The sequence below is a fragment of the Falco punctatus genome (assembly GCF_963210335.1).
Source record: "Falco punctatus genome assembly, contig: scaffold_57, whole genome shotgun sequence".
Lineage (NCBI taxonomy): Eukaryota > Metazoa > Chordata > Aves > Falconiformes > Falconidae > Falco > Falco punctatus.
In genome coordinates, this window is record NW_027660116.1 from 40750 (window position 1) to 104857 (window position 64108).

Consider the following 64108-nt stretch of genomic DNA (forward strand, 5'->3'; position numbering starts at 1 on the left):
TGTTGCCCAGCAGAAAAAATTAGCAGTTCATTTATAACACAAGTGCAAATAAACCAAGAGGCACACCAGCTATTTCTTTTCTGACAGTCTGAGCACGTGGCACATTCCCAAATGACTGCGAGACAGTAGGAAACTGCTCATTTTCCAAGAAAGGGCTACGTGGCATTTCAGCCACTAACAACTCACATGGCCCGATTACTTAGGGCTTAGCCACAATTTTACTCCTTTCAATCAGGAGTGACTTCGCTGAAGTCAGACTTACCCCAGGGAAGAACAGATTCAAAGCAAGAGAATTATACAAACCAACTCCCCATCAGGAAGACCCGGACCCCAGTTCACTGGGTTACCCACAGTCCCTGTGGATCGTGCAGCATCAGGGATGTAAGGGTTGTTCAAAGGCAGCACTCCTGAGCCTTCCACAACTAACACAGATACTCTGCAGGCAAGCAACTGCAAGCCCAGCGCAGGTGGCTTTACAGAACCATTTCCCAAAGCCTGCCTCTTGGCCAAGGGCTTTGCAAGGTGCTCTGCACATCCTGACCATGCTACTGATGCATTTCTAGCTGAGCGGGACTTTGCTGACTCACACTCCATCAAGTACAACACAAAAAGTCTGATTTGTACAACATTCTGGTTCTGCTGTATAATCCCCATGTGCTCCTCACCAAGAAGCCCACATCCCTCCCCCAATGCCCTGCAAGGAGCACAAAACCCAGTTCGGCAGAAACTGCCGTGGATGTCGCTGCAGCTGTGCAGAGGACCTTGCTGGCACAGCTCCCTAATGCCACACACTCACCAGTTCAAGGGCAAGACAAGGGACAAAGTACTGGACATGAGTGCTCCTGGGGGTTCTCTCACCCTACTTCTATTTGGGGTGATGTTCATCTGTTGCTCTGCTGCTTCTCTCTAGTTGAAGAGCAGCAATTTGCCCTTCATGGGAACCAATTTACTTCCACACCCAAAATGAATGCTAATTCATACTAATAAATCGCATTCTAAAGGAAACAGCGTCCTCTGCAAAGCCTGCCTCGGTGAGGTTAAGCTCTTATGTCACTTGGGCAGTATGGAGAACTGCCCTAGGCCAACATCATTTTTACCTTCCATACGAATGACGTAAAACCATTTCTCAGTCCCTCCCCAAAGCAACAGATCATTTCACAAGCTCAAGGAGCCAGGGACCGCAGGGCATTTCCTCTTTAGTTTGCTACAGCCACGCTGTTTGAGGATAGGACAGGGCATTAAACTAAATCTAAGCAGCGAACGCAAGATGAGAGAACAGCTGTGCCCAAAGGGATCCTGCGCCTCTGGCCTGGTGCGGAAACGCCAGCTGGCTCAGAGCGACCCCCTCACCTTGCATCACCCACAAAGTCACACAAAGAACCCTGCCAAGAGGCAGCAGAGTGCTGGTGCAAAGAATCAGCCTGTCTGTCTGTGTTCCCCTGTAGGACAAGGCCTCAAGGACAGGAGTCCAAGTACTGATAGCCTGATGAACAGAGACTTGTTAGAACTTGTAGGGCACAAGCCCTGGGAACCAAGGAACAAGCCAACTGCAGACCCCTGAGCCGTTACAGCTGAGGAGGCAGCCAGGCGGACAGAGAAACAAGTAGCCAGATAAGGGAACGGATGGCGCCGATATGTAACTTTGTTAATCAAGAAAGCCGCCTGGAAAGAAACTCCTTAACTTTGGAATAGAAATTATTGCTATGTCAAGATAAACTAATAAGTTCCTATTGTTTTAACGGTGTGCCTTAAATGTCAACCAATCAGTGTTTTTTACGCTTAAGATTTAACCAATCAGTGTGTAATATGTAGAAGGTAGAAACGTATATAATTGTAAGAAAATCACTAATAAACCGACAACTTGCTTGCATCAAGCTGCATCCCGTCTCTTCATTCATCGCAAATTGGTGACCCCGACGTGATCCGGTGAAGGATCTGACGTGGAGGGACTCTCGAATCGCCTGACTGAGCAACATGCAGCAAATCCCACAGAACTTTGAATGATCCGCTGAAAGGAAGCGGGAGCCGGCCTGAAATCCCTCCGGAGTTGAGAGGTGAGCTGTGGGAAATGCGTAATGGGGAATCAGGTTTCGTCCCCAGAAAGAGACGTATATGGACTCATGAAGGGTCTCCCTAACAAACATAAGGAAAGTATTTCTGGGCATGACCTTAAAGCAATGCTTAAGTGGGTGCAAGTAAATATGCCTGCAGTGACCGCAACTACAATTTTCACGCGGGAACTTTGGGACGACACAGGGGTGAAATTGTGGGATTCTGCAACAAAAGGCAATACTGAGTCCCACCGTCTGCTCTCTTCGTGGAGAGTTATTTTTGAGACTCTGAAAGCACAAAAAGAAAAGGCAGAGGAAGGAGAGGAGGAGGAGGAGTCGCAAGCTCCTATAGCCCTGTCCTTATCAGCCTCTAAATCACAGTGCTCCAAACCCCTGGGTGTTAATGCAGGGGAGTATCTGCCAGAAGAAGACCCCTTTGACCCGGGACCGGTAGAGCCTGAACAAGAACCTGATTTATACCCTCCTCATCTACGTGATGTGTGGGCAAAAATAAAGAAACAAGCCTTAAAGGAGGGGGATCTAGAAATGGCTAAAACTATAGTTGCTCCGCTCTTGTATTCTCAGGGTCGGGCAGGGGGAGCACGATGGGAGGCTCTTTCTTTTTTGGTTGTTAAAGAACTGCGCCGCACGGTTACGGAACGTGGTATTTCTTCTCCCTGTTTTATAAGTCTGTTATCTTCTGTGTTTGATACTTATGTCATGACTCCTCATGATTTGAAATCTTTAGCACGATTGCTGCTAACCCCGACTCAGTACACGTTATGGGAGTCGCACTGGAGAGGGGGACTGCAAGCACTCCTGCTCACGTACGTTAACCATAATGATGCTGCATCAGCTGCGCTGGCAATAGAGCATCTTGCGGGCACCGGTGCACGTGCTGATCCGGTAGCGCAGGCTCAACACTGCCCCCGTGCGGCTCTCGAGGCAATTAGAGAAGAGGCGAAAAAGGCTTTTTTCCAGGTCCCTGACTTACAAAAGCCACAAAAAGCTTTTACTAACATCACTCAGGAGTCTCGAGAACCTTATATGCAGTTTATTGGTAGACTAAAACAGGCTTTGGAACGTCAAGTAGATAATGCGGAAGCTCGGGATATATTGTTAACAAAACTAGGTGTTGAAAATGCTAATGTTGATTGTAAAAGGCTACTGAAGTCTCTTCCCAACCCGAACCCCACTCTGATGGAAATGGTGGAAGCATGTAACCGAATCGGTACGGTTGACCACAAGTTTGAAGCTATGGCTGCTGCTTTTGTAGCGATGCGTGGTGTGGGAAATTGCTATGGTTGTGGTAAGCCTGGTCATCTAAAGAGAAATTGTCTTGCTCGGGCTGCGGGGAATAAACAACAACCTCCTGGTCCTGGAGTTTGTCCGACATGTCAGAAAGGGCGTGATTATGCTAATCGATGTTGACCTAAGTATGACTTCCAGGGACAACCGATACAGGGAAACCGACCACGGAGCGCGGGGCAGCGACACGCGCAGACACAAATGCCACAGCTGACATTTCAACATCCTTGGAGAGAAGCACCGACACCTCAAGTCTCTGTCCAGCAACCTCAGGCAGCGCTGGATTGGACCTGGCAACCTCACACACAGTAACACTGCTTGATTCCTCGGTTCATTTATTATCAACAAATGTCAAAGGACCATTACCCCCCGATACACAAGCTCTGTTAATTGGTAGATCTTCCACAACATTGTCTGGTGTCTTTGTTTTACCGGGTGTTGTTGACTCTGACAGTGTGGACGAAATCAAAATCATGGCATGGACTCCATTTCCACCTTGTACGATACCTCAAGGTAGTAGAATAGCGCAATTGATTTTGATCCCGGCAGGGGTAAGCTCTCTTACCACTGATCACCCTCTGCAGAGGAGAGGAGGTTTTGGATCCACAGGGTTACCTCACATTTTGTGGGTACAATCTATTTCTCCACAGCGACCTATGTATCAGTGTACCCTTATTTACAATGACCAACAAATAGCACTAAATGGGATCATTGACACTGGAGCTGATGTCACAGTAATTTCTCAAGCCAAATGGCCTCCGCAATGGCCACTGACTAATGTCTCTCAGACACTGGCTGGGATAGGGGGGACCGGTAACAGTCGTCAGAGTTTGGAACTAATTCGAATTCAAGGACCAGAGGGACATGTGGCTTCTGTTAAACCTTTTGTGCTGCCTGTCCCTATGGTTTTGTGGGGATGTGATATATTGTCACAATGGGGAATGTCCATCCGTACACATTTTTAGATGGGGCCATTGAAGTGCGCAACACCCTAAAAATAACCTGGAAAACTGATGTTCCTATTTGGGTGGATCAATGGCCCCTTCCTTTGGAAAAACTTCGCGCACTTCAAAACTTAGTCTCAGAACAACTGTCCCAAGGACACATTGTACCTTCTACTAGCCCATGGAATTCACCTGTTTTCGTTATTAAAAAACAAACTGGCAAGTGGCGCTTGCTCCATGATCTTAGAAAAATTAATGATGCTATGGAAGATATGGGAGCCCTCCAACCCGGGTTCCCATCCCCGACTATGATCCCTCGACATTGGCATCTAACTGTCCTAGATCTTAAAGATTGTTTTTTCAGTATCCCGTTACATCCAGATGATGCCCCGAAATTTGCCTTTTCATTTCCAAGCATCACCATGCAAGCTCCATTGCAGAGATATCAGTGGGTTGGACTGCCACAAGGTATGAAAAATAGCCCTACAATGTGTCAATGGTACGTTGCAAAAATACTCAGTCCTGTCCGAAATGCTATGCCTACTGTGTTATTGTATCATTATATGGATGACCTTTTAGTGGCAGCACAACATCACGAAGTCATGGAGAAAGCTGTAGCCCTTGTCACAGATGCCGTGAATTCGGCAGGTCTCTGTATAGCACCAGAAAAGGTCCAGAAGTTTCCCCCTTGAAAATATCTGGGCTGGCGAATAAGGAAAAGGTGACAAAAGGAACTAGTTGTTAGACCATGTCCAGATATTTTCAGCACCATATTGTCTACTGAATGTGGTGCCATTTGCTCTATACCTGTCACTATGGCTATCACCAAGCGTTATTAGAAGCGAGTCAGGGACTGCACATGTGCTAGTGCAGATCCACCTTCACCGTTCCAAAGGAAACAACTCCATAATGACAGATTAGTGAGAAAGCAGGAATAAAGGCATTTTTATTTTGTATATATATATATCTGTTTTCAGAAAGGAATTCAGTTTATTAATAAAACTATTTTTGTTGAAGTTTAGCAGCAGATAGATAAAATTAGCTGGAGGGTTACTTACTTTCAAGTAGATCCAGTGTTCCACTCCTCTCCTGGCAGAAAAGAAAAGTACCTTCAGGTTTTCAAGGCACAGATTGTGTATTTCTTGTGGTATGAACTAATTTCTTTTAACATTCAGCTGCGCAACTCACCAGTTCCAAGAACTGCGTGTTATAGTTTGCATTCTGAACAAAGCTAAGTACCTTCCCTTCCAGGGCTCTTTTGTCTTCTAAATGCATCCTCCTTGGTTGTATTTCATCTTACTGTGTTCTCACTGCTTCTCTATAAATGGACATATTAATCCTTAATTTTCTAGGTTTCTTGCTCCATTTGCCAAAGCAGCATTTTCCTTCTCTCAGGAGCTGCAGATGCAGATTACCACTGTGCCAGCTTCTTCCTGTCTGGAGTGGTTTGGCAAAAGGAATTAGTTCAGGAAAGTTCATAAACGTCTATTTTCTTTTCACTTCTACTACACTTCACAGCTGTCTCACTGTGCTCTTGTCACTTTTCTTTCGAGTATACTTATGAAAACCCATCACAGCAGCTGAGGTCTGCAGGGTTGGAAAGCTGACCTTCCAACACAAGGGGCAGAAATATGGGAGGCAATCTTTCTCCCATCAAATAACAGTTCCTCCACAACTCTTTTACTGTTTGGGATATCCCTGAGAAAATGCAAAACCTCAATTTTGGCTTGTTGCAGCATTCACAATGATGGAGAAAAAGCTGTCAGGATTCACTTGTCAGCAGCTTAGGAGCTGTGGAACTTGAGGTCCATTTGAAAATGCTTCAGTTATTTGTATGCAGTAGACCTAGATGCAAGGGCATTAAAATCTGGCATGAAAGCCTATATGAGCAGGATATGCTCTAGTCTGAAAGAAGACAGGTTTGGATTGAGATAAAATGAAACACAGACAACTAGAAAGAAGTACAAGTGCAATACTGCTGGTTGACTTCATGTTTAAAAACATGGCACATCGGTGCAGAGAAAAACTAGTCTGTAGCATCCAATTAGAGCTGCTGCATTTTTCTAAGCTGTCCAGCTTATTCTGCATCCAGGCAAAACAGGTCACAGAAATAGTATATTCCCTTTTTTATGTATCACTTCAGGAGAAAAGGAAAAAAAAAACCCAAACAACAAAACACGCAAAACCCCAAAACTGTTGTTATAGAGGTATCATCTACAGAGATAAAGAAGGCCTAAAATGAAGCAAGAATTCATAGAATCACCTTTCTAAATCTTCAGCTGCTCAGTCTTGAAAATATGGGGGAAGAAAACTGAAATGCATGTGAGTTAGCATGCGGTTGCATAAAGCTATCCATGAGATCAACTAGGACTCTAGGAATTTCCAAAGAAGTTGATCCCACCACATCTGCTTTCTCCCTACCTGTGAGAAAGGACATCGTGAAAATCAACCTTCAGACAGATAAGATTCCTTCCCCCTTTGAGTACTGCATCGTCACAGAGAGCCCAGCACCCCCAGAACAGCAAGAGAGATGAAGGAACCGGCACTTACTGCCACAGAGCATTTCCAGTCGGTTTGATTCTGCAGGTCAGCTACAAGCAACAGGATCCAACTCATGTTCAAAGAGCTCCAGCTCTACGTCTTATTGAACAATGGAAGTGGTGCACTCTGGAAACTCTAATTTAGATGTCCCACTATATATGCTGGTAAAAGCATATATATATATATACACACACACACACACACACACACACACTGATTATTCAGACATAATCTGGGGTTTGCCTCACGCCTCCTGCAATGAAGCCACTGATACTTACCTATCGTCACACATACAGGGCATTGCAAACCATCCTTGAAACAACTCATCAGCAACTAGTAGACTCTGTATTAAAACTGTAGCAGTATTAATATTTGATGTCTTCACAGCAGTAAAGATTTATTTATTTTTTAAAAAGCAGAAAAGTCTGAGAAAGCCATTATTTGTCACGGGATGATCCAAAGGCTGTTAATCTCCTGTCTACAGCTTAAAGAAAGAAAAGAGGAGAAAAATCTAATTTAAACAAGTGTTATTAGGGATAAAAATTCAGACTGATGTTACATTAAATTATTTGGGAGGCTGAGGTATCCAGCCATGGTCTTCAGTATAAAAGAAAATTATAGGGTCTATCAACTAGAGAAGCAGTGCTCTGAGCCTATGTGCTGGCATGCTTACAGTTTTTTTAATGTCTGGCAGGATGTTTTACAAACTAAACTCAGCAAGATGACAATTCCACCACAAGGTGCTTCAGATGGTTTTGCTAATAATTTTGATCAGCTGAAATGGAGAAAAACATAACTTCATTTATTTGGCTTTTCCAGAACCTGTCAAGTCTGAGCAGAACCATTAATTTCTCCCTTCTGCATCTCCCCCACCTTCTTCCAGAAAAGACGCACTTCATTTTTATTTTTTTTCTACAAGTATTCTGCATAATCAGCCTTTGTTCCCAAAACAAATTTCGGTCATTCTTTGTTCTCTTCCTTTGCTAGAAGGAAGTGCCATTTCTTGAGAATGTTCATTGGAGGCTGGTACTGCTACTGCTGCAAACATGGAAGTGCTAACCACCATCTATTGGCTTTTCTTTTAAGAGCCTTTTAACCAACTTTGTTAATGGACTGAATGCAATTTAGGTATGGAACTTGGCTAAAATGTAGCTTCAATTGGCTATTAAAATTTAAGAGCCAACTAAGACAGCTAATTACAAAAAAAGCTCCAGTGATAATCTTAAGCAGAATTAGTAATAGCAAATGACAGGCTGTCTAGTCTTATTCCCAAAGGGAAAGAAACTCTTAACTAAGAAGTCAACCAGACAACGTGCAGAAAACCTAATTGCATTACTCTTATTATGGCATCCCAAATCTGGCAGCTCACTAGGATAAAACAGTGAGTAAAGTCTGTCAAACTACTCAGGAAAGCAACTGACCCTTCTTAATGCTAGCTGTAACAGACATCGGGAATTACGTTAATATTTTATATTAACTTATTCCTGTAAAAATTAGCAAAGCAGCACCATCTAAAAAATATCTTATACCCATCCTGAATTTGATTCAAAACATATGTTTTCAAAACATAACCTCGGCGTTCATTCAACATTTTATGCTATAACATATTTATTTCAGTAGCGATTCAGCCATAAAATCAAGCAAGCATAGCACTGGGCATCCACACAAATACACCACCCACTGGCTCATATGCATTTGTTTTGGTTTGCCGAACTTCATAAAGCAGTCTCCCTGATAAGAATAATGTTCATGCCCTAACAATTTTTGGTTGGTTTTTTTTTTTTGTTTTTTTTTTTTCAGTATCTAAATGTAAAGTAGTGGTATTTCACACCAAAATTAAACACTGCATTTTTTTACTTACAACTCTGAAAACAAGACTCAAAGCCAGGCAAGGAAGTACTTTTAAGAAAGGTTTTGGTAGGTTACATGCTTCTCAACTATGAAAAAAAGGTAAACCATTATTTTGTTATGAGAAGCACATGCAAGTCAAGCTTTCACTGGAACTAGACACTTTACAAAATTATTAACAATTACAACTTTTCACTAACATAAAAAGAAAACCTGAGGGGGCAGTTGAGAATGGACCTTGGATTTTGGTTTGTTCTTTTCTTTGCCCTGGGCTCTATGTCTGAAATGCTGGTCTCCTCCTTTCCAGAGAAAATCTGAATAATTAGAAAAGTGACACAAACACAAATACTATGAAAAAAATAACTAACATTCACTACCTGTTCTCCAAATAATTGTTTAAACTTATTTTGTAACAAACTGGAATGCAAGGACGTGATTTTTGTCTTACATTCTCTTTTTTCAATTCAAACACTCGAAAAATATTTAAAAGGTGTCTCTACCATTTCAGACTTCCTCTTGGTGTACATCTAAGTGTCCCTCAATAGGACTTACTCAAAATTAGAAGAAATCAGATGCAACACCACTGTTCTTTATAAAGTACCCACAACAAAAGTAAATAAAGCTTTATTTCTACATTATAAAGCAGAAAAAAACACTTTAGTTTGCCTTTAAGATATGGATTTGTGTGTATAAAGAAAACACATCCTCACTTCAAAGTTGGCAAAACTTTGCATTCGTATTGAAGTATTCGTAAATTATGCAAATATTTTAATAAAAAATCTAATTAATAAACATCTATTTTAATAAAACATCTATTCTTCAAAACAGGTACAAACAACATTAATGTTTTCAGGATTCATCACTTTAAAAGGAAAGAAATAGATTCCAGTGCTACGGTAACCGAAAAAAAAAGACAACCGAGAGGTAAGCCAAAGAGCAGCTTAATCTGTTGTTCCATCTATAATTTACTTCTGGACTCCCCTTCTGGATGCTGTGCCTTTCTTGGCTTTTGGTGAGGTCATCTTCCGCCTTCTGGTAGCTACTGCATCAGCAATTCAAACAACAACAACAAAAAAAGACAAGACTTTCTAAAAAATAACAGAAACAGATCAGAAGAAAATACGTATAGTCTTAAAGAGGACAGATCGACTCAAATCATGCATTTAGTTTTGAGGGGGGGGGGCAGGCGGACACATGATAGGGACTCAGAAGAATTTACCACAACTTCTGGGCACAACATTTTTTCCTGAAGAACATGTTGTACAATTCAGCTTCTCAAAGGGTAGCATTGCATACCTTGGAGCCAACTCAATAGCTCAGGTCCACTAAAGGATGAAGAATCAGCTCCTCTTCAAAACCTAAACCCCTCCTTCCTCCCCATGCACCAACTTCTAGTTCCGCATTAAGCCATTTTTGGTGCTCTTTAGCCCTTGTGCTAAGCTGATCCAGCTCCACAATCTGGCAAAGAACTGTTCTTTTGTCTAATAGTTTAGCGAGCTGCAGCATCTTAGAGCATTCGGAATGAAGCTTATACAAGGGGAGGTGGAAGGCACACCGGCAGAAAAGAGGAAGATTTTTGTTTGGCACTGTTGAGCTGTTAAATCAGCTCAGCTATCAGTGCAACTTCACCCACACATTTCAAGCTACTATTTATTAACAATTTAATATATATATATAACTATTATAACAATTTATTAACAAGTGTAACAAACAGTGCCATCTAAGTAAGATTCCTAACAAACTCGGCAGGCAGGTTGTTCAAAAAGACCATACTCAAATGCAGCAATAAAAAACTCCCTGCACTTTGATTCTTTCCTGCCCACTAACAGGGAAAAGGGGAAAAACCCAACAAAACACCACAGCTCATTTCTGTAAATCACATTCAACTGTAGTACTTTGAGAAAAAAATATTACTTACCATAAAAATTGCTGCCATTTTCACAAATGCAGTAACAGTAATATGTTTTTCATCTCTTAGCCACAGTATTATTTGGTTTACATTTTTTTTTATCCTGACTTCCCCCTTGAAGTCAGTATGCCTAACTATTTAAGTTCTTGCTTGTAAAGCTATATGTAACTCTACAGTTCCTGTTAACCTTTTATTCTGGATTACTGACAAAGAAAAAAAGATAAAATTGAGTTTCACGGAAGTCTGTAAGAAAGAAGCTGCTTGCGTAAGACAACAGCCTTTGAGCCCCCTCCCCACAAACGTTTCGTGTGGGAGAAACGCCAGCTCTATTCCTGAAAACAGGAGAAGTCTTGTGTGGGCAGCACCGAATGAGGACACAAAGCTATTACAAGGAAAGGAGAGAGTTTGTATAAAGCAGCTTAAACTGAATTAGGTTGAAACAGCAATTTAAATGCGGAAGAACTCTATAGGCAAAACCAAACCAGATGGTGTCACTGCACAGCTTGCTTTGAGACTGGAACAAAGTTCAGCAGAGGCATAGAGTCTCACAGGCTCTAGAGGAATTATTAGGCAAGTAGACCGTGATATCTGTGTAAACAATATTATAAAGCAACTTTAGAAAAGAAGCCCAGCAGTACCATGTATAGTTTTGGGCTCTATCCTTCAAGAAAGTTCTGAGAAAAATGGAGGTAGGGGAAATACCAGGAGTGGTGATCATGGTTTCTAGCTTTAGGAAAAGATAGATAAATTGAATTTAACCAGTTTATCTGAAGAAAGGAAAAAATTGGAGAGAGATGTGATGTGCAAATGTGTACCACATGTGCAAAAGGTTGCTGCATAAAGCGAGAGCAATTTTCATGTCCACAGTGGATAGGACAACTAATAAGCTTAAGGGAAATTTGTATTAGCTACTAAAGATATCAAAAGAAGATACTCAGCCTTATGAAATCCTTTTTAGTAGTAAGGACAGTAAAGTATTACAAGTGGTGTTGACCGGGGCTGTTTTAAAACCTTAATCATAGAGGTTTTAACAGAAAATATTGGCACCCATGTAGAGAGATAAGCCTGTCCTTAGGCTGGTGTATAGAGCAGGTGACCTCTTCTCGTCCCTTCTCCTCCTGTTCTCCAAATCTACATACACTGTTCTAGAAACACACATAAGTGTTATAAGTAAAAGAAATAAAACTGTACTTGAACCAAAAAATGAGAGTTTTTATGAAATGACAGAAGCTCCTTTGGTAAAAATAAGCAGACAGAGGAGTCCCCAAGTTTCCCACTCAGCTGCCTGCTTTGATGGAAATGAAGACAGTGAGAGATTCTGAGCAAGAAAACGCAGCTAATGAGCAGGTGAAATCAGGTATGATTTAGGTGATAATGGTGACTTCTAGGTTACATCACAGGCTAGCATATTTGAAAACATACATTTTTAGTCATACAGATGTTTAGACTCTAGGCAAACATCAGTAAATGAAAAATCTCTATTGCAGGCGTGCTGGAGGTTAGCAGCTGCATCACTTGCATATGCTGAATTTACACCTGACAGAGACTGAGTACATGCCAGTCTCTGTGTAATGGCTGAAGAGTTCCAGGAATTCTAGTTAATACAAGCTCTTGAACTGATCATCATTAAAAAGCACACCTAATACCTTTCACCCTCAAAAGAAGCATATGCATCCAAGTACATTGATCACACACCACCAGGTTTCCTTTCTTTAAAGAAAATAACCTAATGTGTGTTTACACATGTGTATAATCTCACGCATACACTCTGCTGTATGTTTATCTTTTTAAGAAATAAAGGGCAACAGATTGGGAGTGTTGGACCAGGCGCTGAAGAATTCTCAAGTGGTTTCTGGAAGAGATGTTCTCTAGACTCCACATAGATGGAGATAAATCATCATTTCTGTATAGATACCCAGTGTGCTACAGCAGGACACCTATGACAGAACCGACGTTTCTTTAATGCTGGTAACTTCATGCCACGTACACTGAACTGCCACAGTTAAGCTGAGAAGCGATGAAGTAGGAATGAGAGGATCGCTATGACCTAACACAACTCTCCCCAGTCAACTAGATATGATCTTACATATGTCACTAGATCAGATAAATTAATCCAAGAATATGTTTTGTTCATAGTGTAAGTAACTAGTTGTGGACTTGTAACCTCCAGAGGAGACAGATTTAGGACACCGTTCTTCAAAATTCCTCCATTGACCACAGCGTCACTTTTTACTTGCAAAATGTGTTTCAGTCGTATTTCAGTTGTCTCTGATGGTACCAAATAACCAAGTCATGTTGCTGGATGGCTCCATAAGAGACTCTTTTCCTTCAACAGCCCCTTAAAAGGGTTCTACAATCATCAAACTGAAAAGGGAAAGCAAGAGAATAGAGCCCATACAACTGCTATTTACATATGGAAGGAGTAAGGAAATGAGTAGCATTGGAAGCTGAAAGACTACACTCAGCGTCCAGCTGCAGACATCAAATGGGAACAGAAGCCAGGCTGTGCAGCATTTGAGGAGAGTTAAGCATCACACTAGTCTACCATTCCCAAACCAGTTTGGGCAGTTTGAATACGGTACCAAGGAAGAGCTACTTTTCTTTTAAGATAAAATAAGGCAGAGTATGTAGTCCTCTGACAAACCCTTTCCCAGCTTGGCCAGGGAACACTGCACAGCTGATAAACCTTGTAGTATAACACTTCTTAACCAGGAAATCTTCAGTACTTTGAAGGCTGTTGAAGGAACTGCAAGGGCAACAAACAGTAGTTGTGCTTATTTGGCATTCTCTCAGCAGTTCTTTTCCTCTACAAAAAAAACCCAGAAGTATGATTCAGAAAAAAAGAACAGAGAGACCAGAAGAATGCAAATATGGATGGGAACTCCAGGAAATATGATTGCGGGGTGGGGATGAGAGAGGGAAAAGTAAGTTTGAAGAGTTATGGGATGGGATTTGGCTTTCGGTGCTCTGTTCCTTCAAGCCCTCTGTTTCCTGCAACAAATGAAGCTGACATGTTTCAGGATTATCATATGGAAAAACATCAGGACACAAGAACATATTGTTTGATGACTTTATGCCTGTGTATTTCCTAAAGATAACATCGAATCTATGAGTGCTGTTTTAAAAATTTTAATATAGAATTGTTCCAGATAAAACTGACTTACTTCCATTTGTAAAAATTGCTTTACTGAAGACATTCCAAAACACAATTGTATGTACACATATAAATCAGCAGCTCCACACAGCATGCGTTTAAAATATCCCTCTTCACCTCCACAAAGCAATTTGAAGGAGGAACAAAATTTTAATTCAAATATATTGCTTGCAATCTTGAAAAAGGTTAGTACCCTGTAAAAATCTGAGTCACTGCAGTACAATTTTTCTTTCTTTACTGTAGAAAAATTTCACTTGCAAATTTTATATCCGAGTCTGAATTGCAACACTTGTTCAGCATACTGCAACACATCTTCAGGTTACATAAAAACAACAAAAAAGCAGACATCACATTCATGCTTAAATGATTTAGTTCTACATGTAAAGTCATTATACAAAACCTTAAACCATGAAAAAATTTCCTCAGAAGGTTTTTTGTTTTGTTTCTTTTGTTTTAACACTTTTTTATTAGCAGCAAACACACGACAATCCTGTGAAGTCTAACAAGGAACTTAAATGTATTTACATTTTAAATGTGTTTAAATGCTAGAAGCATTCTGAAGACATTGTATAGAAAGAAACTTAAAATACAAAGGAAGACTAAGTACAAAACTGTTCTAGAGACAGGAGTAAACAGGAACACTCTCATACTTTACACCTTGGACATTAATGTTGCCCCTTTATTATGAGTGGCACACGTTCAAGGTGCTTTTCAGCGAATGTGCCACTTGCAAATTGTCATGGAAAACCATTATTCAGGAAGAACCACAAAGATACATTTGTTCTGTACCTAATTTACTTTAACCTTCCTACCCACAATACTTCAGGAGCTTTATACTTTAAAAGCACTTTCTACCACCCCTCTTCTACTTTAAATAGCTTTTGAAGATCCTCAAACAATTTTGGGGCGGGCCATAAAAAGACAGATCACTTCATATCACGTTTGAATATACTTAATGAAAAATACAGAAGCAAGTTTGTCGATATTTCTGAGAACTAAGCACAGTATTTCTCTGCTTTAAAACCTAAATCTTGCTGTTAATTTCTAGATACAACATAGCAGCACATGCTTTTAATTTTAACTTCTAAAACCAGATCAGGTAACTCTCATACTAGAACATTGAACCTGCAGCATTCCTGAGGCAGGGAAGGGAAGGCTAAGAATGGCACAGAAAGGGACAGAACTTTAGGTGACTAGTCAGAGAAACAGATACGCTGTTGTAAAACTGCTATCCACTTACTCCTGGAGTATGTTACTAATAATAGTATCAACTCCTTCACAAGAAGGAAAAGATGAATAACAGACAATTAGAACTACTGTACAGCTACAGGTTTTGTTGGAAATGTCTGTATTAGGGTATAAAATTAAGAGGTAAAAAAAATCTACCTATAATGTGAGCATCGGTGTGGAGTAGAAAGACAAGTAACAAGTGGCACCATAAACAAGCTCAGAAAACCCGTATGATTTGCCTTCTCCTAAAGCTTGATGATAAGGCCAATAATTCTTTAAATATAAAAATGAGCCTAAGTGTAGATTTAATCCAACCTTAAGGAATAAATCTTGCTTGAATAAAGAAGCCATGCAATGTAAATAAACAAAGCTAAGTGCCTGTTAGTTGAGTAATACTAATAAACCTCCCTTTTGGAATGCCTTCTAACCAACCCATCAGTATAACCGTTTTTACATTGGAGCTTTTTACACAGTTTTTATTTAGACTGCAAGAGTAACCACAGACCCCAGTTAAGGCCTTACCATGCTAGATGCTATTCAGCAATGCAGACATGCACAATTCCTACCCTGAGAAGCACTGACTATTAAAAAAAAAGTCCTTTAAAGAAATACGGTACTTTCGTTGTCATGATTACTTTAGTATTTCTCTATACTGCAAAATTGTTTTAAAAAAATCCACAACAGAAAATAAAAAAGGCTGGTATTAAAAAAATCCTATTCTAAAAAAATTCTGTATTTAAAAATTCCCATTAAACTCTTCCAGCATTTATGCCATTTTCACCAAAGCTCTCTACACTAGCTTCCTATTCCATGCAAACTGATTAAAAATAAGCATATGAGTCTTATTAATATTACACAGTACAACCCTGCAGAAGCGTTGCTGGGTATGTACAGTGTATATCAAAATCTGGTATTCTGCTTTAATAGTATCTATCATCACTTATAAGCCTGTATTATTTTTACTATTATACATGAAGGCAGCTGATACAGAAAATAGAGCTGTGACAGCATGAAAAAAACTTCATTTAAATAAGAATAATTTCTTCTGATAGCATTTTTCCTGGTGAACAAACAGTGACTAATATAATACTTCAACATCATCCATATTACCTTTAAAAGATACCTCTTAAAATTCCACCTTTCAGGAAAGAATATGGGTTCCAGTTATCACGGGGGGGGGGGGGGGGGGGGGGGGAGGGGGGAAGAGGAAACTGATAACATGCTAATTTAAACAAAAAACAGTATCAGAATTCCACAAAATGTTGTGCATCCTAATTTGGAAGTACAACAGAGCTTGTTTCTTGAGAGCTTTCTAGAATTCTGTGTCTAGAGAGTCTAACACTCTTGCTCGACAGCTCCAGAAACACTGATGGCCAACAGGACTGAAGAAGATGGCCTTCAGGGGACGCATCTGTGCGGCCACCCTTAGGCTGAGAGCAACCGTGGGAGCAGAAGGAAGAAGCAAGAATTCCCAGCTGCCTGTCCTTTCTTTTCTCAGTGCCATTCTTCCTCGCTCCTCCACCAAGCCTGGGGGCTCCCCCGCCTCAGCAGTAGCAGGTTTCATCGCTGGCAGAGTCCCTGGAGCCACTGAGCACCCTGGTGTACTCCAAGTGCTGCACAGCTGAGTAGGGTCTGTTTGGGACAATTGACCTTTTGACTGGGTTAGACAAACTGCACGGTCAGATGCGGTTCGTACTGAGCAGCTGAGCAGCAAGAGGCTGCGTGGCCGGCTCTTCTCGCCAGCGCTGGCAAGTCCAATAACTAAATAACTACCCTTCAAGTTCTGCGATTAATAGGTATCCAGAACTTATCCGTTTCACTGGACAGTAAATTTCAGGCTATTTTTTTAGTCACAGAACTAATTACATAACAGAGGAACAAGTCGATGGTAACATAAACTAGCCAGATTTGGAAACGGAGTTTTAAATATTTCTATAATAGTCATTTTCAAATTATCAAAAGCATCAGAATCCTAAGAGTATGAAACAGTTGCATTTCCCTTCAACAAAGATTTATGAATCATGTAATAAGTGGTAAAGTATTTAATTCCAAATCTGGAGAGAACCAAATGAGTAAGTGCATGTATCACTTTTCACCTGAAGTAATTTGATATACTTCCCCCACCTTGGTATTCATTCAATTGGGTAGTATAAAAAGGTGAAATTAGAACCATTTCACCTGCAATTCTATTGAACTGGCAAGAGGAGGTTTAAATTTAAGGTTATGTCCCCCACTCCCTTTAAGCACTGGATGCTGAAAATAGATATATAACCTCCCAAATACCTTTGCTTAGTCTGAAAAAACCTTAGCATTTACAAAAAGCTGACACCACCACTTGGATTGCAATTCCTCAAGTTCTTCTTCATCTCTATCCATGACAATTTCAATCTACCATCCCAGGAAAAGAGAAGTCTAATATATAATACATAATATAAAATGAAAGTACATTCTGCTCATGTGTATCAAATCACAACCCGAATATAGTCAGCCATATCTAGTAATTTGTTATAAAGTCTTAAATAAAATCAAAAATGCTAAAACTATGAACAAGCATCGGCCTCTTCTCAAATAATTCATTTTTCCTTGAAAGAAAGCATAATCTAATTAACACTTTTTCAGTCACTGGTAGACTAGAAAATTCATAATAAATGGAAGTCAACAATACAAAAGGCATTCAAGTAAAAGAAATAATCACTGATTATAATGATCAGAATTTTATAATGTGAACAGCTGAAAATGACCAGAGCAGTGTCACCTCCTGGAACATTAGCTTAATTACTTGTACTTTGTACTATACTGTTTGAATAAATACATTAGCGTAAATCCATAACTCACCGATATTATTACTGTCTTTGAAATGCTACATCTTCCTGTATAATGCCATGCTCCTTCATCAAACCTTTTTTAAACAAGTGGGTTTGTTTTGGGGTAGACTCCAGTGCTACTGCTTTACTATTTTTAGACTACTTGATCATGGACAACACCTGGTCTTGTACTTAATAGTCTGAATCAAAAACCTAACCCTAACCCCGGGTGGAGGGGGTGGGGGGGTGAAGGGTGCAGTTCCTGCTAACACAGGTTTAATTACCTTAAAAGGTCCCCTTAAAATTAGAGGCTGTTGGCGTATGGTTCGCTCTGCTTCTCTGAGAGCAACACTCACTACAAACAACCCTTTTTCCCAATTAGAGTACCGTTTCTCAGCATCCCTAAAGCTCCTGGAGTAAAATCTGATCGGGCGGGCAGGACCTTCTGGTCCTTTTTGCCAAAGATGAACGGACAATCCTGAGTGTGCAAACCCCCACTCAATCTGGACAGGTCAGTGGGGTGAACAGGACCCAAAGCCCGGTGGGTGTTTGCTTCAGACACCAAAAGCTGTAACGCTTCATCGTGGGCCGGAGCCCATTCCCAAGCTGCTCCTTTCCGCAGCAGGTCATATAAGAGTCGTGCAATTATTGCAAAGTCTGGGATGTGTCTTCTCCAGAAGAACAATAAGCGTGAGGCATGCTGCAGCTCCTTTTTATTTTCTGGAATTTTTACCTGCTCTAGTGTTGAGAGGGTGTCCTGAGGAATACAGGCTGAACCTCCTCTCCACCATATCCCTCAAAATTTCACTTCATTTGCAGCAGTTTGTATCTTTCCCTCTGGTACCTGGAGTCCCAGAGACTCTAAGTGCTGTATAATCTTTCCTTGTGTCACCTGTACTGGAATAATTTCATCCCCTCCTATCAAAACATCATCGATGTATTGATAAACTCTAACTCCCAGGTCTGGGAGAATTTGGGCTCATTCTCGTGCCGAAGCATGACGTGCTAAGGTGGGAGAATGTTTATATCCCTGAGGGAGGCGAGTGAAGCTGTACTGCTGTCCCTCCCATGTGAAAGCAAAACGATCACGGTCCTCCTCTTGCTGGGGACCCATGACAAACATCTCTTTCGCATCAGCTGTGGCCATCACCGCATGAGCCTGCTCCTGAACGAGTGAGATGAGCTCAGCTCCGTTAGGCACCGCTGCTGCCAAGGGAACAGTGTCTGCATTAAGTCGACGATCATCTACAGCCAGTCTCCACTTCCCATTTGATTTACCAACCGGCCACACTGGGGAATTGTATGGGGAGCGGGCGAATGTTAAAATGCCCTGGTGTTTAAGATCCTCAGTCACAGGAGCTATCCCCTCCGGGCCCCTAACGGCAAGGGACAGGCTGTCACATCAGTCATCCTGGAAGGGGGGAGCGTAGGTGCTGCTTGCAACAGGCGCACTTCTGCCCAGGACGTTTCAGCTAATTCTCTGATCTGAGGAGTGCCAAAGGACCATGCATTCCCCTGGGTATCATACCACTGCCTGCCCTTCAGCACATCTATGCCCAAAAGATTTGTCGGGAAAGGGCCTTTTGCAGCCTGGGTGTTACCTGGGTCTGCCTCCCCAGGCATCCATAATGTTACCAAGGCCACAGGGACCGACTGAGTTTTCCCTAAAGCATTTAGGACAATTGGGGTTTTAGGCAAAGTCAGAATTCCACATTGCTCTGCCTCACTCTGCGTCAGTGCAGTGATTTGTGCTCCTGTGTCAGTACTGGTTTTTTCTGTGTTCCAACGGCCACTGTAATCATTAAATCTCCTCTCAAATTTAAGGTGAGTTGCCTAATAAACATTCACCCTCCCTTCCCCCCCCACCTTCGGGGGATGGAGGATAGTTTCTTTACTTCATCAGCTTTTTCCCCGATGCCTATTGATGGTGGGGCACTAGGGGGTGGCTTGAAACTAACTTTGTGCCCTGACCATGTCTGTACAGATTTCTCCAGTCTCTGGGTCGGGAGCCCATCCATTAGATCCCAGTGAATACCTCTCTGGAGCCCCAGCTGCCACCATTCCTGCCGGCTTAGGGGTCTCCCTCCCCCAGGATCAGTACATCGGACCGATTTAGAATTCTGACTTCCCTGAGCCTGTGCTAAGCGTCCCTCAGCTTTTCCCGCAGTTCTGCGGCTCTCGTTTCAGGTCTTTGCCAGGACCTACCAACGGGACCGTATTTTGTCCCAGAGTTAATTAGCTGTTGAGCAATTTCCCCTCACATAACTCTGCCTGATATGGGGGTATTTTGTATTTTCCCCTGTAGCTGGATCCCAGTGGGTTTTAAAGAATCAGGAAGTCCTCGAATTAGAGGAGTCATCCCTTCTGGGTCCACAGGCACCATCATGGGGGAGCCCTGGCGAGATTCAAGCCTCCTGCCATACATCATCTGCAGACAAGCTGCCTTTTGTACACTTCCTACCAGCTGATCCACCGCACCTGTTATGGCTAGGGGGTCTCCCCTTCCAGAGGGTTCACTGCCCCGGCCCAATACGCTGCCCTCTGCGTTAATGACCATGGGGCCTGATGGTTGCCAGCAGTTAAAAACACACCTGGGCCCCAGTATCCTTCTGCTTCCTTCTCTGACAACAAAATCCCATCCCCTCCTGACAAGGACACTTTCCAAACATGTTCTGTTTCAGATTCTTTTGGAGTCTTTGCAAAATCCTGCCTTAATTTTACTAACTCAGTTGCTGTAAACTTTAATAAGCCTCTTTAATAACCATTTGGGCACAATTTGGGCACAAGTGTCGTTGTCTGTCTCATACAAACACTCAGTCTTAACCAGGGGATACATGTGAGGAGGGTTTTCTGCTGCCTCTTTTTCCCCCTGGGCGTGTATTTGTCTAATCCCTTTCTCTGTTAACTTCAACTCCACCTCCCCAAACGAGTCACTTTGTTTCCACAATTCTTCTCTTAATGTGTCTTTTAACAAAGCATTCTGGTTTCTCTCCTGCTCTAATAGCTGTTTGGTCTTTTCTAACTGCTCTGGCAGTGTTTTAACTGCCATTTTCAAGGAATCTACCATGGCATCATCTTGACACAATCTTTGGCTCCTATCTTCTATGGCTGCTGCAAACTTGCCCCTAAAACTGGACAAATTATGGATTTTTCCCTTGCCAGGCCTAACTTTAGCTTCCTTCTGCAATATCGTGATCCTATCCACTATACTCTGCGGTTGGAACCACTGATTTTTTGCCCATTCTCGCCCTCATGCAGCTGGGCGAGCATGATAGGTGCCCAAAAGTCATCCAGTTTATAGAAATCTTCGCCCCATACTTCAGTGGGGGAACATCATGAACATCTGTAGAAGTGTGGGCACACGCTTTACCAAAGAGGGGTTATTTCATCCTGAGAGGGCCTCACTGTAAATTCTCTTACCACTTCCCACCCCTGCCGCCGCCCTTCACTCTCAGGAGGTCACACTTGTAAACTTCTGTAGAGACTCATCTCTTGTTCAATTCGATCGCTTTGTCCTTCGGCTGTTTTCCTCACGGGCAAACAGAACCGCGGATCCAGACTCCGCACTCACTTCGCACCAAGGCACGTCTCAGGCGCGCACACACACACACACACACACACACAGACACACACAGACACAGACACAGAGATACACAGACACAGACACACACACAGACACACACAGACACAGACACAGACACACACACACACACACAGACACAGACACAGACACACACACAGAGATACACAGACACACACACACACACACAGATACACACAGACACACAGAGACACAGACACACACACACGTGTGCACACACACACACGCGCACACACACACACACACACACACAGAGTCAAGAGCCAAGGAACTTTATTTGCCTAACAATAAATCTGCAAATGCAAAGGGAGAGAGCGCGAGAGCTAAAGTGAGAGAAAGGATGGAAAGGAATAAGGGAAGAAAAAGAAAGAGTTCAAGGCAATAGCCACCACCCCGGAGTGCAGCGTCCCAACGGTCTGATTCGTTCCCCAGTCCGGTGGGGGAACGTTCTGTCCCATGTTAGTTGGTTCCATTTTTTATGGAGTTGCTACAAGCTGTTCTGCTACACCACACCTTCCACCCGGCAATGGTGTACGTGCCCAACACTCCTCAGGGGCCTCTGGGCACCCTGACCCCCTGACCCCAAGTCTGGGCACGTGCACAGGGGTTTGGTTGGGTTGTGCAGGATCAGCCTCCCCCGTTGCTCCATGGTGTCCGTTGGTTTCCTCCTTTAACAATGTATAGACCGATCTCTGCGGTGGCAGCGGTGTTACCCTCCTGCCTTAAATCCCTTCTGTGCCGGTGGTGTTATCTTCCTGCCTTAACAATGTACAGATCGTTCCCCGTGGGGATGGCATGAGTCTCCTGCCACAGCAATGCTGAGACAACACATCTGCTGTGGCGATGGTGGGTCTCATCAGCACAGTCTCTTACACCCAGTCAGAAGGGGTATCTTGAAATTTAATCTAGGGCCCAATATGCTTTTAAAAATTATGACATTAAATTATAGTCTTGTGAATTTACAGTAACTTTTAATCTATAGTGGATAGCTAGATCCCTGTATGTATGTGGTGGAAAGGAAGCACTCAGGAAAAGTATTTGATGCATTATTGAATTATAACCACCCTGAAACTATTTTCATTGAATCAAACCTGTAGTGCAGTCCAGCTAAAAAATAGGTCATCCCTGAAAGTTAATATTTTTTATGTCATTAATTTACTTTGATTCATTTCAATAAAGCAGGAAAAATAAATGGGATTGAAACCAGAATGTGGACATAGAGTGATGGCCTTGTATTAGTGATACTAAAACAGAAAGCTAGAGGATGTCAGTCCCCGGAGGAGGAAGAGCCTAGGGTGGAAGCTCAGCAGGTGTGAAGGCTGCGGATGTATCTTGACTCCAGGTGAACCCACACTGCAGCCAGCGTAGCAAAAGTGTTGAAAGCGGTGAAAAGGTAAAACAGAGAGGAAATGAAGTAGAGCTGAATTTGGGGGAGGAAAAGTTATTTCTGATGCTGAGGAGGTACGAAAGAGGACTGGAATGGAAAAAGAGCACCACGGATTACCGTTGTGTGCGGAGTGGGGGAATGCCAGTCAGTGGGTGTCAGCTGGCTGGGGCAAAGGATCTCTGCCGATTCCCACTGGTTGTAGAGACGTAGCAAAGCAAATGTCTCCTGGGAGATGAGGAGTAGTATTGTCTACAAAAAGCCTGTGCTTTACTCTTTCTGATGGAAAAGTACCCTCAACAAAAAAAAAGAAGTAACTCCCTTTTCAGTCTTGAAGGCATTTACAGTGGTTCTGCCCACTGTGGCTGGATGGCTGAGCTGGTTCCCTGCGGCACGTGAAGAGCCCTGCTGAGATAGGAAAAGGGTCATCATAGTCCATAGTGCTCTTGGAAACTGTCTTCCTGCAAAAAGCCTAGATTAAAGATTCAATAAATAACAGGCGATGTTCCCTAAAATCCAGTGAGTCCTTGCAGAGTCATAAACCAATTTTCCCAAAATGAGTAGGGCAGAGAAAGGTGATGCTAAGGACAAGAAAAGTAATGCTGAATTGGAGGTAATTGTCATATTCCATTAAGTTTCCTGCATTGCCCTAGGTTGGTCACTTCCTCCTTTTGTTTGTTTAATAGAGATCATGGAGTGAAAGGACAAGTCTTGATGAGTACTGGAAAAGGATGCCTCCAGTGAAATGACTGACTTGTCTTATAAAAAGATGAGTTACATTCATTTGTTGTGCATGAAGCAATGCAGGAGCCATCTTCTGTGGTCCAAGGGCAACGTCCCTAGTTGCAGTCCATGTGAAGTGCCTCCATGTCCACGTATTTGCAACCAAAGTTCTTCAAATACTGCATGGCCTATTGGATTGAAAGAACATGGATTCTGTTTTGAGGACTTACTCCAACAGTGGAGAATTTCTGTATGACTCAACCTTTGCTATCAACTATAGCCTGTCATCCTTAGTTCCTGGAGCATTTATTCTTCAATCCGTTTTATAAGTAAAGCAGCTGAGAGACACATTAAACACACTGTGCTAGAGCTGAAGGTACAGTACAGGTGGTTCGTATGATTTCTCATGGCCACTGCTGTACTACTTTCATAGCAAATGTGGTAACATAATTCCACCTCTCAGTCTCTGCTGCAGGAATCTGCGCTCTGCTAAGAATTTTATTCTGCAGATTCACACAGAAATGATCCTAAATGCCAGGGTTGAGTTCTCTGTGCATTGTTAAGAAAGAATTTAATTAATTCCACAGTTAATATGACAAATACCAAGCCATGAGCTGTTGTTCCTTTAGGAATTAAATGACAACAACGATGAAGGCACTTCTGAAGAAGGTAGAAGCCTTGATTGAAGAGACTTGGAAACTACGAATGTGAGTCACGCCAGTGAAACGTCAGGACGGTTTGTGCTTGCCAGTTATATTTGGTCTGTGGTGCATTTTGGCACCTGTGCATGCAACTCCACTAATTTTTACTAATTGTGTCCTTATTTCTGCTTTCTAGCTGGGGAAATGGCAGTTCCTTGATTAGAATCACAAAAGTAAATCTGTGGATTGTTCTTATTTTAAGTGGAAGAGAGTTCTTCAGTCACGGTAAAGATCCAGTAAAGCTGTGTCACGTAAATCAGTCTTTGCTTCCCTGTTGCTTAAATAATAAGACATACTTCATATATCGGGTGTGCACAGACAAACCGCAAAACCTAGATGTGCCAGAAGGTGCTATCTGTGTGGGCCAAGCCTTGAGGGAGGGAGGGAAGACTTGTACCAGGCTTAGGTTAAAAACATATGACAGAAGAGAGCAAAGAGCCGGGCATTTGTCCTGGAAGTCCTGTTCTAACAGCCTCTTCCAGTGTGCTATATTCTGTCCTGGGGACCTTTTCTGGGGCCTTTTTTTTTATAGTAGTGTTTAGTTATGGCAGAAATGCTGACATTTCTTCCAGTAGCAATGTTGTCCCTGAAGAAAATAAAAGCTTCACTGACAAAGGTGGAAATCAAAGCTGAAAACACAATAGCATTCAGACTTTTGCCAAGAATTACTTGCTAGCACTAAGGGCCTGACCTCACCCAGGCGGTAATACCTTCCTTCCTGGAGCCTTGCAGAACGTTCCAGAAACTCTGGAACTTGAGTGGAACAACGTGCTGCTGCCGTTCAGCTTTACATCAGGCACGGTGCTGCTGAACGCCGAGAAATTTCACTCAGTGCTGAACTCCTTGTCTGCTACTTGCACTTTTTGATAAAAGGTGTTCATTACTCAAGGGAGCACAAGGGCATGTGCATACGCTGGTTTTGTCCACCAAAACAGCTTTACTGGCTGTCCCACCATCATCTTTTTGTTTTGTACTTGAGTTTTATCTTTAGTGCCAGTTTTCTCAGCAGTGATTACAGTGCTCTGCATAGAAACAAGCGGAGATTATACAGGCGGAGAAATGAAAGAAGCTGGATTTGAAGTAGTGAAATCCACAAAAAGCAGAAGCAAGCAGAACACAAACCTGTTGAATGTGGACAAAGTCAGGTTTTAGAGCAGTGCCCATTATAGGGAAGTTTTCTCTAACACAGATACAATTATTGTGCATGTCATTCATATTACAAGAAATACTGAGTAATTGTGAGAAAACATTCCCTACCAAGAAATATTTTAGGGCACTAGAATTTCATATGGAAGCTTTCTATCATAAAATGTTATTTTAAAATGTTGGTTCTTGCTTTGGACTTTTGCGCTTAAGTCTTTCGGAACTCTCACTTGTATAATTTCAGACTTCAGCTCTGCTTATGATGCAGATGGAAACCTACCTGTGTGCAGATGAATGCTGTGACGTTTCTGTGAAGCGGCCAGAGTTGCAGGTGGCATATGGCAAGAATCTGCAGTATTTGCACTGATGGAACATGCAGGTGACATAGTGCCCTCAGATACAGGGGACAGATTGTCAAAATTGCATTTAAAGCAACGTGCATGCAGAAGACCAGGAAAAAACATGCAACAGTGAAAACCTATTTACAACCATTTCAAACCCATTCACAGCATTTCCAACGAATATAACCGGTTCTTGCCAAGTGCCACTTAAATACCACTTCATCTATACCATTTCATGCACACAGACCAGGTCTGGGGGGGTTCTGTTCTGCAGCAAGTCGCAGTGCCGAGCAGAAGCCAGGGCAGGAAGCGATTATGGCTAAAGAGCCGATGCTGATTGAAAGTGTGTGATGCTGCAGAGGAAATGTAACACCGTAGAACCTCAGCTAGTCTGGACATAGATTTCAAAACCAGGGCACATTAAGATGTAAACAGTCAATAGGACCGGGGCCCACCTTTCTCCTAACAATCAGGTCATTAGCAGTAGGAGTGTGCAGAATGATTTCCATGATTAAACTGCAAGTGCAAAATGCATGGAAGTGCGTGCTCATCAACGCTGAGTGGAAACGGCCTTGCTTTTTGCCATGTTTCTTCTCCTGCTTGTTCTAATTCATCCTGGATACAAGAGTCAGGCGTAAGGGCAGCTTATGTCTAGCAAGTGCAAAGAGGCCTTTGAAAAGGCTTAAGATTCTTCTGTGTAACTATACTGGGGAAGCATTGTGAAGAATTGTGCTTCTGATTTTCAAGGTCGCTTCCCCGAAAAGTCATCAGCTCGCATTCAATTAAAATTGCCAGGATCTGAGTGGAAAGTGTCTCTGATGAGAAATGGAAGAGAATTCAAATATTTGGTAGAGTTAGCTATTGTTATAATGTAAGTGATGATTGTTATATGGGTGAAGGGGACAGCTTCCTTTTTATCTAGAGGTTAACATCTGGCGTAGTTTATAGTATCCATTCAGTAATTTTGAGTGTTATCTAACTTCTGATTCCACCATTTTTTAGAAGTCTGGTCAGTGTAGAAAGCAGTAAGAAAGACAAACTTCAACCTGGGAGCCCTTACTTTTTTTTTTTTTTTTTTTTTGTAAGATGTGTATGATGCTCTACAATCACATTGTGTATGTCAGCAGTTTTGCTTTTCTGCAAAGTGCACGTGCCAGCAGAATTACTCATAGCTGAAAGGGAATTGCCAGGCTACCCTACTGCTAATGCCATGCTTCAACACACAGATGTACCCAGGGCAATGCCCTTCATCACCCTGGGCCTTTAAGCAGCTGAGCGTTATTTATGAAAGCACTGAAGTTTCCCTGCACTCTTCCATGTACCATCTGAGCCATAGTAACTTATTAAAGTGAAAAACTTCTAGAATGACAAAGGTTCTACTACAGCACCAAGAAAGGCTTAATCAGTGAAGATAATCTAGACATAAGGACGTTCAGGTAAATTTCAAAAGCCAGTGATCCATCGTTTTACCCCTGCACTTCTGGTGCATACTTTTCTCTTGTTTGCTCCTGTCTGTATGCCCGTAACATCGACACATCTTGTCTTCCATGTGCAAAATGAAAGCTGGTCTTTCTCACAGTGGCTCGGGCCCCTCATAGGACAGGTGGCAAAATACAGGTGCAGGATTTTGTTGCAGGGATGAAGCTGGAATGTAAAACAGCCAGTCATTTATAAGGCAAAGATTAAATTCAGCCCATGTTCAAAGTAATTTCTTCCTTGCCCCCAAATAGATGAGCCAAAAAATCCCCCACGTATGTCCTTTTCTTGATGGGAGAAAGCTCAGCGCCATTGTGGATGCCAAGAAACAAACCAGGTTTTAAATCCCAGCTTCTCTGAGATATTGATGTATTTCTGGGAAGCAGCCCTGCAACTCCTGAAAATTAGGGGGCAGCACAAAACAATTAGAGTTTATGAACAGTAAATACAAAGACACATTGTTGATGAGATTGCTCTGAAGAATTATGTGGAAAAGGGAGCTGGAATGGGCCTGTGTGATTTAGGATTCCTTGGTAAATAATTTCTACTGTGGCTACCTAGTTGCTGTGAAAAGACTGTTAGCTTTGTACAGGGTTATTTTTGCCTTGATGCTCCAGAAATAGGTAAGCATGATGCTGTTTCATGAAGAGCCATTAAAGAGGAGCATTTGAGCTGGGTAAGAACTGTCTATTCATTCCTGCAACAGGGAACGCAGGTTTATGCACAGGATTTTGATAATACAGCCGGAGGTTAAAAGTGAACTTTCTCTAAGGCTATGGCCAATTGGCACTTCACCAGCAAGAAGGTGACTGGCAGTAGTATTCGTGTAGATGCCACGGGTGTTTATAGATGTGAAGGAAGCTTGCTTGTTTGTTTGTTTGTAAAGGTGCCTGGAGCTCCATTCTACATGAAGGTATTGCTGTAGACATCTGGGGGCGGGCCTGTGAGGTGGGAGCAGAACTTGTACTCAGTTTCTACAAATAGAACAGAATTTGCAAGGAAGATAAAACGTGAATATTGTCCTTGTTGTTTGTGATACACAGCTGTGCTCAAAAGGCCCAACTAGTGTGTGGTCCAGATTATCCTGAATAAAACATGGACTGTGCTGCTTGTCTTCCTAACAGTCACTGTCCTTGCTGTGCTTATAGCAGTGATTAATAGTAATAACTGATCATTAATAATTCATCATAGTTAATAGGTAGTACAATGATCAGCTATCACAGTAACCTCAGTTAAAGTAGCGCTTATGCTTAGGGAGAGGCGGTACTACCAATGAAAAGCAATTTGCAAATTCAAGGTTGACTGTGTCAAGAAAGACAATTATAAAATCAACTTCATTTGCAGGTGCAAAGAGCCAACACCATCTGCTACTGGCAATATGTAACCAGCGGGCGAGAGGAGGGATAAATCAAACCGATAGTACAGTAAAAGCTGAACAACTGGTTGTCCACCCCTTGTCCTAGGGGCCTTCTCTAGGTACCCTGATACCTCCCAGCACCTGCACCTTGTGCTGCCATGCTGCTGGCTGTCATGTAGAGGAGCTCTGTTTGATGGTGGTTTCCATAGTCTTCTCAAACTAGCTGTGCTAGGAAAAGGCATGCAAAGACGTTATAATTATAAGCAGATCAAGAAGTTGTCTTTCACACTGCTATTTCTTTAAGCATTCTGTGATGTTAACCTGTTTTAGAAGTGAAAAGAAATCAGTTAGCCAACAGCAATGTTGAGTTAACAGACACTGGTATGAGGAGAGATTGGGACAGCCAAAGGTCGTCTTGCCAATTTCTTGGGGGTTTATGGGTAAATAACGGGTACAAGTGACACAGTGTGAGAAATCTGACCCACATGCATGCTGGAAGGTGTTGAGGCACTGAGGAGTTAAGTCTTGTGTTACGTGAGAAAAGCTGTTCTGCTTGCCTTCACAAAAGAGACAGGGAGACCGTGGTGCAGGTGGGGTGGGACACGGAATAATACCCTGCTCCAGCTGACCCAGGCCCATCAGAGGAGCTGCCAGCTCTTCAGAGGCCCATCTGCACCAGCTCAGGGGAGCAGAGAGGCCCAAGGGTGGGCGGGAACCCAAACTAAGGACTCAGAGGAAGGGGCTTGCCAAATCCAGTAGGCTGCTAGAGAGACCCACGCTGTGTGTGCCTGTATCTAGCTAGGTATCTCCGTCTGCAGACACATCTGCATGCACGTATCTTTGTATACAGAGCTATACGTGTTTCTGCACTGTCACATCCTCAACAGCCTGCTGGATTTAGCAGTAGAATGCCTGACACTGTGGTCTGGAGCTGAAGGTGTGATGGATAGGAAAGAAACCAAAGCTCATGTTAGAGAAAAAGCTCCACTAACAGGCATAGTTGAAGAGGTGTGGTTTGGTAGTGGGAAACATCTCTTGGCATGCTGGTTGTTCAAAGTCTCATACATTTCTGCCTTGCTTAAGAAAGGCATCCTTTGTCTGAACCCCTTGCTCTGGAGTGCAAGGAACACTGGCAGTGGGGTGCAGGGAGAAGCTGAAATTCCCTTGGTCACATGCGATTTGCCTGCACTGTTTGCATTGTACAGACAAAATGAAAAAAAACCCAAACAACCAACCCTCAGCATGCCCTCGCTGTGTGCGAATAGCACGTGGTCAGGTACTACGACGCTAGGTAACTGGTCCAGACGCTTAGACAGAAATTATGCAAGATAGACACCTGCACAGAAGATCAGTTCCCTGTTTTATGGAACAGGATACAGCTCTGCTTCAGCATAGTGAGCTCGGGTATTGCCAGATGTGTTAGCAGCACGTCCTGGTTTCAGCTGGGATGGCGTTAATTACCTTCTTAGGGGCTAGCGCAGTGCTGTCTTTTGGCTTTGGTGTGAGGCACTGCAGTTCCTCAGGCCTCGCTAGCAAAAAGGCTGGAGGGGCGCAAGGGCTGGGGAGGGGAGACTGCCAGGTCCGCTGACCCGAACCAACCGCAGAGGTGTTCCATGCCATGGGACGGCACGCCTGCTCTCTGTGTACCTGGGGGCTGGCTGGGCAGGGGGCTTGTTGCCTGGGGACTGGCTGGGCATCAGCCAGTGGGTGGCCAGCAGTTGCGTTGTGCACCACCTGCTCCTTTCTTCCTTTCCCTCTCCCTTTTCATTATAACTATTATTGTCACTGTTGTTGCTATTCTTCCATTTTTATTCTGTTTCAATTATTAAATCGTTCTTACCTCAGCCTTTGAGTTTTGCGTTCCTTTCCAGCTCTCCCCATCCCTCTGGCTGAGGGGGGAGCGAGCGAGCGGCTGCGTGGCACTGGGTTACCAGCCGGGGTTAAACCACGACACCGCACCACTTGCAGGGTAGCGGGGGCTGTTTCCAACAAGCAGCAAGGAGCAGCCACCCACATTTGAGAGCAGGTTTCTCACTGGCAACCAGAAAACAGACACGTCATCGCTGCAGTGAATGACTGGACCGGGCTTTCCCTCGCTGCTGTGCTCGATGTTCACGCTGGTTTGCCCAGCAGCCAGTAACCTCCGCTTCTCGCTGGGAGCCAGCAGTAAAGCAGCATTTACCACTGGCTTTTCTAGGCACACAGAACGTGCAGCTGCTTTGTTTTTAGTCACAAGTGCTTTATCTCTATACCCAGGGAAGTGTGGCGAGGGGTACCTCTGAGCTAAAGGCAGGATGAAAACAGGACACAGGCGGTCAGCGTGCTTATAGGGTACCAGAGTTTAGTTCCCTCTGCAGAGCATCAGTGGAGCGCAGTGGCAGCGATCAGCAATGAATTATAAGCAAAAGCCTGGATGTTTCAGAGGTCAGGACTCACTGGGTAGACATACTAGTGCTGCAGCAGCACTACTCAACCACTACTCTGCCAATGAGTAACTGAAAAACTAATGTTTTGTAGCAACAATTCAACATGGTATTTTGAAGACAGCAAAACCTGGGAAACTCCTGACACATTTGCTCATGAGGAAAAAGCAACTGGCATAATAAGATTTTCTGAAACAGAGTTGTTTATTCCATACAACTGATTGCAAAGATCTGCAACCTGCTTGTAGCTACTGACCCCAAAGGGTTTCTAATGTACCTGAGCAAAGAAATCAAGAAACACGCTTGCTTTCTTCTTTGGAAAGAGATCAGGAAGTTCCTGAACCTGAACTTGACTGTTCGGGCACAAGCCAGAGAAAGCCTTGCTAAAGTCAAGGTAAGCAACACGCACTGCTCTTCCTCTGTCCACTCAGTTACTCACACATCGCTAGAAAGGTACCAGGTCAGTGCGGCATGATTTCACCCTTTGCAAACCCATGCTGACTCCTCCCTACCAAATTCTTGTCCCCAGCATCTTTGGAAATGGCTCCCAGAGTACGTGCTCCGCCACCTTCCCAGGCAGCACGGTGAGGCTGCAGTTCCCAGCTCCTCGGTCTTGCCCTTCTTGAAGATGGGACAGACATTCCCTGTCTTCCAGGCCTCAGAGCCTCCCCCAAGTGCCATGCCCTCTCCTGCTTCATCAGGAGTGTCCCCACAGTGACACTGGGGATGGACTTTCGAGTGCAGGAATTGCCTGGACTTCTCTGTACCCCCTCACACCTCATCATAACTGCTATCAATGCCGGTTATGGCAGATGCCAACACCGAATTTCTGTTCTGCTGCTCCACCAGCCAAGAGCTCTCCCCTCTCACTAAGAGCTGGCAGCAGAGAGCGGTGAGGAAACTTGAGCACAGGTCACGTCTGAGTTTATCACAGTGACTGACAACACAACGTGAATGTCAAGATGTTCTGTCCCTGCTTCCTCTGTGCAGAGACACTAGAAAGTAGCAAAAGCTGAACTTCTCTTTGACCACTCTGGTGCAGGCTGGAGAAATTTCGTTACACCTTTTTCCTTTGCAGGGGATCAAAACCTGTGGGATTTCCCAGCGTTTCACGGCCACCAGAAGCTCACCTGCTACCTTCTGCCCAAACCACAAGGAGGATTGCTCTAAAATACAGGGAAAGTCTGGGAACTGATCATGAGTACCGCAACACCAGCCTGCGGTCTTAACACAATTGTGGAAAAGGACATACACACATGCTGGCCTTTTGCCTGGCCTCCAGGACAGGCTGAAGGTGCAGCGGTGAACAGAGCTGAAAGGAGCAGAGCGCTCTGGAGAGCTGTACGGTTAGGGAAAGGGGTAGAAAGTGATGTCAAGAAGGGAAACGATAAAACAAAGACATATATTAGATGACAAAGTTTATTAAATTTCAAGCTGAAACAGAATATCTGGAATTAAATACAGTATATTAACTTCACAAATATGTATTCATATAAAAAGGAACAGCGTCACAGCAACATTCATTGCTTTCCTCACTGCCTGTTAACTCAAGTCCTTGAATTAGTGGGTAAAACCCCCAGATTTTTCCAGTCTTAATTGATCTCGGGACAACCATTCTTCCTTTCCCAGAACTGGGACTTTGTTCTGTCTTCTTCTGATCACTACTGACTTCTGTGGACAGAAAATGACAATGTAGATCTTCAGTAACAGGTAACTCCCTGAAATAAGTAAACCTGCTTCTTTTATTGACACAAATGTCCCAGAACACTGGCTACCATCTGGGCTACAGCCACATCATCAGCTGCTAGCAGCAACAAAAAGATTGGCTGTCCTATCATACAAGGTTTGGAAAGTACTGAGGAGACTGGAAGTTAATATTTTAACATTCATTTTTCCCGCACATGAAGTGTTTCAGGTACGGCACAGCTGCTGATGTAGTAACTGGGGATGTCTACAGCTGCAGCGACCTTTAATACGAACCCCAAGATGAATACCGTGAGGGGCCATGGGCACAAACTGAAACACAGAGGGTCGGGGCTGAACATCAGGAAATGCTTCTTTCCGATCAGGGTGACTGGGCACTGGCACAGGCTGCCCATGGAGGCTCCATCCTGGGAGATGCTCAAAAGCCAGCATGGTCCTGGGCAACCAGCTCTGGGTGGTCTTCCCTGCGCAGGGGAGCTAGAACGGATGACCTCCAGAGGTCCCTTCCATCCTCACCCGTTCTGTGGTTCTGTGATCCAAAACAAACATACCAAACCCACCACATAACTCTCTTGGCACTGCTACACACTCACAGTAATGGTAAACCTAAGGCGCATAAGGTGACAGCAACGTAAAGTGCCCTGTCCTCCAGCATGACCACTGGTAAAGATTTCACTTTATCGGCAGAAACAATCACGGCATCTGGACTGAAGCAGCAGGCTCAAATCACATCAAACAATGTCCTAAGCATTAAAGTAACACTGGAAACATTAAAAACACATAGGGTGAAAGGATTAAGCAGAACAAAGGGAATGCTTTCGTTAAAACACAGAACATCAGTGGAGAAAAAATAATGCATCTACCTTAATAAGAAACATTCTGACAATTCCGTCACGCTCAAGAATCAAGGTGAGTCATTCTGCTAGTCAGAAAAAAACAGGTGTGCTTCTTAGAGTGAGTGCAAAATAAAACACCTATGCATCAATAAACCAACAGGCAAGTGCAATGTGCTTGACATCCATTTAATAGAATTCACATTTGGACTGCAATAAACACATTTTCACATCTGAACTGTGGGATGAGAAACTATAGACGCGCTATGTAAACAAAATCCTTTCCGGAGCTTTTTTCCCAGCATTTTGTTCAAATCAGGTAATTTTTGGTTAAAACATCGCGGTACTCCTGTACTGCCCTGCAAAGGGGATCCTGGTCAACGTGGATACTTTTTGAAGATCCATCAGAAAATACCATGGGAGAAGCTCCAGCAGATCCAGCTTCAAGTTCAGCAGTGGCTAGGGAGAAGAGAAACAAGATTCCGGTGTTGCTTTTACACTAGACAGGGCCAAATCAGTCACTATGAAAACATCATGGATAACTGGAGAGACTATAATCCAGAAAGAGATTTAAAAACTTCCAAGGGATCGTAACAATCAAAGGGCTACGCACAAAGGAAGAAACAATCTTTTTCCACATTTGCTTACCAGTCAACAGTATTTCTAAAGCCAGTGAAAGAAATTCTATAGGCTACACAGCGAACGTCTTCAGGGAATCCACAAATGACTCCTGCTTACACCAGTGCTAAACTGAGCCCCCCTGCAGATCTCTCGAACCTCCAGTATCTGTTTTCCTTGAATGTTCAAAGCAGTGATTTATTGGAACTCTACTCCTAAAAACCAGCTTCTGCCTTCTCTGTGACAAACTTAAAAAGAATCCGCCGGTGAAAACGCAAACACCTTTGCAGTGCAGTCAGGCCAGGACAAGTCTCCTAGCCTGGCACTTTCTTTGAGGGGCGTCTTTGTATCTCACCCTGGCAAAACCCTCTCTCCTCCACAAAAACACATACTCAATGACAGCAAGCCCACCTTTACTGTTCTTCTCCAGCCACATTTTTCAGACAAGGTCCTGAAACCAAACGCACTCTATGACACCTAGCAGATGCACAGTCAGGTTCAAAATGCACACGGATGAAATGCAACGGCTTTGTGTCCATTCGGACACACGGAATGAGCTGTGAAGCTACAGCTGAACACTCTCTGTATTACCAAAAGCATGCAGGAACAGAAGGAAATTCTCGCAGGGGCCACCTGCTTTGAAATAGCACCAGTCACTGCAAAGCAAAGCAGTGACTCTGGAGGAACGACTACCCTGAAACAGGTGGAATTCCTCTTTCGACACCTGGCCTCATATTATAGAGCATGTTTCATGCTATGTGTTAAAAGCATTCAACTCATCTTATGTTTGCCTAAGTGCTACTAAATCATTTTTTCCTAAAGAAAGGGTATCTTTCATCACTGATTATATTTTTCTTGCTTATTCAAAAAAGACTGCAACATAAGCTACAAATACAAGCAATGAATAAGAAATAGCAAAAAACCAAGGTCCAACAGCAGAGAAGTGCACGGTATGATTTAGTGCGGAATGCAACTGATGCACATGGAAGAAGCAGTGATGGCTGAAGTCTATAAACATCTTCTCTCGGGGCTTCTTTTACGTTTGACATTTGTGCTCAAGGATTCACTCTAGAAAAACGTGACTTCAGCTTAAGCCAAGTGCACCCGTGTAGAGGAAGTGGGTTAGTTTTCTCTGCACTTGTCTTTTTCAGGCAACTGCATAACATTCTACACAATCTTTTGGTAAGCTGGAAGTTTTCACATTCGAGTCTAAACTGGAAAGCTAGCAGAAAAACCTCCCTGTGCTTAGCACAGGAACTTCACAGCTTTCAAGCCATTATGTTCAAGAGTAGGAACACTCCTCTTTTTCCTTAAAAATGCCCCTAACATAGTGACACATTACCTTGTTTAAGTTCTTTAGCGATTTTTTCATCTAGTTCCTGCCGTACCTAGAATTATACAGAAAATACAGTTAATATTTTAACAGTTACGTTTTTCTAATATTAAACTTCTAAAACATTCTTAAAATCCACACATAATGAGAGAAAACCTAAAAATATAATTCCAAGTAGACACATCTTGGTTTGGGGTTTGATTTCTACTGAAGAGAAACTTTTGGTCCATCGGGCTGCAGCTGCCTCATTGCTCAGCAACGTTAACAAAACAATTTGTAACTCACCAGCTGGATTATTACTGGGCATTTAACAAAATACACAGGAAGAAAGCAAGAAAGCCTAGCGCAGTTATTGCAGTGAAGGTATGGCTGAAGTTTATCATCAAACACACGAACAGAATGTCAGCTACATGCCGAGATAGGTACAAATGCCACCCACAGGGACAAATCAGCCAGTTGAGGCTGGCTTCTGCAACTTCACAGAGAGAAGAGCTGCACCAGCAGCTGCTGCAGGATTGACATACACCATTTGTATAGAAAAAAGCGTGTGCCAGTATTCTTCTTTTCTCCACCTTAAGATGGGAAATTGAAAGAGCTCCTACAGATGATGCCAAAACTTCTTTATTGTTATTGCAAATACCACGACACACATTTATAAAAACATAAAAGCACACACAATTTTTTCTTGCAAACTGTGTACTAAGAAAAACAACCGCAGCTACAGCTTCTACGCAGCGAGTGCTGTGGGGTTTATTATGTAGCTGGAATCAGCCTGGATCACTACAAAGGAGCACTTACGCCTCTTCTCCCCTAGAAAGTGGGTATTGTTACCAATTAAGTTATTCTCACTTATGATTCTGCCTTCAGAAGCCTTCACAAGAAGGAATCACATCTCTTAATTTAAGAGTCACAGTCCAAGCGCTATATGCTGCTGTTTACATTTGATGATACCTGCTACTCCTACATTTTTTCCATTAAATTTGTGACACGCAGAAGTGAATTTCCAAACAGATATCATACAGCTTCCAGGGCTACAATGGCCATGAAGATGCTGCAGGGCTTGGACCTCGTGAGCTATATGGAGAGGCTGAGAGCTGCAACTGTTTCTTTACTGGAGAACAGGAAAACTCAGAGGGACCTTATCTATGTGTATAAATACCTGGTGGGGGGAGTACAGAAGATGGAGCCAGACTCTTCTCAGCGGTGCCAAGCAAAAGAACAAGAGGAATAGGCACAAATCCAGATAGAGGAAATTTTAACACAAGGATTTTTACAATTATTATTTTTTTAAAAATTGTAAGCATGGACAGACACTGGAACAAGTTGCCAGAAAAGGTTGTGGAGTGTCCATCCTTGGAGATGTATAACACTTGGCTGACAGAACAGTGACAAAACCTGCTGTGGCTGACCCTGCTTTGAGCAGGGGTGATGCTGGACTAGACCATCTCTAGAGGCCCCTTCCCCTCACTCATTCTGCAACTCTCTTGATTTTAGTACTGAATTCCTGGGGGAAGGAGCATTTATTTTATGAAATGAGCAGACCCACCTAGCAGCATAACAACAACAAGAAGAACGGAAACACTGCACAGGGTACTCAACAGGACAGAGAGAGCAAGAGCCTCAGGAAGGAAACCACTCTGCTTACCCTCACAAGAGGAGCAGTAACAGGCAGTAACTGCAAGGGTCAAAGGAGCGGGGCTGTAAACCAGCGAAGCGGAGGGAAGGGCTCTCTCTCCAGGAACACAGGGATAGCTGGGACCAAATTCACCAGATCCTGCAGGAGAAGCACCACTCCGTGATACTTCATTGAAATACTCTGTGCCAACAGAGCTGCATGAACAATGGAAAAGGACCCCCCAAATCTCTAATTGTTTTCCAGCAGGTACAAGCAGAAGCAAAATTCTGGGGAGAAAGGACCCCCTAACTCCTGAGACGAGACACAGGTAACAGAAAAAAGCAGGAAAACTAATACCTAGACCAAAATACGGCCCAAACCCAGGACCAAGCCCAAGCAAATAAGTAGCAGTTGAGGTGTTAGAAGAAACCACTTTCCCTGGTTTCCTGAGTCTTCACAATGACTAGAAGGTCCACAGGACCCTCTGCAACATGTACAAATCAATCAAGAGAAGAAAAAGGTCTTGTTTTCCTCTTATCCATTCCATCAATGTCTTTGTGATTCTCATCCATGTCTGAGGGAAGAGAAATAGGTGGAAATAAAGCCAACACACTGATTTCTGAAAAGGGAATGAATGAAGAGCCAGGCAAAATACACCTCCGAGGACCTTAACTTGCCTCCACTTTTCTCCTTCCCCCCAAACCCCTGGGAAAGGCATCACAGCTGAGTGTCCCAAACCTCCTGAGCAGGTACTTCTCACCTCACTGCACATCTCTTCAGGCGGTAACACACCAGGTGTTCCTTTGCAGCAGGCACCTTCTCAACAGTTCTTTTTCAGAAAGTGGTGTTGACTTACTACTTATCCACACAGGCTGCTTTAGCACAGAGTAAGCTGGATCCTGTAAGACTCCGTGAGATGATGCTCCGAGTCTGGAGTACCGTACTGTTCTGAAGTTGAGTTCCTAGACACAACTGCTGCGACCACCAAGAACTTTTTGTATATCAGAAGTGGCAAGGAGGGTAAACCAGCCTACTCCTAGAGCTCAAAGTTCCATTATAACAGATTAAATCCATAGACTATCATCTCACAGATGGTTAACTACCACAGAAGCCATTGCATTACATCTCACAGATGGTTAACTACCACAGAAGCCATTGCATTACAAATACATAAAGCAGAGAAGTCCCCTGCAGCAGTCATTCTTTCACTTGGACAAACTAAAGTTCAAAATATGTGCAGTGTTAGGAAAATGTGAATACATCAGTAAGTTTTAATCAAAACCTAACAGCATAAACAACATTTCCAGTATAAAATACCATCCCAACATTAAACAATGCTGGCTGCAAACCTTGCCATGTATCTGGCTGCAGAGAAGAGAGACGGACAGATTTTTGATTAAGGAGCTGAAGAAGAAAGAAAAACGGCCTTAAGTTCACAGGTCTTCAGTGAGAAACAAGAACATGGCCTACATGTAAATGAAGCAAGTAAAAAAGCTAACAACAAAGACTGCTACAAGAGTGCAGAAAGCCAAATCAGAAATGGAACAGAAATTGGAAGATGAAGTAGGAAGCAGACATTTCCCTTCCCACATTAAACTGGTTTCATTTATCCACTGATTCACCCTGGTTGCAGAGTTCACTGTTCTTGTCTGTCAAGACACCCATGTTCATTTTCACCAGCCTTTGCACAGCTCTGAGGATTTAAGCTTGACATTTGTTAAACCTAACAACAGGACTCCAGTCCCAAAACCTCCTTGCAGCACTTGCAGGAGACATTCCTTGCCTTAGTCTATGGACTAAGGGAGCAGGTCTGAAATACTGAATTGCTAGTTGCTACAGTCACTGTCTAATTACATGCACAGAATTTGTCAAGTACTTGTAATTTATTCCACATTACTGAAGCTCTAATACAAATAAAAACCACCAAAAAAACCCGAAGACATTGCATGTGATTGGGATTCTACTGGTTAATAAGCTTGTGCCAATATGAACTTTTTTTGTATTTTTAAAGATCCTTTTGCACTTCAAGGTTATTCATTTCTGTAGCGTATATATTTGATAAAGGGGAAGGGGCTATACTGTGATGGAACACATTTCTTTATGCTTTTTTAAGAATAACACGCTCATTTTTTTGCTGAACTTGTGATATGACCATCTTCAACATGTACGGCTCTATGTGTAATCACTGATAGTCATGCTTAATGTTTAGGAAAACGGTGCAATCTTTCAAGCCTTTAAACACCAAATTCCTTAGTTAAGTCTAAAGAAGAAACTGTGTCCACTTGCTACTGGAGCACTTCTTCCTCTTGTCAGCATCATTTACCAGGGTTTTTTCCAACAGCTGCAGGACCAATGAATACCATCATTTTGAATAATAGCAGTGTGAACTATTTTCACCTCTTTGCCCCTGAAGCTATTTCAAAGCTTCTGCACAAACGAAATTCACACAAACATCTTCCTCTTCAGAATGGCTGGCATGTTCCCTACTTCCAATAGCCTTTCTCACCTTGAGGAAGCTACTACAAGGAACACCAAATCTGCAGAGAGCTTTGACTAAAAAAAGAAGCCTCAAAGGACTGCCTGAGGCACACTGCAATTTCAGCTTCTTAACTCCCTGTCATTTAGAGCTTCAGTGGCAGAAGCATTTGTCATCTCCAGCCAAGGCAGCATCCTGAATTTAAAGGCAAGGCAAATTCTGTAGAAGGGAACCAGGTTAGTGGGAAAACAAAGCTGAGGCATAACTGAAGTAAACAGTGAAGTGAAGAAAAGGCTTAGAGTCAGAGAAATTCTTCTGTTTTGAAACAGTCTGGTGAACAGACAGAATACCAGGCAGCACAACCAGCAAAGCATTTCAAAACAGACTAAAACTATAATCTCTGATTTCTTCCCTCATGCTCCAACTTGCCTCCTGAATGGCACGGGACTCCTGCGGAAATGACAGCACAGACTGTGCATCTGGTGATTTTGCATTTGGAAACTGATTGAGATTTGCCACCTGTTATTGTATGCAGAGGGATACATGCAGTTTTTCCCTTTTGTTACTTCCTGACTTCAAAGTCTTATGTTCCAATTCAATCCTCTTTTCTCAGATGCATGTTATGCACATGACACACTGCACCCGACTGAGAACAATTAAGCCCGCAGTTCTTAGTGAAATACTCACCTAGTCCTCTAGCAACTACTGCACCTCTGAGAACTCAGTTCCTTTCTTCTGAAGGACTCCAGAGAAGATCAGGTTTTAAGACTTCCCTGAATACACTGAACGTCAGGTGACTTGAGGCTACAGGCAGTGCCACTACAATTAGTCTCAGTTGTTCCCTAACTGGTGATTACAGGAAGAAATATCATAAAGAGATGTGCAGCTAGATTTAGTAACAGGGAGGTTATTCTTTTTTTCCTGTTTCTTCTTCAGAAAAAGAAACCATAACTGTTAAACCCTTTTCTTTTAAACTAGGACAGCTTTTTTCCTAGAAGTGGGATGGTTTCCTCCTTTGCCTTTTTCTTCTTGTAACATCTCGCTCCCATCTCTCTCTCTTTTCCCCCTGCCCTCACGTGCTCCCTGCTCCCTGTCCCTCTTGTTCCCTTGTCCTGGCTTTCTCCTTACTTCAGTTTTGCAGTGGATCCCTGAATTTCGCCTCCTTTCTGCTGCTTGCGTGCAGAATAATCCCTGCAGGTGGTACAGTACTAATTGCCTCCCACGTTCTTTAGGTAGTGTTTTGTCCACCCCTCTGACACAAAAAACACATTCACAATGATACAGAAAAGTTCATCTCTTCACTGCCGCTGCTACGCATTACCTACACACCGCTTTGTCTATTTTTGTTTTGTTGTTTGGTTTGGTTTTTTCTTTTTCTTAAACCAGGTGCAGTATGTAGACACGTTATTTTAAATGGATTCTTCCCAGTGTAGGTGGGACCAGTGAACCAGGGTAAGGCTTAAAAGTGAGCGAATGCTTCTCACATCCATTCAACAACAGAATACGCGAGGGACAGACACTGACTGAACAGGCAAGCTTGCCCATGCCTCAGTCCTATGCTAGGTGGGAAACGGATTACAACGACTGACATCTGTTTCCAAGTCTCATGATATCACGTTTACCATTCTGTGAGGGATGTGCTATCATGCTGACTGCTAATTACAGGGCATACTTTGACCAGAGGTATTGCAGAGGTTGCAGCTTTTGTACAAAATCAGAAAGCTCTGTAGACTTCCTGAGGAGCAGTTACATATAACACCACATAGCAGGACCCACAAAATCAAATGCCTCCTATGCACAGCATACGTCCCGCACTCAAGTGAGAAGTTACGTGTCCTGTTCATGCCATCCTAGTTTTGAAGCATCCCTTTGTTGGTATTGTACTAAAACAAGTTCCGGTGAAGAAACTGCTAGCATGAACATCAGTGAAGGAGGAAAAGGTGTCTCAAAGAAAGATGTCTGATGGGATTTTGCACTCATCATAAAGTTAGGTGTTTTAAAAAAGGTCATCCACAGAATGGCTTGGGTTGGAAGGGACCTTAAAGATCATCCAGTTCTAACCCCCCTGCCATGGGCAAGGACACCTTCCACTAGACCGGGTTGCTCCAAGCCCCACCCAGCCTGACCTTGAGCACTGCCAGGGATGGGGCATCGGCACTAAATTTTACTGAAGAGCTTCTTTGGCAGCTTCCTATGCCACAGTATTCTTCATCACAGTTTCTCTTGCAAAAGAGAACTTGCAAAAAAAACCTGTTATGCAGTTCATCATTTAGAACTCAGTATTTTTTGGTCTTTGAGCGCTTCTGGAAATTTTATAACCCTAATGACCAGAAGTCTTCATTTCTACCACCTAGTTGTATACTGGTTTGATGAGCAATTTGGTTTAGCATATTAGAGCATATGGTTTGGAACTAGAAATGGATTCTGACTTTAGACTGAAAAGCACAACCTTGCTTACAGATACTCTTCAACACTAGTTGAGAACAGTATTTAAAAACGCTTACCTTAGCCACATAGGCTTCAACTCTGTTTCTTGATAGTAACGTATTCACGGTTGGGGTTAGGAAGCTTCCTGCTAGATTTAGACTTCTATTCAGTGCCAGATCGTTGCTAGTGTGTCCCAGTTCAGTTGAATACAGAACTGGACCACTGACAGCGCTGCTTGCAATTAAAGGTTTGCTTCTATGGCACTCCTGAAGGAGCTTAGCATTGGCTTCTGCTCGTCTCTCATTAGCTCTGAAACATTCAGAAGCATACAAAGAATTATCTTTGGTAATAACACCTCCGCAAAGTTACCCTCCAGGTCTTTGACTATTATTTGACTTCTCAAAGTGGAAGGGATTAAGAAAGTCCAAAAAAAAGGTCCATAATTTGATCTGAGGTTTTTTGAAGAGCCTATTTCTAGGTAGCCACACTACCTGCAAGAAGCAGCAAGAGTTAACCAATACTTTGGACTTCTCAGCATTAAGGCCTCAAAGCAGTCTGTGCACACCGTGTGTTTACATAGCTCTTCCTGAAAGGTACATCACCTGCATAAGAACTCTGGGCTACCCTTCCTTTCCCAAAGAAAGCTGAAACCTATGACATGCGGCTAAAATGGAAGCCAAAAGATTTTTGTTGTTCTTCTTCATAGCATCAAATGCCACTCTCTGAAGGGCCTATCCTTATTCAAGCAGTAAAGGACATGACATTATCTTTTCTGCCATACTCAGAATAAGAAGAGGAGATTAGAGACTGGCAAAAAGGCTGCCTGTTAAAACAAACTCAACTTCAAAAATATCCTATTAATGCCCATGATCGGTGGTGTTACTGCTGGAACACTGAAGAGAAATGAAGATAGTTCCAATGAACAGGGGGGACCCTTAAGGTACTTTCATCACAAATATGCTATCTTATGCATAATGCTGACCAGATGTAGAAAAGGTATTTAACAAAGAAAACTGCTTGAGGAAGAAGTAGTATCTTATTATCACCCCAAAAATGCATGGACTTACCCTTCCAGTTTATTTCCTAGGCATCTTCCATTTTTAACTTCCTCCAGATACGGGTCTTTGTACTTTTCCGCTTCTGCCTGTACAGATTCTTTTTGAAAAATACTGTCTCATTGGGTATTTTTTATCCTGTCCAATTCACGTTCGAGGTCTCCAATTCTGTGTTCTAGCTGGTTTGTCAGCAAACCATGACGACTGGCTCTGATTTGTTCTAATCTGTCCTGGGAGGCTGCCTGCATCTGAAGTAGATAGACACTTTCAACCACTGCAAAGAAAAAGAGAACTCTCCTCGCCAGTCAATTGCGTGCACCCAATTTCAAGGGCCCAGCTCTATTCAGCGAGGCAACTGTGCCTCCTCACTGCCATCAGCGACCAGGGCAGAACCCTGGAACTACCACACCAAATGATTCTTTTCATTCAGAAAGAACTCCCATCTTAGCACTATTACTCATCAAAGCTACTGATGAAGGAACACTATCTCTGTAGGACAGGGCATAGCATTCCTCAAAGAAATCATGGAGATGCCGCACCCCCAGCCCCCACCCTGCAGCTTTGGTGACTTCTTTTCTGAGCGTTGCCCCTTGTGCAATGACTAAGGAAGATGTGTATGCCTGGCTGTGACAACTCTAAGTTGCAATACCCATTCAAGGATAAACAATGAGAACAGACCAGTGGACAGTGATACCCCTCCAAGAACTGCAAAATGAAAATCTACCTTGGCAAGTTTTTGATTCAGGGCCTGCAGGCACACTGCACGCACATGAAAGCATCTTGCCCAACCATATTCCCTTCTCCCACTGCCCTTCAGGAAAAACAGAAGTACAGCGTAACACATGGAATCAGGCACCACCCCCCGCCCCTATAAAATGACAACCAAAACAGAAGTCTGTAACAGACACACATAAGAAATTAACTTACCTGCAAAATCAGATTGACTTCTTGCAGTTTTTGTCTTATTTCTTGTTCAGCTCACTCTTCCACCTCTCTTTTGTATTGTTCTATTTGGCTGCGATCCACCATGTTAGTCTCCATATGGTGTTTGAGATTAGCCACCTCTTCTTTCAGCTGGCTTTTGCTCTTTTCCAGTTTTTCATGGCTCCCACGCATGGTGGACAACTCTCGCAAATCATGATTTTGTGCTTCTAGCTGCATGCCTTTTTTAGACTTTACCTCCAGCTGCTGGGAAAGTTCATCAACCTGTAGACAGGAAAGGGGAAAAAAACAGGGAACTCAGAGGGATCTAAAATTAGTCAAATCTGTGAAAATTGGTAAAGGAGTTGGCCATCAAGACTATTTATCATCTGCTGATTCAGTGTTAAAACAAAAGTGAAACCAGGCTCTTCTTTTAAAACAAGAACAGCTTTCACATCATTTCTGACAGCATTCCTCAGGTTCCCATCCTTCCTCAGTTCTGCAGTGGGTCACAGACCAAGAGGTACCAAACCAGCGGCATTACACCCGCAGGGCTAGGCTGAAAAGCACTAGGGCTATTCTTCTGCGAGATGTTCATACGATCATAGGAAATCAAACACACCCATACCCAGTTACATCACAGCCACATTCTGGTTTCATCAGAAAAAAACCCATGTATCATGCTTCAGAGGAACTGTCACATGCTGTCACACGGTCAAAGCTTCGTCACAGAACTGACAAGACAAGAAACGGATACCCTTTCCTTCCATTACGCTAATAGATCTGGAAATAGTGGTTCAGAACACCGCTTTTACAGCACTGGTGGCAGAAGACAGTCTCTTTAGGTCAAAGCTACAGTTTGTTTTCAAAAGATTTCCAGGAAATATCAGACTTCCCATAGGTCCCAATGGTCAACTACAGCTTCTATCCCCTTCTTTCCCCCTCAAGAAACATCCATCGTCTATACCTATTAACCATAAAACATGATATCCCATCATCTTTTATTTTTAAAAAAGAGGGGGAAACCACCAGAGTCAACACTTGAAAGTCTCTAAAATACGTAGAAACTTTACACTTATTTAAAATTGCCCAAACGTAATTCCATTCCCTGTCATTCAAAATAGCTCTTCCAACAGGAACACAAATATGCTGCTAACCTGTGAACTACAAGTGAGCCACTGTCAAGGCAGTTGACTCGTTCTACAATAATATCTTCTAAAAAGGAGCATAACTTTGAAACACAGCTATCTCAGTAATGAGCAGAGAAGCAGCTAAAAGGTTACATGCTACCGAACAGCCAGAGCAACCTCAAAAGCATTTGTGGGTCTCCATGACAAGGGAAAGACGGACCGAGTCAGCTACTAGTAAGCAACAAGTTACAGGGTTTTTTCCGCATCACCTCACACTGCATCGTGCCCTGGGAAGCAAAGACACCATTCCGAAAAGCAAACCCCCACCTGCCTCCTGCTCAACTCGTGCCCGAGACAGGCTTCAGGGGGTGACCTTGGGCAAGGCCAACTGCACAGAGTTGTTCCGAGTGATGGTGGCGTTACTCCCCTCTCTTCCGAGAGGGAATGCATCCGTCGGAGCCCGACGATGCTGCCACGGCCTCAAGCTGCAGCCAGGCCTGTGCTGGGCCTTCACTGCTCTCAGCCCTGGCCCTCACCCATGGACGTGACGTCCCAGTAGGACTGCAGACCTGCCCATCCCTATGGACCGGCCTGGTGATCTGCACTCTTGGAGGACTCTGCTTACTGTCCCCAGAACTGTCCCCAGAACTCTTCTGCTCTTCTTGGTGAGGGCCTGTGGGGCTGATCCCTGGCCTGTGTGGTCACAGACCCTGCCAGCCTTGCTGTGGCTCTTGCTTTGCCCTTCCTCTGCAGGACAGCCTACCCCTGATGCGCCCTCGCAGATACTGCTGTGTATGTAACACTTCCATCTTTACCCCTAAGAGCTACATCAGTATTACAGTCGCCTACTACTGTGACCATAGAAGGAACATCAAAAACCAGCCAAATAATTTCAGAAATACAGCCAAGAAAAAAGTAGTCAAAATCAACAACATGAAAAGAAGTATAAAGAAAGAATAAAGGTTACAAAAGAAAAACCACCACAATAACCCAAACAAAATAAAGCTCACCTTTGTTCTTAATCTGCCAATTTCATTGACCATTTTCTTCACTTCTCCCTGCAAATTAAGCTGGGACAGTCCCCCTCTCGCCTCATACACCCTTAGTTCCTTCGTAGCTCTGCTCAGCAGCCTCTTCAACCTGCACAGCAAACTAGTCATGAAAACAATGAAGCAAAAAGAAACAAAACTGGACTTTTTCACATACTCTCATGTAAACAGCACAGACACAGCTTGCTTTATCTTTAATGTACTTGACACACCAGGAATTACCAGGAAAAAACAGTATTCCTGTGCCACATACACTTGGAGAGTCCAGAATTCACCTGAAAAGAGGAATGAAAGACTCCCTTTTTCCCAGGAGAACTGCAGGGCAACCTGCATCTGCAGTTGTTTTGGCAGCTATTGAAAACCAGGGGCTGGTGTACAGAAGTACCTTGCAAGAACTAACGCGAGGCTGGCATCTGCTCACAGTTAGGTACACCTATTTTTACACTAAAGTTTAATAAAACATGACTCCTACGCAGGGATACCTCTTCACCACGCTAAAAAGCCGTACCTCTTACAGTCTTTCTGCAGATCGAGGTTTCTTTTCATTTCTTGGGCCAGACGTAGTTCAACTGGGCGTTTCAACTCTACCAGCTTCTTCACTTCCTTTCTTTCACTCTCGCACTTTCAAAAGAGAAAAGAAAGATGTATCACACACACAGAGCACAGGAAAAATACCTACGTACAGTCTGTGCATCTAGCGCTCTCCACAGAGAAGCTGCCGGACGTCTCTATCCGTTAGCCACATTCCACAGAATGCCATGGGACGGAATTCCCGAGGCTATTCCATCCATCCCTTCAGGTTTCACATCAAACAGACCAATATGTAACTAAGAAACAGATGCCCTCGCCTGAAGCAAAGGCCATCCTCTTCTAGACATAACAGGTGGAAAAGATGCTGGAGAACACTTTTGGCAGTGCCTCTGCTCATAGTAGGGATTACGTAGGTATGCACTTCATGGGAGAACATCAATCCATCCAAAGCTTTCATGGGATCTTCCACCAACCAGCAGGCAGGGGCTTGTGGAGGAACCTGATCTTTTGGAGTTCTTCAACATTTTATTCCCCTCGGCCATTACCTCCACCTCTTCTGTGTGGGCATTTACTTAGCCACATGCTGGTTTTCCTCCTCTTGGTGTTTTCTCAGCCACACCAGAGGAGAGCTGGCAGCTGTTTTGACTTTGTTCTTCCATTTTCCCTCTACAGAAAAGGAGAAAAGGGGAAGGCCGCCCCTTGGCAACTGGCAGGCGCTGCTTGTTTCCCAAGCACTCGTTCATTTACCCAGCATTCCTTCAGTATGTTTTTCTGCAAGGCTTTTAAGCTCCCGCTACGCTGAAAACATACAGCAGCTCCTCCATACACGCACTGGAAACATCAAGCATTTTAAACCTGCCTAGAAACCAAGGGGTCAGAAGATGACCACACAAAATCCAAGGAAGAACTGGGAACTGTGGCCTTGCTCAATGTGCTCAACTGATAGCAAACCAAACTGGGAACTCTTCCCAACAGAGCCACTCCAGAGCTTACACAAAGATACCCATCTAGCTTTTATTTGCTTCCTCCGTGACCCCCAAACGATAAGGTACTCGCAGCCTGAATGGCAGGGATAACAGAAAGCAATGATATGTAAGAACCTGACCAGAAGGTGCATGTGGTTCTCCTGGGTATTGGCCCGGTGCCTGGAGAATTTTCTGGGCTCACCTGTTGCAACAGTTCAGCCTTCTCCTCGTCCGGCTGAGCAACGCGCTCTTCAAGGTGGGATCTTGACTTCAAGTGCTCCTCCCACGTGCTGTGCAAGTCCTTGGATGTCAGAGCCAGCATGTTCTGCTTCTGCGTCTGTGAAAGCAACAGTGGCAGAAGAAAAAGTAAGGTGGCCGGAAAAGACAAGAGCGCAGGAGAATGCAGTAACTTACACAGAAACAGGCCTAAGCTCTCCTCCACCCATCCAAGACCTATGGCCAAGGTTGATGTGGAGTGTAAAACACACCTTAGGAACCATAACCAAGAACAGCAGCTGGAGCTGGTGGGAAGAAGGAATACTCTAGAAGCGACAGGATGAGGTTACAACTTTGGGGGATAAGATGACATGCACGCACACACACAAAATCACCCTACAGCTTTCCTGCAAAGCTCCTCTGGTTCCCTCTATACTTCAGTTTTCGTAAGAACACTGCAAAAGGTGGTGCAAAAGGACAACATTCGCTCCTACTTTCAACAGCTACACTCAGATTTCTTCATATAGTTAAATACATTAAGTACCTTAATTTTCAACTTTCTTTCCAACTCCTTTTGCAAGCGCAGCTTGTCTCTCTCCAGGTCACTGTGGTAGCGTGTAGTAACTTCAAGTGAAGCTTCTGGCATAGATTGCTTTTTAGGTGCATCAGCAAGCTCCTGCTGCAGTTGTCCAAACATGCCCTAACAAAACAGTTAAATTAGCATGAAGAAAGTTCTAAGAACATGAAATACACCTTTAACTTATTTTATTATACAATTAGACCTGTCTAGATTGAACCCAAAAGTATGAAATTTTGCCTGCCAGCAGCAGGCATCTGCATGGATGATGACCTCTCGTCATCTTTCTCAGCTGAGAACCTTTGACTATCAGCAGCTGTTCACGAGGATTTCTGTTTCCTAACACATAAAAAAGGCTCAGGTATTGTTCTTCCTTGAACAATACACAGGAACACACTGCAATCAGGTATTTTTTTCCTAACAAAACCCAAAGAAATCTGTTGCGATCTAAGAGCCACAGTTTGACTGCAAATATTACTCTGGTGACTGAAGGCAGGACTTTGTGTTAGATTGTTCTTTCTTCTGTTTCTTCACTATACAAATACAATTAAATGAATACAAATATCTGAAAGCTCCTTTGAGATACACTTTAAGGGTATGTTGAATCACATCCTCTTGTAGTCTTCTTACTCAGCTCGTTTTAGAAGTACTGATAGATTAGGTTTACAAAAATCTGCATAGCTCATATATATATATAGCTATATCCATATACACACACACACTCTCTCACATGATCTTCAAAAGGAACCCATTATTTTGGTAGTAAGAATACAAAGCAAGTCACAGTTTACAATGATTGACAGTACTGCTGGAGTGTGGCTACACATCATAAAAGAGAAAGCTTAAGGTCACCGTCTGACATGAACTTTGAGGAACAGGCAGGCCCCTCAGAACCCTCAAAACACACACAGAAATCAACAGCTGGACATTACTAATACTCTTCAATCTTGATAGCAGCTTACAGAGAACCTATTTTTTCCCCTCTATAGAAGCTTCATATAAATCTATCCCCAACCACTTCACTTCTCTGTACCTTCATTTCTCAGCCCTCGTGTATTGGATGGTTCCTCCTTTTATACCACTCTCATTCATGTCATCAGTGCAATACTTACATCAACACCATCAAATACTTAAAGACTATTCTATAGGGCATAACATGGACTAAGGAAAATAGATGAAAAAAAGTTCTAGGAAGAATCACCTTTCTTGATCAAAGCTTAGACTTGGATACCTTTTTTCTGTTCTCTGCTTAGATCTGAGGACTAATATCCCCGTTGCCAAAATTTTCCGCAATTCCGAGAGAAACATAACAAACCAGAACAAATCAGTATTCTTTGGTCCCATGCATATAACTTACACCGGATACATTGTAGGAACAAACTAATTTCAAGAATGGACAAACTTTAAATTGTTCTTTCTACGCATATACTTTACCTGTCTTTCTACTACGTCAGTCTCATATTTAAAGACTTGTTCCCTTAAATCAGTGCACTTGGCATTTAAATCCTTGTTTCGCTCTTCTATTAGATAAACTTGCTTTTCCCTATCAGCTCTAAGTTTGCTGAAAATGTCATTAAAACAGTGCTGCACATAATCCACTATTTTTTCTTTCATGATCCTCTTGTTCTGCATCTCTTCCCATTGCTGATGGAGTAAAAAGGTTTTCGCTCTGGAGCTGGGCCAATCGCTCCTGCAAGGACTCCTGTTTTATTACAAGTTTGCTTACTGGATCTTTCTCAAGTTGTCGAGCACGATCACATTCCTTTGCCCGACACTGGCCTTGACTTAATTCTTTTTTGCCATTTCTAAAAGCAAAGCTTTTTCTCTGAGCATTTGCTTCAACTGGTGAAGCTCATTTTCTAGCCTATTAGCTTTGCTTTTAGCTTTACACAGCTGCAGAGACAAGCTCTTGTTGGTTTCTTGCACGCCAGAGAGGTCACGATGGAGCTCGACTTGCAAGCAAAGGCATTCATCACGTTCTCTGTGAAATCTTCGTTCAGCATTGCTTTTTGATGACAAATGAAGTTCAAGTTCTTGAACTGCAGCGTTCAGGGAGGAACGAAATGATTCAATTTCTGTCTCTAGTCTGTCTTTGCTTTTGTTTGTCTGCTCAAGTTTGGAAGTCAGCACTGCAGATTCTGTCTTTAGTAAGTCCAGCTCCGTGTTGAACTGAAAAAACATTTGTCTTAACGCTTCCTTGTTCAGTTTAAGTTCCTTTTTGAGAGCTTCATTTTTTTCTTTCAAGGTCTCATTTTCCTTTAAATATTTTCCTTCTTCCTCCTGGTGCCTAAGTCTTACTTGAGTGAGTTCTAGCCTTAGCATAGCAATCTCATCTTGTAGTAACTGATTCTTGTACAACAGATCCTGTTCTCTGTCAGTGCTGGATTCCTGAAGGACAGGGAACATGAATAAAGAGCCAATTGGGAAATGAATCTACAAAAAACCTGCAGCAATAAACTGCATTTTAACATTTCTAGTACTAAAGCATGACTTCAAAGATGAAGTTTCAGGCAATAAGCTACTCTGTGAACCCATGCACATGTACAATGTACGTACACAACGGAAGTGCAACATATCCTTAAAACCTAAATGAACATCCCAAATATACAGTTACGTTTTTTTCCCCCCTTAAACCAGCAACCAAAGTTTTTAAAATGACAGCGCTTTCTTGTATGTGCATGCCTTTATAATACTGCCTTTAAGGTTGAATTAGGTGTGCTACAGATCTGGTAAACACAAGGCCAGAAAGGGTATTTTCCTTCTCAAATGTCTTCTGAACACTTATCCTTTTGTGTTACTGGAAGTTAGCTATAAAACTCAATCACCCCCGGAATGCAATAGTCCTGTATATTTCCTCTTTATTGTATGTATAACTTTTTTCCACTTAAAACACATTCACCCTACATTTATTGGGCAGCACAGCCAAGAACAAAAAGGCTTCCAAGCACTGCACATTCTTTAGGAAATTCAGTAAATTCTTTCCAAGATCTTTTTTAATACAGTGCTTATGATTGCTTTTTCTCCTCCAGTTACTCTAACTCTTACAGAGAGTTGAATTCATTGCTGATATTCGATCATAAAATTTTAGTTATGTGGAGGTGGAAAAGAAAGGCATACTTGAAGTAAGTTCAATAAGGGAATAACTAATTTAAAAAAAAAAAAAAAAAGGCAATGGAAACACAAACACTGTCAAACAACTTTCTTCCTGGTCAACCTTGCCATAGGTAGCTAGGTGTTTCACTGCTAGAAAGCCTAAAAAGTGATGACGAAATGTCTGTGAAATGACAAATAACAGATAGGTTAAGAAACAGTGTAAACAGTGTCTTCTATTAGTTTCCTACTTGCACAAGTAATTCAGGTACATACAGGAGTGATGCTGCTTTCCAGAACTTTTAGACATAAGAGAAAACAAGAAAGGTATTTACCCAGATAAGTTACACTGGTAAACAGTAAATAAACCACCAAGAACAGAAAAAGTTATGTAAGATTTATTATGACTTTAAAACAAACATGGTGAAATTTAATTTATTAGAAAAAAAAATCTGCTTACCTCTGATTTTTTTCCTATAGATCTTCTTGTCCCTTCTTCTAGTTCCATTTGTCTCCCAAGGTGGTTGTTCAAAATTCCTTCTTGAAGGGCTCTGGCCCTCTTTTCCTGAGAGAGCTGTCTCTGTGTTTCATCACGTTCCTCTTCAACCTACAGTAATACAATAAAACTGCTTGCATCTGAAGAAAAAACAGAGCTAGCAATACATCTTCCCATTCTCCCCTGCATACTTGAAAACATTTTTGATTCCCCACCGTTATGATAATCCACCTATAAATAAATAAATTTAAATTTTCTTATGAAAATTTAAGAAGGCGAAATACAGGATGTTTTGTAGTAGTTCAAAAAAAGGTAAGGCTTTGCCTGAAACACAAATGAAACCTCAATTTTGAAAAAAGAAAAAAGGAATAATAAACTGCAAAGCAAAAAAAAAAAAAAAAAAGAACAGCCCAATTGTGAACCAACTGTACTCTACTGTTCTCAAAATCTGACAATTGTTATCCAACGCCTCTTCTGTGAACAAAGCGCCTCCTTCTCTAGGCATACTGGAATACAATTGAAAAGAAGCAGAAAATAAGACAAAGACTTTAATTCATTATTTAATATACCTGTTTCAAGAGCTTTCTCAGTGTTCTTAACTCCATTTCTAAATTCCTAGAGTGTAACTCAAGTTTCTGTTTCTCCTCCATCTCTTTACAATATTGATCTTCTTTCCTTCGGAGGTCTTCTCTCATTTTCTCACACAGCACTTCTACTCTGAGCCTCTTTTCTTCTTGTTGTTTCAAAGAACATCTGGGATTTAACGGAGGATTTGAGAAACAAAAGCACTGATATAGAAGTAGATATTCCACATGATGAACTTGCAGAGACAACTCAAACCATAAAAAATGTTAAATGTTTTCAGAGTTCATATTTTTACTGTACTTTTCAACTTTTTAAAGAATTCTAACTTCATTCCGTTGTGCATGGTATCAGTTGTACAAGATAGAGAAAAAAAACTTTGAGTGATTTATCCGTTATTTGTAAGTTTGTATAGGGAAACACACACCAGTGTGCACACTATAATAATAAAATTAAAAAAACCCATCTTCATATTACAGCCGTTTTGTTGAAAAAGGAGTTTGTTGTCTCATCAGATCAAAGCATCGTAAACTTTTACTATGGTTAGTATACATTTTCTTAGTATACTGAGCATTGCCTACATATTACGGATTCAGTGACCAGAAGTAATACTGGTGAATCAGCACGCCACTTACCTATGGCAGACCCGACAATTTTTCAGCAGCCTTCTGTAAGTCTAAAACAACTGCTTACGTCACACAGACAGAACAAGCAGCTTCTGTTTACTCAAGAAGGATGTCAGTGTTCAAAACCAGATTCAGAAATGCATGGGGTTTAAGCTGACTACGATTAAAAACAGTTTTAAACCTCAGTTGGATCTACCTCTGGGAGAAACTACAGCAATTTCATTTTGAAGCTGACTTACAAGGAAAGCCTTATGGAAGGTCAGCTTCTTTACCAACTGAAACAATCAGCAATGAGCACTGACATGGTAGAAAACGGACCATGGTGTGCCCACGGTACCCAAACAAGAAAGCAGCTTTGTGTTTGATCATTATTTTGACTATTTTTTCCTATATACTCACAATAGTGGACAAAAAAAAAAAAAATAAAAAAAATCAAGTGTCAACCTAAGGGAAGAACTGCCAATTGAAAGCCTGCTTTAGAAATTCCGCAAAACAAGAATCAACCACCACTAAAATCACTTGAAAGACTGACAGAAACATTTGTATTTGAATGGCGCATATTGCAAGGAGAAAGCTTTACATGTAATTTCTAGTGTAATTTCGCAAAAAGTGTAACTTTTGAAAGTATAAATTTAACGCTGCTTGGAGAATTCACTTAGAATGAAAATACTACTTCTTTATACTTGACAGATGTTTGAGGATTTTGAACACCTGCTGAAGTCAAACCCAGGCCAAGCTGGGACCGGCCTCTCTTCCTCGTACCCCCCTCCCCCGCGCTGGGAGGCCCAACTCCCCCAGGCCCAGCTCCCGCAGCCTCCCCTCACAGGGCTGGTGCTCCTGCCCCCGGGCCAGCCCGGCATCTCCCTGCCGACCTCACACGGACTGGGCAAGATCTCCTGGGCTGGGCGGCCAAACACCGGGCCCCGGGCTCGAGACACAGCTCAGCAAGCCCTGCGGAGGGGTGGGCACTCACTGCCCCCAGTGCCCTGGCACTGCTGCCCTCCATACAGCCCAGGCCGCTGCGGGCCGCCCCAGCTGCCAGCTCACGGTGGCTCCTGCTGAGCTCGCTCTCTGCCTGGGCCGCTCCCCAGCCACGCCGTCCCACCGGGGATCACCACAAGGAGATCTCCCCTCCCAGGCCAGGGCTCTGCAGTTGTCCTTGCTGAACTGCCTACGGTGCCTGCTGGCCACCCCTGTCTGACGTGATGTCAGCAGCGATGAGAAACCTCACGCCTCCGGGTCTAGCTCAGGAGTGTGGGGAAAGGGGCAATCCCAAACTTGACCTTTCCAACAAACAAACAGGTAAGCAAACAAATGCTCTAAGCTCTGGTCTGACTTGCACTGGGTGGAGTTACCAGAAACCCTAGTATTATAGGCCCACTGAAGCCGCAAGGACAAAATGAAAAAAAAAAAACACCACCCAACCATCTCTCAAATCTCTCTTATAAATCTGATTTCCCCATACACACTCTCTTGCTCTTTTCTTGCTAGAAAACAAAGTTAGAACAACATCCAGAAGACTGTACATGGAGCTAGTATCCGGACGTTTTTCCCCTCTCCTTCATAGCATAACTGGCCCACGGGATTCAAAAAACCCAAACCCAAAAGACTGGAAACTTCTCATCCTGTTGCCTGCACCATCAGTGTCTTTCGGAACAAAACCACTGACAAGATAATACATTATCAGACCACAATTTACATACTTAAGGCTTTGGATATCCCTTTTCCATTCTGCTTCTTGGTGAGCCAATACGGATTTCAAATCTTGAGTCTTCTCCGCTCTGAACCGTGACTCCCTCTTTTCATCTCCCAATTCCCTTACTTCGAGTGAGAGAGCTGTATACCGATTTGTCCCACGTTCTAGTCTCTGTTCATATTCAAGAAGTATGTTTTGCATTTTCAACAAAGTAGCAGAACCTGTTTTGAGACAGAAAAGACACAAAGCTGCACAAATACTGCCCAATGTATAAGCTGTTCAATGCTTTGCTGCATTAGGTGCAGGTGGCAGGTCTCGGTAGCGGGAAGGTCCCTGTGAGAAGGAGCCAGGGGTCGTCCCGTGCTGGACATGGACGGTTTCGATGGACCCACCGCAGGGCACAGCTGAGCCTCTCAGCCGTGCTGGCAGCTCCTCAGGAAAAACAAACGTAGGAAAGGGCGAAACCACCACACGGGCAGAGAAGGGGAAAAGCATGTGAAAACCAGCCCCGCAAACGAACACCCAGGTCAGCAAAGGAGGAGGGAGAGGTGCTGCTCCAGGTGCCAGAGCAGAGATTCCCCTGCAGCCCCTGAGAGAACCATGCTGGAGCAGATACCCACAGCGCAGTGCTGCGGAGGACCCCGTGCCAGAGCAGGCGGATCCTTCCCGAAGGACCTGCGACCCATGGAGGGCCCAGGCTGGAGGAGATTCTCCCCAAAGGACTGCACCCTGGGGGAGGACTCACACTGGAGCAGGGAAAAGGGACGAGGAAGGAGCAGCAAAGAGAAACTGCTACGTCCCGACTGCAGACCGCAGCCTCCCCGTGCTGCCTGGGGAGGTGGCGGGGAAGGAGCGCAGCAGAGCTTGAGCAGGGGGGGTGCCGACGTGTCCTTCTCAGGTTTGGGGTCTTTGTTTCTCACTATCCAAATGTATTTTAATCGGTGGAGTCTGTTTGGCCACTGACAATCACTGGGAAGTGACAGCCCTGCCTTCACACTGACCCACAAGCTTTTTCGCCCCGTTTCGTCAAGGAGGGGCAGTGGCAGCACTGGGCGGGGAGTTTGGCCTTCGGCCAAGGTTAACACTTGCCTAATGAAATTTTAGCATAGTTTAAGAGCCCTAGTAAGTGATGCTTATGTTTATATAATGCCTTGTGCATATATGCAAGCACCTTATGACAGTTGAAATTTGTTATATATATGTACTTATTATTTTAAGCAAAGCCATTATTTTGCTGTATTCTTTGTCATTAGCTGTTGAGGGGTGTGCTGGTTGTGGCTGGGATAGTGTTAATTTTCTTCACAGTCGCTGGTACGGGGCCATGTTTTACAGTTGTGCCGCAAACAGGGTTGGTAGCACGGGGATGTGTTCCTTATGGCCCAGCAGCGCTCACACAGAGCCAAGGCCTTTTCTGCTCCTCACCCCACCCCACCAGCCAGCAGGCTGGGGGTACGCAAGGAGCCGGGCCGGGACACAGCTGGGACAGCTGACCCCAGCTGACCCAAGGGATGTGCCATGCCACGCGGCATCATGCTCAGCATATAAAGCTGGGGGAGGACGAAGGAAGGGAGGGACATCCAGAGTGATGGCACTTTGTCTTCCCAAGTATTTGTTATGCGTGACGGAGCCCTGCTGTCCTGGAGATGGCTGAACACCCGCCTGCCCATGGGACGTGCTGGATGAATTCCTTGCTTTGCTTTGCTTGCGTGCGTGGCTTTTGCTATTAAACTGTTTTCATGCCGACCCATGAGTTTTCTCACTTTTCCCTTTCCGATGCTCTCCCCCACCCCACTGGGGTGGAACAAGTGAGTGGCTGTGTGGTGCTTAGGTGTTTAGGTGTGGCTGGGCTTAAACCACATCAGGGGGATATAAAGAAGAAAAAGCTCTTGCTGACTTTTGATGACCGCATTAGAAGGAGCTGAACTGTACTTTGCAAGAAACTGCTTCTCCAGCTCTGACTAGACAGAGAACCAATGATAACGTAAGGCACGTCGGCTGGCAATGCAGGCAACATCTCAGGTTAGGTGACAGTTTCACAGCTTTTGAGGGGGATCTCTAGTCACAAAGAGATACTATATCAAAATATGAAATTAACATACTTAGGAGTGCATACAAAGAAATCATGTTTTAAGGGGAACTTGTAACAGCTGAAGACAGAGACTTGAAAACATACCCATATGAACCACACTAAGCTCTTCCAACAGCAGCATAGTCTCCTTGTAGGTTGAAGCTTGTAACCGGACATCCTCTGAAGTTGGGTCAGATGAGTGAGTTAAACCAGGGTCATCAGTTACTTCCACTGGTATGCTGACCTACAAAAAATACCGTACTTTCTGTAATTCCACTGTCCAGTATTACAGACCATTACAAATGCAGGAATGATTCATTCTCTCCTTCACAGCCCACAGATTTGTCTCAAATACAATCAAGCTGCATACCAGCAGCAATTTGTACATCTGGTTGATCACTACATAAACACTGCTCCCACCTAAGTGATTAAAAGCTGATAGAGACTGTTTATCAAGAAACTAGTTTTACAGTACCTCGTTCCTTTCACTCCTGGTTGTTGCTGCAGGTCTAGAAAACAAGAAATATATTTCAGTACTGAAATGCTTACTTTGCATTATGAATAATACCTACAGTTGCTTTGAAAAATTAATTGCAGAACTGAATTAAACTAAAATCTGGTATAGTAACTTTGCTAGATATAGCTCAAGACTGAAACAATTATTGTGTGCTATTAATGTCTACTGGAAGGCTAATTTTTCCGCAAGATATTAAGCAAATAGTTGAAATAACTGTTCCCTAAACTTCACGCAAAGTGACAGAAATCTTACAGCTACAGACATATAGCTATACGCTTACGTGCATTCCCTGTTTAATACCAGGGGTTTAGCTCTCTTCAGTACCGAGAATCCTTCTCCTACAGGTCAAAGAACTGTAATTTTGGATTCTCTGGTGTCCTGGGTCTGGCTGGGATGCAGTTTATTTTCTTCACAGCAGCCCACACAGGGCTGCGTGTTAGACTTCTGACCAAAACAGTGTTGATAACACACCAGATTTTTAGCTAGGGCTGAACAGTGTCAACAACTTCTCTTTCTCACTTTGCCACAACCCACACAAGTAAGTTCAGGGGGGGCAAGAAGTCAGGAGGGTACACAGCTGCAAGAGAAAAGGTGGAGCGGGGAGCAGGGCAAAAAATCCTGAGATACCTGCAGTGAAAAAACTGAGATACCTCGCCCTTTTTAAACACATGAAATACTTCTATGCCTGTGCACACACACTCATGTAATTAATCAGAATTCGTGCACGTGACCTTATTGTTGACTTGGCCAGCATGTTCAAAAGCACTCTAAACAGAAGTGAAGTGTTTGTCAACACAAAGCGCATCAGGTAGTCACAGGAAAGAACAAGAAAGAACATCAGGTGGTCACACGAAAGAACAAGAATCTTCATATGCATCAGGTTTACAAAAAACCTTAAACACACAACAAAAACCCAAACTTGCCTCTAGCTCTCAGGCCAATTTTTATCATTAAGTGAGTTTTATTTTCAACATTCCTTATATGCATACCTTCCTTCATCCTCAGATGTTTCACTGGAAGTGCTATCATCCGGTACTTGACCATGATTGCCACTGGAAGAGCTCATCTGCTGATGAGCCTTCTGCTTTGAAGGCTGTCTTTTACTTTCCTTTGCACCTTTGGCATTCAGGGCAATTTTACTGCATTACACAGAAAGAAAGAAAAAAAAACAAAACACCAAGTGAGTAGGTTTATAAAAAAATATTTCTGTGAAACAGACATACTTAAGATGATGTCCAGAAACAACCGAGACAAAAAATAGCTATGATAAAATCACAGACTTGACTGTAAAGATCGTGGAATATGCCCAAGTATTTAAAACCCTTCCCCTAGAGTGAGGGGGACACGTGGAATCTGAGCTGGATCCAGGTTAAGCTGGACTATATCCAACAGCCCCGTTACAGAAAGCATCTAGAGCAGAGATTCCTTTGAAGGACAGACAGAAAAAGCTCCTGCTTAGGTCTGCATAAAAATACGTGTGCCTTCTTTAGACTTTTGAGATTGGTTTGGTAATATCATCTTTTTCCCTGTCCCGACAAAGGGCATATTAACTTAATGAAAAGGAAAACACCAACTGCACGGAGATCACTAAAATCACCTAGAAAAGGGAGTAGTAGCAAACCCCAAGTTCCTACTTTTCTTTTCTAGGTGGCCATTTCCTACAAAAATAACTGCTTTTTCCAGTCTTCAGTTCTGGTTTTGAAGATGCATTTTACCTCAGTGTTGACATGGAAATCACAGGAATTTAGGTGGGCGTTTTCTTTTGTTTTCCCCTTTTCTTTTTTTAGAGCAGGCAATAAATTGGAACCTCCATCGTGCGCTTCATTTTGTCTAAAAAGAATTTTTCTTCATTTTTTGAGAAGCAGTGGACTACTCACTATGGCTTTCACCACTGAGGAAACTACTTCAACTACCACAGTATCAGAAAACCTAAGACACTTACATAGTACTACAAATAAGAGCTAGAGATTATTTCCTTAGCTTACCCTTTCATTGGCATTTTAATCAATTTTGAGCTCTCCCCAGATGAAAAACACTTTTTGTCTTTTTCTTCTATCGTGTTTTCATTCTCCATTTTCAAACAGTCATTCTTCCTTACAGTAATCTTTTGTTTCATTTGCCGATTAGTGATGTTATTTAATTTATCCACACATTCCTGTTTTGCCACGGCCTGCACTTTTGAACATCTTTGTTTGTTTTTTTCCTTCTTAACCTATAAAAACAAAGTTAAGCTTCACGTATTTCTAGAAGACAGAAACACCACATCCAAGATTGATTAATCCAGAGTTTACCCCTGAAATAATATAAAATGATCTTTTTTTAATTCATAGAGAAGCATTTTCACAAAACTACACTACAAGGTGTATTATGCCATTGAAAGTACTTTGAATTCACTCATGATGCAAGACATAACAAAAATACAGCCCTTAGAAAGAAAACAATAGTGTCTCTTAAAACATGAACAAGAAAAGAGTGAAAACAGTACTGATGGACAAAGCGTTAGGAGGACTGCACAATGTTCGTTGTAACACCACCAGAAAAAAATCAAGCAGTTCGCGAACAAGGGGAGGAAAGAAAAAAAGATCCCAAACCCACAAACACAACTGGTTTCACAGGAAAGAGGAATTTTAGTGAAAGGCAATGAAGACACACCACGCAGATATCACAGCACATGAATTATTAGTCAGGACCCTGTTCAGAAGCTATTTTCATTCTTTGATTCGGAATCAGAACCGATAGAGTTCTATGGATTTCTTTTTATGGCAATGAAGAGATAACTACTTGCACTGGAACCATTTAACCTATTGTTAAACTGGAACAATAATGCATTCTGTTTTCCAAAAATGGGGAAAAAAGACAACTCTGCACTGCCCTCTTTATTCACAAGTCACCTATTTCCATTAGAACAAACCCCAATTTGTAGGAAGCATCTTCCCTTCGTGACCAATAGCTAAAGTGAACAGGAAATACTCTGCCTGGCTCCAGAAGGCTGCAGGTCTCCCTAGGCTCTTTTACACACGCTCCATCGCTGCTATCGCTTCAGCAGCGGTTTTACCTACCAACAGAGACTTCCTTAAAAACATATTCTGACTTTCCTGAACAGTGGATTGTATCTCACAGTTTCATTGATTTGGACAGCAGGATCCTGCAGTTTCCATTGAAGCTAACGAACACTGTGTGCTTTCAAAACCAAGCACATTCAGCACCTCCATCATAACTCTGAATTAGAGCTATTGCCTAAACAACTACATGTTGCACACGCTGCCCGTGCCAACCCTGGCTAGCCCAGCCCTGTTTTACCGATTCATCCAGGCACTTGCATCAGTGCGTCTGACTTGCTGAATTTACACATGAGAAACCAGGCATTTCTGACCAACACCCATGCTCTTTAACTGCACCGGTTATTTTTAAATTAATGACACATTACTAATTAAAGTGACCAAGACAAGTCAGAACTACAGCTTGGTTGTAGTCAAAATCCCATGCACCGCAGATTTTCCCTGAATTTCTTCACAGCATCACCTATGATTGCTGTTGTCAAACACATGACTGCTTCTTTCTTTACCTGCAGAAAGCTTGGCACAACACGTACAATATTGTACAACATACAGCTCCATCTGACAGTCAGACCAGAATGACCTTCCTGCAGTGCAGGCGGGCTGCGTATCTCCAGTAGCACCCACAGCCCCAGCCTGCACTGCTTTAGAGACAGCAAAGATCCGCGCTGATGAGAAACGCTCTCATGCACATGGCATTTCACCTTGTCCACGGATTTGAAACACGGGTTGCTTCGCAAAATTTAGTTGTATGGTTTCGTTCCAAGGCAAACCAGACTGTCCAACAACTTTTGACTTACACTAAAACCCATAAATATTCACCTTCCATATGAACGGATACATGCCAGGATATGTACTGCTGATGAATTTTTTCGCATGTTGCTGGGGAGCAATACCTGCACGTGTTCATCTTTTTGTCCACCTCTACTGGGATTCCTTCTAGCTGGGTACGTTGTACCTCAGGGTTGTATGGAGGGGATTACCTCCAAGCAGCAGGACAGACCACCCCTGTCGCTCCTAAACTGCCTCTGCTGAGCATCTCAGTGCCTCCCACAGTGGTGGCTTGCTCAGGAAGAGGTGGCCTGTGATGGCTCCTCTCCAGTGCACACGCCCACAGGACCACCGAGCAAAGGACTATCCCACACCATCCTTCCCCTCTTTGAGAAAGAAAGCACGTACCTATCTATGGCTAATCTCCCTTCTGAAGCAGTACAGCTCAGCTGAGACCTCAGACTGCTTTTCTGCAGCACCTGGGACTCTTACCAAAACTGTCTCCGTGGACTCTACCCGGACTCAGTTTTGTGCAGAGGAGGTATTTACTGCCGCATGCGCAAGAGCAACGGCAAGGGCAGGCAGTGCAGCGATCTCCTGGTACCGAACGTGCTGCTCTGGGACTCCCAAACAGGCGGTCAGTTATATCCCTGGCAAAGTTCTCCAGCAAAGCCACCCCCGATTTGTATCCACCTCAGCTGTACAAACACGGTGTAAACAGACGCGCAGCGGCTCTTTACCTCCAGCACTGTATGTCCCTTTCCTTCCCATGTCACCACCACCTGCAAAAGCGCCCATGGAAATGAGCAAACCCCACCCGCCAGAAGGAGGCAGGGCTTTCAAAGGAAAGGAGGGTATTCAATGGAAGCTGCAGATGTGCCCTGCCTGAAGAAGGCACCACTGGCAACCCCTCCTCTGTGAGAGCTGGGGAGATGCAGAGGGGGAGGAAGGCAGGCGTCGGGGAGTAACTAGAAGCCCTGGTTTGCTACTGCTGCAGTAGCCCTGGCTGGGGGACAATAGAGCTTTCCATGAAATGACGATCAACCAAAAAAATTCAGAGGGGCACAGCAGGGAGCACAAGCTGCTGGGCGTCAGCAAAGGGCTGTGCTCAGCTTTTCTGTGGCACGTTGTCATAGGCAAGGTGAACACGAAGCACAGGGAGGATCTGCAGTTCTACCTGCCTGGCAGGGGTTTGGCCTGAGCTCCCCCTTTGCAAACCAAGTCACCCTCCCACCACACCGCACAATCTCTGCTTAATGTATGTCCCAGCAACTGGGGTACCACACGCAGAGAAATCTGAGAGGTCCCCCCTGGTCACAGCTCTAGTCATCAGTGGTTCCAACAACTTCTGATGCTCAGGGTGTCCCCTGAGCCAGTGGTCCTCCCTCCAGGCGCCCCTCCTCCTCTCCATTTGCCCTGGAGTAGACAACTCAACGTCACACCCATTCTGGGAGATTTAAGCCCCAAAGAGCTCAGAACTGGCTGAAGCCAGCACAAAAGCCGATCTTCTCCCTGAGAGTTGCAGTGTCCTTACACCCTCCCTGTCCTTCCCGTCTAGATCAGGAACCCAACAGGGGAAGCGGTGCACGCAGATACACAGAGAACACTGAATGGGACACACTGGCTCCTCTTCCAACTCCTTTATTGTCTCAAAGGTGATTTCATTCTGTTGGAGGAAAAAGAGAGAAATATGTAGAGTCCCCAGGTTTATCCCTGGTAAGCACTTTCACATGTTCATTTAGTAAAGCAGATTAGATTGAGTCCTCAGATTTTATTTTTTTGGGGGGGAGGGATTATAATGAACTCATTCAGTTTTTAAATCAGGCTTAGGAGCCACGACTCACTGGCTACGAATACATGTACACACATGCGTGTGCAGGACAGCACAGAATACTCTATTTACTCATATGCATCTGAAAATACATTTTTTTTCTATCATTTGTTGTTCTGTGCATCATTTATGGCTGGACTGCATGGACAAGATGGTTTTCTTAATTCTGTGAAAACACTTGCATCTATTGATGCCTGCACCTCTAAACATAGTGATATGGTCATACAGCCAAATTTGCAAAGCGGATTACTGTTCTTACACCATTCTGGGCATAGCAGACATACCCACAGAAACACCCCTAATGGCCTAATGGTCATGCCTATTTACACATTTATTTCTGCTACTTCATCCTCTGTAAAGAACAAGTGCTCCTTTCCTCGACCTGTCTGAGAGAGAAGGGGGTTAAGAGATAGAGTAAAGTTTAACGATTATTATGATAGTCTGCTTAGCTGTTTAGGGTAATGATAGTCTGCTTGGCCGTTTAGGGTAAAGTTTTAACGATTATAATAGTCTGCTTAGCTGTTTGCCAGATCTTACATGGTTTGTTTGGGTGTTGTGATAAGGTATACGGGAGTAAAGAGCCTTATGACCTTATAAGTCCAGCTTTATGACCATATAAGTCAAAAGAACAATTACAACCTTGCAAGAACAAGCTAAAGCCAGTTCTGCGGTTTGGACAAAAACCAGGACGCTACTGAGCCTGCGCCAGATGTGGGGGTAACTAGCAAGACTCGCCTGCCTTCATCCTCAGGACCCCTGACGACCACCACCAGGGGACACTGCGCAAACTCAGTCGAGAAAAAAATACGGAAATGGCTCGCAGAAATAATTTTAATATGAAGCGGGGATAGGTAATGCATATGTATAGGCGCATTACAACACATTATGAATATGTAATGAGATGCCTTATAAAAACAGAGCAAGTTTTCGTGTCAGGCGCACACGGTTTTGGCGGGACTACCCACCCCCCCACCCCCCCACCCCCCC

General features: G+C 43.3%; 1 protein-coding gene and 1 long non-coding RNA gene across 3 annotated transcripts; both read right to left on the minus strand.

Annotated features, from left to right (window-relative positions):
• Nucleotides 1-42141: 42141 nt before the first annotated feature.
• Nucleotides 42142-45256, minus strand: LOC308057970. The gene is made up of 3 exons (XR_013925570.1): nt 43927-45256; nt 43012-43247; nt 42142-42253 (listed from the first exon to the last, which is right to left on the minus strand). It is a non-coding gene; the product is annotated as an uncharacterized lncRNA (long non-coding RNA).
• A 6137-nt stretch (nt 45257-51393) lies between these two features.
• Nucleotides 51394-59757, minus strand: LOC308057971 (ankyrin repeat domain-containing protein 26-like). 2 transcript variants are annotated; one of them, XM_080411976.1, is made up of 6 exons: nt 59449-59757; nt 58453-58602; nt 57422-57455; nt 57052-57190; nt 54886-55099; nt 51394-52085 (listed from the first exon to the last, which is right to left on the minus strand). In XM_080411976.1, the coding sequence occupies exons 1-6, from the start codon at nt 59577-59579 to the stop codon at nt 52007-52009; spliced, it is 747 nt and encodes a 248-aa protein (XP_080268102.1). In that variant the 5' UTR covers nt 59580-59757; the 3' UTR covers nt 51394-52006. The 2 variants fall into 2 exon arrangements, with proteins under 2 accessions (XP_080268102.1, XP_080268101.1); XM_080411975.1 differs by having other exon boundaries at nt 51394-52727; nt 59449-59756.
• Nucleotides 59758-64108: the final 4351 nt, after the last annotated feature.

Coding starts and splice junctions, on each gene's coding strand:
- LOC308057971 (XM_080411975.1), bottom strand. CDS start 59,579: ATGAAACAAAAGATTACTGTAAGGAAGAATGACTGTTTGAAAATGGAG. Junction 57,191..57,421: donor CCAGGAGTGAAAGGAACGAG/GTACTGTAAAAC, acceptor TATTTTTTGTAG/GTCAGCATACCAGTGGAAGT. Junction 52,728..54,885: donor AGGGATATCCAAAGCCTTAA/GTATGTAAATTG, acceptor GTTAAATCCCAG/ATGTTCTTTGAAACAACAAG.